This window comes from Triticum urartu, chromosome 6A (genome assembly GCF_056163025.1).
Source record: "Triticum urartu cultivar PI428250 chromosome 6A, HENAU_Tu73, whole genome shotgun sequence".
Taxonomy (NCBI): Eukaryota; Viridiplantae; Streptophyta; class Magnoliopsida; order Poales; family Poaceae; genus Triticum; species Triticum urartu.
This window is the reverse complement of record NC_141878.1, coordinates 237,714,227-237,786,315: the sequence shown is the minus strand read 5'-3', so window position 1 is coordinate 237,786,315 and position 72,089 is coordinate 237,714,227. Positions and strand designations below refer to the sequence as shown.

At 43.8% G+C, this 72,089-nt stretch overlaps 2 protein-coding genes and 1 long non-coding RNA gene across 4 annotated transcripts; 2 read left to right on the top strand and 1 right to left on the bottom strand.

Moving 5' to 3' along the window:
- The first annotated feature begins 24,840 nt into the window (after positions 1-24,840).
- LOC125512665 (uncharacterized) lies at positions 24,841-29,269 on the top strand. Of its 2 annotated transcripts, XR_015608045.1 has the most exons (7): positions 24,841-25,312; positions 25,406-25,431; positions 25,924-25,992; positions 26,532-26,621; positions 27,016-27,054; positions 28,504-28,671; positions 28,789-29,269. It is a non-coding gene; the product is annotated as an uncharacterized LOC125512665 (long non-coding RNA). The 2 variants fall into 2 exon arrangements; XR_007285480.2 differs by lacking the exon at positions 25,406-25,431 and having other exon boundaries at positions 28,789-29,201.
- A 1,624-nt stretch (positions 29,270-30,893) lies between these two features.
- Positions 30,894-39,023, top strand: LOC125512667 (kinesin-like protein KIN-14D). The gene is made up of 19 exons (XM_048677761.2): positions 30,894-31,161; positions 31,252-31,508; positions 31,696-31,864; positions 32,080-32,207; positions 32,356-32,439; positions 32,558-32,635; positions 32,706-32,798; positions 33,111-34,598; positions 34,684-34,765; positions 34,853-34,948; positions 35,052-35,228; positions 35,352-35,458; positions 35,581-35,759; positions 36,458-36,622; positions 36,693-36,946; positions 37,035-37,207; positions 37,470-37,876; positions 38,021-38,115; positions 38,565-39,023. The coding sequence occupies exons 1-19, from the start codon at positions 31,125-31,127 to the stop codon at positions 38,645-38,647; spliced, it is 4,152 nt and encodes a 1,383-aa protein (XP_048533718.2). The 5' UTR covers positions 30,894-31,124; the 3' UTR covers positions 38,648-39,023.
- An 859-nt stretch (positions 39,024-39,882) lies between these two features.
- Positions 39,883-43,911, bottom strand: LOC125512668 (monosaccharide-sensing protein 2). The gene is made up of 6 exons (XM_048677763.2): positions 43,774-43,911; positions 43,576-43,694; positions 42,676-43,242; positions 41,026-41,984; positions 40,730-40,917; positions 39,883-40,637 (listed from the first exon to the last, which is right to left on the bottom strand). The coding sequence occupies exons 2-6, from the start codon at positions 43,652-43,654 to the stop codon at positions 40,196-40,198; spliced, it is 2,235 nt and encodes a 744-aa protein (XP_048533720.1). The 5' UTR covers positions 43,655-43,694; positions 43,774-43,911; the 3' UTR covers positions 39,883-40,195.
- Between the last annotated feature and the right edge of the window lie 28,178 nt (positions 43,912-72,089).

Genomic DNA, 72,089 nt, shown 5'->3' with positions numbered 1-72,089 from the left:
TAATGAAATCATTCTTTATTTATATTGGTGTTAAACCTACTGTATTCCAACTTATCTATGGTTCATACCCTCCGATACTACTCATAGATTCATCAAAATAAGCAAACAACACATAGAAAACAGAATCTGTCAAAAACAGAACAGTCTGTAGTAATCTGGATCAAACGTATACTTATGGTACCCCAAAAATTCTAAAATAAATTGCTGGACCTGAGGAATTTATCTATTAATCATATGAAAAAAGAATTAACTAAATATCACTCTCCAAATAAAAATGGCAGCAATTCTCGTGAGTGTTAAAGTTTCTGTTTTTTACAGCATGATCAACAAGACTTTCCCAAAGTCTTCCCAAAGGTTCTACTTGGCACAAACACTAATTAAAAGTATAAAACCACATCTAAACAGAGGCTAGATGAATTATTTATTACTAAGCAGTAGCAAAAAGCAAGGAACAAAAATAAAATTGGGTTGCCTCCCAACAAGCGCTATCGTTTAACGCCCCTAGCTAGGCATGATGATTTCAATGATGCTCACATAAAAGATAAGAATTATAACATAAAGAGAGCATCATGAAGAATATGACTAGCACATTTAAGTCTAACCCACTTCCTATGCATAGGGATTTTGTGAGCAAACAACTGATGGGAACAATAATCAACTAGCATAGGAAGGCAAAACAAGTATAACTTTGAAACTTTAAGCACATAGAGAGGAAACTTGGTATTATTGCAATTCCTACAAGCATATATTCCTCCCTCGTAATAATTTTCAGTAGCATTATGAATAAATTTAACAATATAACCAGCACCTAAAGCATTCTTTTCATGATCTACAAGCATGCAAAATTTACTACTCTCCACATAAGCAAAATTGTTCTCATGAATGGTAGTGGGAGCAAACTCAAAAAAATAACTATCATGTGATTGAAAATTAAGACCAAGAAGACAAGTTTCATGGTTATCATTATTCTTTAAAGCATACTTGTCATCACAATAATCATCATAGATAGGAGGCATGCTTTCATCATAATAAATTTGCTCATCAAAACTTGGGGGACAAAAAATATCATCTTCATCAAACATAGCTTCCCCAAGCTTGTGGCTTTGCATATTATTAGCATCATGGATATTCAAAGAATTCGTACTAACAACATTGCAATAATGCTCATCATTCAAATATTTAGTGCCAAACATTTTATAGATTTCTTCTTCTAGCACTTGAGCACAATTATCCTTTCCATCATACTCACCGAAGATATTAAAAAGATGAAGCGTATGAGACAAACTCAATTCCATTTTTTATAGTTTTCTTTTATAAACTAAACTAGTGATAAAACAAGAAACTAAAAGACTCGATTGCAAGATCTAAAGATATACCTTCAAGCACTCACCTCCCCGGCAACGGCGCCAGAAAAGAGATTGATGTCTACTACACAACCTTTTTCTTGTAGACGTTGTTGGGCCTCCAAGTGCAGAGGTTTGTAGGACAGTAGCAAATTTCCCTCAAGTGGATGACCTAAGGTTTATCAATCCGTAGGAGGCGTAGGATGAAGATGGTCTCTCTCAAGCAACCCTGCAACCAAATAACAAAGAGTCTCTTGTGTCCTCAACACACCCAATACAATCGTAAGTTGTATAGGTGCACTAGTTCGGTGAAGAGATGGTGATACAAGTGCAATATGGATAGTAGATAAAGGTTTTTGTAATCTGAAAATATAAAAACAGCAAGGTAACTAATGATAAAAGTGAGCGTAAACGGTATTGCAATGCTAGGAAATAAGGCCTAGGGTTCATACTTTCGCTAGTGTAAGTTCCCTCAACAGTAATAGCATAATTGGATCACATAACTATCCCTCAACATGCAACAAAGAGTCACTCCAAAGTCACTAATAGCAGAGAACGAACGAAGAGATTATGGTAGGGTACGAAACCACCTCAAAGTTATTCTTTCCAATCAATCCGTTGGGCTATTCCTATAAGTGTCACAAACAGCCCTAGAGTTCGTACTAGAATAACACCTTAAGACACAAATCAATCAAAACCCTAATGTCACCTAGATACTCCAATGTCACCTCAAGTATCCGTGGGTATGATTATACGATATGCATCACACAATCTCAGATTCATCTATTCAACCAACACAAAGGACCTCAAAGAGTGCCCCAAAGTTCAACCGGAGAATCACGACGAAAACGTGTGCCAACCCTTATGCATAGTTTCATGGGCGGAACCCGCAAGTTGATCACCAAAACATACATCAAGTGAATCACGTGGTATCCCATTGTCACCACAGATACGCACGGCAAGACATACATCAAATGTTCTCAAATCTTTAAAGACTCAATCCGATAAGATTACTTCAAAGGGGAAACTCAATTCATTACAAGAGAGAAGAGGGGGAGCAGAAACATAAGATCCAACTATAATAGCAAAGCTCGCGATACATCAAGATCGTATCATCTCAAGAACACGAGAGAGAGAGAGATCAAACACATAGCTACTAGTACATACCCTCAGCCCCGAGGGAGAACTATTCCCTCCTCGTCATGGAGAGCACCGGGATGATGAAGATGGCCACCGGAGAAGGATTGCCCCCTCCGGCAGGGTGTCGGAACGGGTCTAGATTGGCTTTCGGTGGCTACGGAGGCTTCTGGCGGCGGAACTCCCGATCTATTGTCCGTTCTGGAAGTTTTAGGATACGTGGGTATATATGGGTGAAAGGAGTACGTCGGTGGACCGAAGGGGGGCACGAGGCAGGGGGGCGCGCCCTAGGGGGTGGGCGCGCCCCCTACCCTCGTGAGCTCCTCCTTCATCTTCTAACGTAGGGTCCAAGTCTATCCGGTAGGTTTCCTTCCAAAAATAACTTCTCCAGTTGATTTCGTTCCGTTTCGACTCCGTTTGATATTCCTTTTCTTCGAAACACTGAAATAGGCATAAAACAGCAAATCTAGGCTGGGCCTCCGGTTAATAGGTTAGTCCCAAAAATAATATAAAAGTGAAAAATAAAGCCCAATATTGCCCAAAACAATAGATAATCTAGCATGGAGCAATCAAAAATTATAGATACGTTGAAGACGTATCAATACCTCATTACATGGATGTGCTAGAAGCAGAATGTATAGCCGCGAGATAAGGAATCAAAATGGCCATACAGCATACATCGTTGCCGTTGGTCATACAATAGGATTGTGCCAAGTTAGTTAATATGTTAAATAACTCAGATAAGAATTAGTCGTACTTAGGCCATCTTGTGAATGAGATAAAGGAGGTGATGAAGGAGAGAGAGAGAGAGAGCTTTTATGTATACATATTGGTCGTTTACAAAATAGGACTGCAGATCACTTGGCTTATATGTCGAGAGTGGAATTCTGAACCGACTTGTGGTTGCAGGAGCCTCCAAATACTATGATTAGCTTGATGGCAAGCGAGTGTACAACTATTCCTACATAAATAAAGCTCTTTTTCATGCAAAAAAAGGATGCCCAGTAATTGCTTAGTCATTAAGTATACCATCACTTTAGAATTATACGATTAATTTTCATTTTAAGATTACTAGTAGACCCGTTGCGCCAAATGGCAGAGGCACGCTAAAACTATGTCCGCGATGAAAAAAAAAATCCATGGTTGGATACACATGGCTTAACTTAATAGTATAGAGTCTAATTTAAAACAAAAAGTACATGCCTTGGTATGAAAAATTAAGATAGAATTGTCTTTCAAAATCTATATAATGAGTGTTTTAAAAAGGTTTATCTTTCTCGGTAAAAATAGGTTTTAACAACCACTTAGGCGTAGAGTCCCATTTCAAACTATGGTCGCTTTGAATATTGTTATGTACAATGACACACACACACGTTCTTATTTGGTGGTATAATAGATCCTTATGTATGAAAAGAAAGACGTATTTGTGGCATGTGTTAAAAAATCCGTAAAATATAGTACATGCCCTGTTGATTAAAAACATATGCATGCATATTCTTTACTCCGTTGTTAATGAGCTAAAAAATGTGCATATCTAATATTCCCCCGTCCCAAAATGACGCAGAGGCCCGTTGATTCTATGTGTGCTTTGAAAAGAAAACCATGTAATAAATTTTTTAGTCGTGGGTAAGTACATAGGTAACAAATGGAATACTCTTTTAATAAAAAAATGTTTTTTGTTGAATTTATACTTCTCTACATCTATTTATTTTTCTTTTGACTTGGAACGTACTTGTACTTAACGGCATGTATAATACAAAGTTGAGGAGCCTTCTTTTTGGGGGGTCAAAATAATGTGCCTTACTAACCAAACAGGCTGAAGATCAAGATAGCTAATGAGTTAAGGATCAGTTTTCAGCAGCAGGTCCGTCTGAAGCAGATCACAAAATTCTATCACTGCCCTTGAACTCTTTACTCCTAAGCTCGAGAACACACAAATGCTTCTATGAAAGCTTCAGACCACCAGTAGCATCGTAAACCAAGTCAGTCGGTATTACTCAAAAGAAATAGTAGAATAATCAAACAAAAAACAGTTAGGCTGGGATAACTTGAGATCCAGAAGCATATCTGATGTAAGGACCAGATATACAATCTCAATGGTGAGAACCCGTGCAAGATTAAGAAATGATCCCAAGTCCCTGTCAATAAGTCTTGATTAACCGGGAGATAAAATGCCAATGTCATTTCACTTAATTTAGAAAATACGTATAGGATCATGTAGCAGTACATGTATGTGATTAGAAACCAAGTTCATTATGGAAAGGGACATTTTGTACAAATTTTATGAACAGAAGCTCTTATTTTTCATATTTTTGTATCCTTTTTTAAACTACTATGAACCTAATCTTTCGAAAAAATTAGTCTCTTATCATTATGTGTGTAAAAAAAAATTACATAAGAAGACATTGCAACCACTTGGGATGAGTCAAGTGGATCTGAAACAAAGGTTGTCCTGCTCCAGCCCCCCAGTGTACCTCCCTCCTACAGTCCTGCTCCAGCTCCTTGTTTAGCTCATCAGCTCCTCACGTTAGCCTTCACGCGCCTGGAGGAAGGAGGCACGCGCATAGGATCTGCAACAACGTCCAGAAAACAAAAATTACATATTTTTCAGAAGACGGACATACCAGAGCAGCTATCTCAACAATGAACTAACATCTAAAACACCAGAAACTGAAGAATGTGGCAGCAGCACAAATCTTCTTCACAATAAGAAAAGCAATCTTAAATTAGACAAGGATACTGATATGCAAATATGAGGTCAAAAAATGTTCATTTTCCCAGGTACTAATTCGCAACTGGTTTGCAAATACACTGACTAAAAAGATCTGCAGATTAAACATGAGATCCTACTGACAAGCACAAAATGACATTCTATTCTAGGTTCAAATCAGCAAGTAAGTAGTAACCACCTTAATTAGAAGGGCCCCCTCAGCCTGAGGCCATACAAGTAAGGTGGCCCTGACAAAGAGGATCTCATGCTCCATGGGTCAGTCTGATATCCTTCATTTGCGCAAAACTACTCTGGGCCATGGGTCTATTTTGAAATCTACCACAGCATATAATTGCATGTTCTTGTCCCTGTTCAGTTTCTACACAACATTACAACAATTTATAAGGCGATTTATGATTTCTCCACAACATAAATTTTGTCCAGTCATGGAAAGTCACAAAGAAAAATCATGATAGCCGAGTGTTCCAGCTCAAAAAGGAGATAAAAGAAGTCATGGTATTCTTGCTGCAAAAACTATGGCTAGATCAGTTTTAAAGTTCGAATTTTAGTTTGCAGAAACAACTTAAGTGGCAAGTTATTAGATATTCTGCATCAGAACAGAGCTGACTAAATAATAACTTACATAAGCACTGGACCTATGTAGACCAACTAAACTGAATATTCTACATCAGAACAAAATATTGACTAATTAATAACTGACATAAGCACTGGACCTGTAAACACTCGCCCTCTGGGACCAATCCAGACCAAACTAAACTAAATATTCTATACCAGAACAGAATCTGGGACAAATGCAGACCAAAGTCACCAAACTGAACTTAACTGAATATTCTACACCAGAACAGAATCTTGACGACATAGGTATGAAATGGCCAAAAACTGATTACAAGTAACGTTTGTATCCTATCATTACTACGAAGGAAAATGGAGGTACTGATCATGTGCATGCAGACACACAGGGAGTGTTTCATTTACATTCGCCTTTGATTCTCCATATATTTTATGTGCTCTCCAATAAAAGAAAAATATTTGGATGGTGAATTCACAAGCCAAGACCAACTGACGTTGGTTATGTGACATACCAGGTATGAGTGTGATGTATTCATGGATTTGAAATTCCTATATTTTCAAGCTCATCCATGATAAGATCCATAGCCTTCCATATATGTTTTGTAAGGATCACCAGACTCAACGTATGCCAGAGGAACTCCATGAGCGCTAAAACATAGCATGATCTGCAAGTTTCATGTTCCCTCGGATATAATATTTCATTCAGAGTGCATCAACTGAAAATGATAAATTCTATATAAAGTCCAGAAAGAATAAAACAGCAAAGTAGGAGTAATCGAAGTTATATCTGTATCAGTAGTAAGCCATTTTTGCTCGACTGCTATCATACTAATTGAGGATGCATTCTCCAGGGAGCAAAAAAAAGCAAACTAATTTTCTGAATACATTACAAACACACCGAGATAAGAAAATCTAAATGAGGAATCATGCCGTCAGGAGCCGAGCAATGGAAACCTAATGGTGAAAATACTACATAAACAACCATGCCTTCCCAAACTCATCTAATACTTCTGTCAATTATTGCTCTGCAATGTTCCAGATCGCAATGTCTGGTCACTAAATAAATAAACATCGGCCCCACCAATGAACTGGCCCACTGGTCATACACGTGTGAAAAGAGAAACAAGGTAAAACATACATTCAATATCTAACGGCTAGGGGAGAAGAGGTGGGAAACTCACCGTGATCGGACAGGCAGAAAGGGCCTAGTCGTGGGAGCTCCGTGGAGGCAAGTTGGCCAGCCTCCTTATAGGTTAGAATGCATCCATCATATGTATGCCTAGGCATGCATCCACAAATAAGAAATTTCAAATTGTATGAGCTTAATCACGTGATGCTGCTAAGATGCAAGTGAATATAGTAAACCATATGGAATGTTCTGATGCTCTTTTGCAATAATAATCATATTAAGCACTGCAGAATCAGTAGGCTAATCATACTCTTTTCCAACAATTGGATCGTTTAATAAAATTATGAAGGTACATAAAAGATGATCAGCGCATCTCTTCCTGCAAGCTCACAAATCCCCTACATATTTTAGCCGTTGCATCCCTCTGATATTGTTTCGTAAGTACTTAAACAGCAGCCTAGCACAAATATTTCTTGGCTACATTCAGACTATTAATCTAAGACTCCAATTTGTGTGCACCTTATCATTATATTTATGCTCATTTTTTGACCAATCCAATTAGAACCTTCTTAAGAGTTACAAAAGGATTTTTCGCCTATCAAAAAATTCAAACGCACATGGAAGGGAACTGGGCATAGGTTCAAATTACCTTCACCAAGGACTAACTGGCAAGCTACTGCAGCTGCCATACATACCAGTATAGCGCAACTATATACACCCATACAAAATGTATGCAGCCCTCCTATGCGCCTGGTCACCTGGGCACACAAAAAAAGGACAACAAAATTAGCATCAATTAACAGTAGCTAATACAAGCAGAGCAGAACACACACAAAAGGAAAGTAAGAGTTGATCATTGGGAATAGAAACATAGTAGGGAACTGGGAGTAGGTTCAAATGAAATAGGCCAAAGCCCTATGCAAGTGTAAATACTAAATACCATAGGCAAATGAAAGTGGAGTCGAGCATTTAAAATTGACAAGGACGATGCATGACCACTTGCAACTCATCCGTGGCACTTAATTTGCATATCTCAATTAGTTCATCAAGGACGTAGGGGGTGGAGATGGAGAAAGCAAGGAACATATCAACATTTAGAAATCACATTTTGCAACAATCTGAATAAACCCAAATTGGGGCTGCAAGCCTAGCTCCTCGGGCGATAATCGAGATTCACCATATAGCTAAGACAATTAGTTCATCACTGGATTATAAAGAAAAGAAATATGCCTAGCCTTACAAATAGAGCCAATAAATCTGGATACAGTAATCTGGATCACCCAAAATTAGCTGAGCTATACATACCCAAAAGTAGGCAAAGAAAGGTACATTTCTGTAGTTGGACTTATAGTTGCATAAGCACCCTTGCATGCGGTACGATGCCATCATGACCGAATCTATGAAACTGAAAAGACATTGTTGTGTACTAATTTTGGCTCCTCGAAAGCTAGTACAAAATAAAAGGATCCAATTGAATATTGTTCTTATCTTTCTAGAAAATAAAAGGTAAAAAACTGATTGAGAGCTGATTGCAGGTAGGTAAATCATCTATTCACCTTGATTAACCCACGAGTTTATATACTTATTGAAGGAAATATGCCCTAGAGGCAATGATAAAGTTATTATTTATTTCCTTATATCATGATAAATGTTTATTATTCATGCTAGAATTGTATTAATCGGAAACATAATACATGTGTGAATACATAGACAAACAGAGTGTCACTAGTATGCCTCTACCTGACTAGCTCGTTGATCAACGATGGTTATGTTTCCTAACCATAGACATGAGTTGTCATTTGATTAACGGGATCACATCATTAGGAGAATGATGTGATTGACTTGACCCATTCCGTTAGCATAGCACTTGATCGTTTAGTTTGTTGCTTTTGCTTTCTTCATAACTTATACATGTTCCTATGACTATGAGATTATGCAACTCCCGTTTACCGGAGGAACACTTTGTGTGCTACCAAACGTCACAACGTAACTGGGTGATTATAAAGGTGCTCTACAGGTGTCTCCGAAGGTACTTGTTGGGTTGGCGTATTTCGAGATTAGGATTTGTCACTCCGACTGTCGGAGAGGTATCTCTGGGCCCTCTCGGTAATGCACATCACTTAAGCCTTGCAAGCATTGCAACTAATGAGTTAGTTGCGGGATGATGTATTACGGAACGAGTAAAGAGACTTGCCGGTAACGAGATTGAACTAGGTATTGAGATACCGACGATCAAATCTCGGGCAAGTGACATACCGATGACAAAGGGAACAACGTATGTTGTTATGCGGTCTGACCGATAAAGATCTTCGTAGAATATGTGGGAGCCTATATGAGCATCCAGGTTCCGCTATTGGTTATTGACCGGAGACGTGTCTCGGTCATGTCTACATTGTTCTCGAACCCGTAGGGTCCGCACGCTTAAGGTTTCGATGACAGTTATATTATGAGTTTATGAGTTTTGATGTACCGAAGGAGTTCGGAGTCCCGGATGAGATCGGGGACATGACGAGGAGTCTCGAAATGGTCGAGACGTAAAGATTGATATATTGGACGACTATATTCAGACATCGGAAAGGTTCCGAGTGATTCGAGTATTTCTCGGAGTACCGGAGAGTTACGGGAATTCGCCGGGGAGTATATGGGCCTTATTGGGCCATACGGGAATAGAGGAGAGAGGCCAAAAGGAAGGAGGCGCCCCCCCCCCTCTGGTCCGAATTGGACAAGGGGTGCAGCCCACTTTTCCTTGTTCCTCTCCCCCTCTTTCCTTCTCTCCTACTCCAACAAGGGAAGGAGGAGTCCTACTCCCGGTGGGAGTAGGACTCCCCCCTTGGCGCGCCCTTTTCCTAGGCCGGCCGCCTTCCTCCCTTACTCCTTTATATACGGGGGCAGGGGGGCACCCCATAGACACAACAGTTGATCATTGATCTCTTAGCCGTGTGCGGTGCCCCCCTCCACCATAGTCCTCGATAATATTGTAGTGGTGCTTAGGCGAAGCCCTGCAACACTAGAACATCAAGATCGTCACCACATCATCGTGCTGATGGAACTCTTCCCCGACATTCCGCTGGATCGGAGTCCGGGGATCGTCATCGAGCTGAACGTGTGCTAGAACTCGGAGGTGCCGTAGTTTCAGTGCTTGATCGGTCGGGCCGTGAAGACGTACGACTACATCAACCGCATTGTGCTAATGCTTCCGCTTCCGGTTTATGAGGGTACGTGGACAACACTCTCCCCTCTCGTTGTTATGCATCACCATGATCTTGCGTGTGCGTAGAAATATTTTTGAAATTACTACGTTCCCCAACAGTGGCATCCGAGCCTGGTTTTATCCGTTGATGTTATGCACGAGTAGAACACAAGTGAGTTGTGGGCGATACAAGTCATACTGCTTACCAGCATGTCATACTTTGGTTCGGCGGTATTGTTGGATGAAGCGGCCCAGACCGACATTACGCGTACGCTTACGTGAGACTGGTTCTACCGACGTGATTTGCACACAGGTGGCTGGCGGGTGTCAGTTTCTCCAACTTTAGTTGAACCGAGTATGGCTACGCCCGGTCCTTGCGAAGGTTAAAACAACACCAACCTGACAAACTATCACTGTGGTTTTGATGCGTAGGTAAGAACGGTTCTTGCTAAGCCCGTAGCAGCCACGTAAAACTTGCAACAACAAAGTAGAGGACGTCTAACTTGTTTTTGCAGGGCATGTTGTGATGTGATATGGTCAAGACATGATGCTAAATTTTATTGTATGAGATGATCATGTTTTGTGACCGAGTTATCGGCAACTGGCAAGAGCCATATGGTTGTCGCTTTATTGTATGCAATGCAATTGCGCTGTAATGCTTTACTTTATCACTAAGCGGTAGTGATAGTCGTGGAAGCATAAGATTGGCGAGACGACAACGATGCTACGATGGTGATCAAGGTGTCGCACCGGTGACGATGGTGATCATGACGGTGCTTCAAAGATGGAGATCACAAGCACAAGATGATGATGGCCATATCATATCACTTATATTGATTGCATGTGATGTTTATCTTTTATGCATCTTATCTTGCTTTGATTTACGGTAGCATTATAAGATGATCTCTCACTAAATTTCAAGATAAAAGTGTTCTCCCTGAGTATGCACCGTTGCCAAAGTTCGTCGTGCCCAGACACCACGTGATGATCGGGTGTGATAAGCTCTACGTCCATCTACAACGGGTGCAAGCCAGTTTTGCACACGCAGAATACTCAGGTTAAACTTGACGACCCTAGCATATGCAGATATGGCCTCGGAACACTGAGACCGAAAGGTCGAGCGTGAATCATATAGTAGATATGATCAACATAGTGATGTTCACCATTGAAAACTACTCCATTTCACGTGATGATCGGTTATGGTTTAGTTGATTTGGATCACATGATCACTTAGAAGATTAGAGGGATGTCTTTCTAAGTGGGAGTTCTTAAGTAATATGATTAATTGAACTTAAATTTATCATGAACTTAGTCCTGGTAGTATTAGCATATCTGTGTTGTAGATCAATAGCTCGCGATGTTGCTCCCCATTTAATTTTTATATGTTCCTAGAGAAAACTAAGTTGAAAAATGTTAGTAGCAATGATGCGGATTGGATCCGTGATCTGAGGATTATCCTCATTGCTGCACAGAAGAATTATGTCCTTGATGCACCGCTAGGTGACAAACCTATTGCAGGAGCAGATGCAGATGTTATGAACGTTTGGCTAGCTCAATATGATGACTACTTGATAGTTTAGTGCACCATGCTTAACGGCTTAGAATCGGGACTTCAAAGACGTTTTAAACGTCATGGAACATATGAGATGTTCCAGGAGTTGAAGTTAATATTTCAAGCAAATACCCGAGTTGAGAGATATGAAGTCTCCAACAAAAGTTCTATAGCTAAAAGATGGAGGAGAATAGCTCAAGCAGTGAGCATGTGCTCAGATTGTCTGGGTACTACAATCGCTTGAATCAAGTGGGAGTTAATCTTCCAGATAAAATAGTGATTGATAGAATTCTCTAGTCACCATCACCAAGTTAGTAGAACTTCGTGATGAACTATAGTATGCAAGGGATGACGAAAACGATTCCCGAGCTTTTCAAGATGATGAAATCGATGAAGGTAGAAATCAAGAAAAGCATCAAATGTTGATGGTTGACAAGACCACTAGTTTCAAGAAAAGGGCAAAGGGAAGAATGGGAACTTCAAGAAGAACGGCAAGCAAGTTGCTACTCAATTGAAGAAGCCCAAGTTTGTTCCTAAGCCTGAGACTAAGTGCTTCTACTGCAAAGGGACTGGTCACTGCAAGCGGAACTGCCCCAAGTATTTAGTGGATAAGAAAGAATGGCAAAGTGAACAAAGGTATATTTGATATACAGATTATTGATGTGTATTTTACTAGTGTTCATAGCAACCCCTCGGTATGTGATACTGGTTCAGTTGCTAAGAATAGTAACTTGAAACGGGAGTTGCAGAATGAACAGAGACTAGTTAAGGGTGAAGTGACGGTGTGTATTGGAAATGGTTCCAAGATTGATATGATCATCATCGCACACTCCCTATACTTTCGGGATTAGTGTTAAACCTAAAATAAATGTTATTTAGTGTTTGCATTGAGCATAAATATGATTGGATCATGTTTATTGCAATACGGTTATTCATGTAAGTTAGAGAATAATTGTTGTTCTGTTTACATGAATAAAACCTTCTATGGTCATACACCCAATGAAAATGGTTTGTTGGATCTCGATCGTGGTGATACACATTTTTATAATATTGAAGCCAAAAGATGCAAAGTTAATAATGATAGTGCAACTTATTTGTGGCACTGCCATTTAGGTCATATTGGTGTAAAGCGCATGAAGAAAATCCATGCTGATGGGCTTTTGGAATCATTTGATGCTTGCGAACCATGCCTCATGGGCAAGATGACTAAGACTACGTTCTCTGGAACAATGGAACGAGCAACAGATTTGTTGGAAATCATACATACTGATGTATGTGGTCCGATGAATATTGAGGCTCGCGGCAGGTATCATTATTTTCTGATCTTCACAGATGATTTGAGCAGATATGAGTATATCTACTTGATGAAACACAAGTCTGAAACATTTGAAAAGTTCAAAGAATTTAAGAGTAAAGTGGAGAATCATCGTAACAAAAACAAAAGTTTCTACGATATGATCGCAGAAGTAAAATATTTGAGTTACGAGTTTGGCCTTCAGTTAAAACAATGTGAAATAGTTTCACTACTCACGTCACCTGGAACACCACAGTGTAATGGTGTGTCCGAACGTCGTAACCGTACTTTATTAGATATGGTGCGATCTATGATGTCTCTTACAGATTTACCACTATCGTTTTGGGGTTATGCATTAGAGACAACTACATTCACATTAAATAGGGCACCATCTAAATCCGTTGAGACGACACCATATGAACTATGATTTGGCAAGAAACCTAAGCTGTCGTTTCTTAAAGTTTGAGGTTGCAATGCTTATGTGAAAAAGTTTCAACCTGATAAGCTCAAACTCAAATCGGAGAAGTGCATCTTCATAGGATACCCAAAAGAAAATATTGGGTACACCTTCTATCACAGATCCGAAGGCAAGATATTCATTGCTGAGAATGGATCCTTTTTAGAGAAGAAGTTTCTCTCGAAAGAAGTGAGTGGGAGGAAAGTAGAACTTGATGAGGTAACTGTACCTGCTCCCTTATTGGAAAGTAGTTCATCACAGAAATCTGTTCCTGTGACTACTACACCAATTAGTGAGGAAGCTAATGATGATGATCATGTAACTTCAGATCAAGTTACTACCGAACCTCGTAGGTAAACCAGAGTGATATCCGCACCAGAGTGGTACGGTAATCCTGTTCTAGAGGTCATGTTACTTGACCATGACGAGCCTACGAACTATGAGGAAGCGATGATGAGCCCAGATTCCGTGAAATGGCTTAAGACCATGAAATCTGAGATGGGATCCATGTATAAGAACAAAGTATGGACTTTGATTGACTTGCTTGTTGATTGGTGAGCCATTGAGATTAAATGGATCTTCAAGAGGAAGACGGACGTTGATAGTAGTGTTACTATCTACAAAGCTAGAATTGTTGCAAAAAGGTTTTCGACAAGTTCAAGGTGTTGACTACGATGAGAGTTTCTCACTCGTATCTATGCTTAAGTCTGTCCGAATCATGTTAGCAATTGCCGCATTTTATGAAATCTGGCAAATGGACAAACAAAACTGCATTCCTTAATGGATTTATTAAAGAAGAGTTGTATATGATGTAACCAGAAGGTTTTGTCATTCCTAAAGGTACTAACAAAATATGCAAGCTCCAGCGATCCATCTATGGACTGGTGCAAGCATCTCGGAGTTGGAATATACGCTTTGATAAGTTAATCAAAGCATATAGTTTTATACGGACTTGCGGTGAAGCCTGTATTTATAAGAAAGTGAGTGGGAGCACTACATCATTTCTGTTAAGTATATGTGTATGACATATTGTTGATCGGAAATAATGTAGAATTATTTTGCAAAGCATAAAGGAGTGTTTGAAAGGAGTTTTTCAAAGAAATACCTTGGTGAAGCTGCTTACATATTGAGCATCAAGATCTATAGAGATAGATCAAGACGCTTGATAAATTTTCAATGAGTACATACCTTGGCAAGTTTTTTGAAGTAGTTCAAAATGGAACAGTCAAAGAAAGAGTTCTTGCCTGTGTTACAAGTTGTGAAATTAAGTAAGACTCAAAGCCCAGCCACGGCAGAAGATAGAGAGAGAATGAAAGTCATTCCCTATGCCTCAACCATAGGTTCTATAAAGTATGCCATGCTGTGTACCAGACCTATTGTATACCCTGCCTTGAGTTTGGCAAGGGAGTACAATAGTGATCTAGGAGTAGATCACTGGACATTGGTCAAAATTATTCTTAGTGGAATAAGGATATGTTTCTCGATTATGGAGGTGACAAAAGGTTCGTCGTAAAGGGTTACGTCGATGCAAGTTTTGACACTAATCCAGATGACTCTAAGTCTCAATCTGGATACATATTGAAAGTGGGAGCAATTAGCTAGAGTAGCTCCGTGCAGAGCATTGTTGACATAGAAATTTGCAAAATACGTACGTATCTGAATATGGAAGACCCGTTGACTAAACTTCTCTCACAAGCAAAACATGATCACATCTTAGTACTCTTTCGGTGTTAATCACATAGCGATGTGAACTAGATTATTGACTCTAGTAAACCCTTTGGGTGTTGGTCACATGTCGATGTAAACTATGGGTGTTAATCACATGGTGATGTGAACTATTGGTATTAAATCACATGGTGATGTGAACTAGATTATTGACTCTAGTGCAAGTGGGAGACTGAATGAAATATGCCCTAGAGGCAATCATAAAGTTATTATTTATTTCCTTATATCATGATAAATGTTTATTATTCATGCTAGAATTGTATTAATCGGAAACATAATACATGTGTGAATACATAGACAAACAGAGTGTCACTAGTATGCCTCTACCTGACTAGCTCGTTGATCAACGATGGTTATGTTTCCTAACCATAGACATGAGTTGTCATTTGATTAACGGAATCACATCATTAGGAGAATGATGTGATTGACTTGACCCATTCCGTTAGCATAGCACTTGATCGTTTAGTTTGTTGCTTTTGCTTTCTTCATAACTTATACATGTTCCTATGACTATGAGATTATGCAACTCCCGTTTACCGGAGGAACACTTTGTGTGCTACCAAACGTCACAACGTAACTGGGTGATTATAAAGGTGCTCTACAGGTGTCTCCGAAGGTACTTGTTGGGTTGGCGTATTTCGAGATTAGGATTTGTCACTCCGACTGTCGGAGAGGTATCTCTGGGCCCTCTCGGTAATGCACATCACTTAAGCCTTGCAAGCATTGCAACTAATGAGTTAGTTGCGGGATGATGTATTACGGAACAAGTAAAGAGACTTGCCGGTAACGAGATTGAACTAGGTATTGAGATACCGACGATCAAATCTCGGGCAAGTGACATACCGATGACAAAGGGAACAACGTATGTTGTTATGCGGTCTGACCGATAAAGATCTTCGTAGAATATGTGGGAGCCTATATGAGCATCCAGGTTCCGCTATTGGTTATTGACCGGAGACGTGTCTCGGTCATGTCTACATTGTTCTCGAACCCGTAGGGTCCGCACGCTTAAGGTTTCGATGACAGTTATATTATGAGTTTATGAGTTTTGATGTACCTAAGGAGTTCGGAGTCCCGGATGAGATCGGGGACATGACGAGGAGTCTCGAAATGGTCGAGACGTAAAGATTGATATATTGGACGACTATATTCAGACATCGGAAAGGTTCCGAGTGATTCGAGTATTTCTCGGAGTACCGGAGAGTTACGGGAATTCGCCGGGGAGTATATGGGCCTTATTGGGCCATACGGAAATAGAGGAGAGAGGCCAAAAGGAAGGAGGCGCCCCCCCCCTCTGGTCTGAATTGGACAAGGGGTGCAGCCCACTTTTCCTTGTTCCTCTCCCCCTCTTTCCTTCTCTCCTACTCCAACAAGGGAAGGAGGAGTCCTACTCCCGGTGGGAGTAGGACTCCCCCCTTGGCGCGCCCTTTTCCTAGGCCGGCCGCCTTCCTCCCTTACTCCTTTATATACGGGGGCAGGGGGCACCCCATAGACACAACAGTCGATCATTGATCTCTTAGCTGTGTGTGGTGCCCCCCTCCACCATACTCCTCGATAATATTGTAGTGGTGCTTAGGCGAAGCCCTGCGACAGTAGAACATCAAGATCGTCACCACACCGTCGTGCTGACGGAACTCTTCCCCGATATTCTGCTGGATCGGAGTCCGGAGATCGTCATCGAGTTGAACGTGTGCTAGAACTTGGAGATGCCGTAGTTTCAGTGCTTGATCGGTCGGGCCGTGAAGACGTACGACTACATCAACCGCGTTGTGCTAACGCTTCCGCTTTCGGTCTACGGGGGTACGTGGACAACACTCTCCCCTCTCGTTGCTATGCATCACCATGATCTTACGTGTGCGTAGGTATATTTTTAAAATTACTACGTTCCCCAACACTTATTCCTCGATTTTATCCTGTCTAGTAGGTTTGCAGTAGATGTTAGTATAGGTTACTCAACCTGAGAGCCACAGATGTGACAAGGCGAATAGTGTTAATGGATTAGATCAAACGACTGGGCCACTCAAATGTGATTTTCATCAGTTAGTCATCACGGAACTCGCATACTTCTTCCCTCGATTTTCTTCTGTCGAGTAGGTTGTGTATTAGAGATGGAATCAGAAGGGGGGATGTTATATCCTCAGTATGCAAATTCAAGATAAACAGACAGAAGGAGATGTGGAATTCTCTAGAGATAGAAAAAGCAACAAACTGAATGTCCCAGCAAAACAACAAACTGTACTACAGGAGTCTGAAGAATTTCTTGGCTGCACCATTACTAATGAAGTTAACATCCACCCGCCAAATGATATTTGATCTAGGGGTAGGATAAAGGGAATTAAGGGGTATAATGAAAAAGGATGCAGAATAGGTAACAACAATAAGGCGAAGGTGTCGCAGCTATGCGAGATTCTATCTGTTTGTTCGTGTTTAAAAAACAGTTTTTTTATCTATCTCACTTCATGAACTGATAATTGGATATTCACTCTAACTGCAATACTTTTTTATTTGTGCGAATGACATAGTTAATATTCATTCATCGTCATGTACAGTTTTGTTGCAACTGAAATATATGTATTTCTAACTATCGGAATGTTTAGACTTTCCTGTCTACATATATATCACAAAATAACAAGTTAGATGCTTGCAGAAAACACATAAATTACCAGATATCTTGTAACACAGTATAGAATACCTTGCGGTTCCGGACAATACTGACCCTCTTCTTAATAGCCCCAAGCTCCTGAAAGAAACCTGCAAAATAATCCAAACCAACAAAGATGATATTAGGACCAGACCCCTTGCATCACCTGCACTTCTCCAAGCTCTAATGACGGAGACATACCTTGCATATGGTCCTTGTAGAAGCCGTGGGGGATATGGCCACACATAGGACAGGGGTCGTGTTCTCCGGCTCCTCCAGTTGCTTCGCCTCTCGGATCCTCTGCTCTTTCCCCTCCGGCAGCTACACCAATTACAACACAACATCAGGGACAAGGAAAAAATGCATGCGTATAATGAAAGCGACATTTTCATCAGTTCTACTAATTTGTCACCAACTTCCTGGAAATATGAGATAACTGAAGGAAATACAAATATAGGCTATCCTAGGCGGCAAAGTGTTTGGCATGTCGTCATTTGATGCCAGTTGGCACAAGCCATTTATTTTAACTGGGTTATTTGTGTAACAAGGCATTTTTTGTATAGCTATAGGTTTTATATAGCATTTAGTAAGACCGAGTAGAACATACCTTAAACGCAGCAACGTCGATCAACAGCAGGAACAAACCACACAGATACATGCTATTTCCTTGATCACAGTAGCCAACCTTCACATCACCTGCAAGATAAACATTAAAATATGGGTCCATAAATCAACATGGGTTTACGGCCTATATGCATCCACACACACTCGTCAGAAAAGCAGAGATAACTAATTAGTAATTACTCCTCTTAACTTCTGTAGAACATAACAAACAAGAGCTAAAAATTGATCCAGTAGAACCTAACACCAGCTCATAATATGTCAAGTACAGAAGCAATTCCTTTGAACAAAACACATAAGAAAAAAAGAGCAAAAGAAAAGAAAGTGTAAGTCTATCGATGATCCAACATAAACATATGTTTTTGTCACTAAATCTGCTGCAACACACTAATATGCAAGAATAGCAGATGCACAAAGCCATCTCATACCAAGTGAAGATAATATGCCAAGTAGGGAGCAACCAGCGGTGCTACACATGCAGCAAGCTTTGCCCGTCTGCATAGCAGAGTATACTTCGTCATTTATGTCTTAGCATAGTATAGTACTGCACATGCAACAAAAAACAAGCACCACGATCCTCCTGGATAAACAACATAAACAACCAAGAAGCACTCAGTTTTCAATTCATCAAAGGACTAAAAATATAAAGCTTTGCATGCAGAAAAATTGACTCCCATGCATTGCAAAACTGACCAAATTCTGAATCCATTTACATGTGAGGAGCACCAAAAAAATTCCTAGTAAAGTATACTACTGAAAAAAGAAATTCTATAATTCTAATGAAACCAAGATGACAACCCTTCAAATTGAACAAAAACCAGTAAGCCTGCAAATCAATCAACATCACAAGAGGCATTCTGTTAGCAAATCCATTAATTTGATATCTATTGTATTAGTACCATTAATTATACAGTAGATATCAAATTAAGCGGAAGTTGGTCAAAATCAGCACAAGTGCACAATAAAAATCAGCAGCCCATCACGTGCAATATAGAACATACTTCCACCACCAGCATACCGCTAAACAACAAGGCGCATCGGCCATCCACTTAAATTATTATTCTGCAGCAAAAGAAAAGAAAATACACATAGAGCACCGATTAGAAGGGCTCCCTGCACACCAGTCAATGGTCTGTATAAGTAATTGCACTAATATAGTAGATATCAAATTAATGGTGTGCATTAGGTACAGAGGCATCCGCTTGTGATGTAGATAAGGGATGTCCAGGAACGCAAAAGGCAGCCAAAAGCATGACCCATCAAGGGTCTACAACAAACAACAAGTAAACATCAGCGGCTTTGCCTATTTAGCTAAACAATTTCTCGTTGTTCTTTTCTTTCTTCTCGGTTTCATAAAAGAACAAGAATCAATTACAAAAACAGTCAGCAACATATAAAGTACACTTACAGAAAAAGAACTCACCCATACAGATAATTCCAAAACCCTCAACCTCCCATAAAACAGAGCAACATCATCACACGTAGAATTACCATACTGCATATTGTTGGGGAACGTAGTAATTTCAAAAAAATTCCTACGCACACGCAGGATCATGGTGATGCATAGCAACGAGAGGGGAGAGTGTTGTCTACGTACCCTCGTAGATCGTTCGCAGAAGCGTTATATCAACGCGGTTGATGTAGTCATACGTCTTCACGTCCGACCGATCCAAGTACCGAAAGCACGGCACCTCCTAGTTCTGCACACGTTCGGCTCGGTGACGTCCTCGCCTTCTCGATCCAGCAAGAGGGGCGAAGTAGTAGATGAGTTCCGGCAGCACGACGGCGTGGTGACGGTGTTGGTGAAGAACAAGCACTACGAAAACTATGACGGAGGATAAACTAGAGGGGACGGGGTTGCCGGCACACGGCTTGGTGTTTCTTGATGTGTCTTGGGTGCTAGCCCTACCCCTCTATTTATATGTTGAGCCTTGGGGTCGAAACTTGGAGTAAAAGCCTCCACAAAGTCAGTTTCACCCGAAAGGCAAGAGTCCTTCTCGGACTCCAGGCCCGGCGTCTGGACCCAGACGCCAGGGACCCTGGCGTCTGGCCCCTGGACTCCGCAAAACTTCCTTTTGCGCTTTCCCAAAACCTTGTGGGCTTTCCCCTTTGGCCCAAATAAAGTGTTCTCGTACCCAAACATTTCGGGAAACATCCGGAACCCCTTTCGGTGACCAAACACTATTATCCCATATATCAAACTTTATCTCCAGACCATTCCGGAGTTCCTTGTCATGTCCGTGATCTCATCCCGGACTCCGAACAACATTCGGTCATCAACATACATAACTCATATAGTACTATATCGTCAACGAACATTAAGCGTGCGGACCCTACGGGTTCGAGAACTATGTAGACATGACCGAGACACCTCTCTGTTCAATAACCAATAGCAGGACCTGGATGCCCATATTGGCTCCTACATATTCTACGAAGATCTTTATCGGTCAGACCGCATAACAACATACGTTGTTCCCTTTGTCATCAGTATGTTACTTGCCCGAGATTCGATCGTCGGTATCTCAATACCTAGTTCAATCTCGTTACTGGAAAGTCTCTTTAATCGTTCCGTAATACATCATCCCGCAACTAACTCATTAGTTGCAATGCTCGCAAGGCTTATAGTGATGTGCATTACCGAGTGGGCCCAGAGATACCTCTCCGACAATCGGAGTGACAAATCTTAATCTCGAAATACGCCAACCCAACAAGTACCTTTGGAGACACCTGTAGAGCACCTTTATAATCACCCAGTTACGTTGTGACGTTTGGTGGCACACAAAGTGTTCCTACGGTAAACGGGAGTTGCATAATCTCATAGTCATAGGAACATGTATAAGTCATGAAGAAAGCAATAGCAACAAACTAAACGATCAAGTACTAAGCTAACGGAATGGGTCAAGTCAATCACATCATTCTCCTATGATGTGATCCCGTTAATCAAATGACAACTCATGTCTATGGTTAGGAAACTTAACCATCTTTGATCAACGAGCTAGTCAAGTAGAGGCATACTAGTGAAACTCTATTTGTCTATGTATTCACACATGTATTATGTTTCCGGTTAATACAATTCTAGCATGAATAATAAACATTTATCATGATATAAGGAAATAAATAATAACTTTATTATTGCCTCTAGGGCATATTTTCTTCACATATAAGAGTATTACCCTGCACTTCCTCAATGGCTATGTCAAATCCCGTGTTCTTCGAAGGCCCCTAGCCGCCGCGGCTCGAAGAGACATATGACAAGATTCTTCTCAAGCGGCAGTTCACTAATCGAGCATCATGCTTTCCAGCTTCTGACAATGACATAAGCAATCAATTTATGAAATCTAAATGCTCTTTGAACCAGAGATCTAAATGCTCTTTGAACCAGAGAGAGTAATCTTTACCTCTACAATTGATTGTGTCATGACACACATTAGATATTCCTGGCAAGGCCACATCACACCACATATAGTACCAAATCAATCTAGATTTCAAAACACCACCTGAAAAAATTTGTAGGTCGTCATGGAAAGATGAGGAAAGGGGGAAGAAAAATAGGAAGAAACACACCTGTGCCGTAGTCTCCTCCTCAAACTGGGAGCTTTCTCCTCCTCGCGGCTTGTCCACGGCTCCCTTGGCGCTAGGGTTCGTGCGCGAGGAGGGGCGCAGGCCGACGCCTCGCTAGTGTAGGCCGACCTCCCTCTCCTCTCCTCTCCCCTTTCTCTCCCTCTCATCTTCCTATCTCTCTCTCTCCTAGGGTTCGTGCGGGATGAGGGGACCGGAGTGTGGGTTCGTGCGCGAGGAGCGGCGCAGGCCGACACCTCGCCGGTGTAGGCCGACGCCGGCCGGTCACCCTCTCCCGTCCGCTGCCGGACCTCCCTCTCCTCTCTTCTCCCCTTTCTCTCCCTCTCATATTCCTATCTCTCTCTCCTAGGGTTCGTGCGGGATGAGGGGACCGGAGTGTGGGTTCGTGCATGAGGAGGGGCGCAGGCCGACGCCGGCCGGTCACCCTCTCCCGTCCGTTGTCGGACCTCCCTCTCCTCTCCTCTCCCCTTTCTCTCCCTCTCATCTTCCTATCTCTCTCTCCTAAGGTTCGTGCGGGATGAGGGGACCGGAGTGTGCACGGCGTGCGGGACGAGGGGATTGGGTTGCGTTGGGTGCGGGCGCGACGCGTGGATGGGACAAATTCTCTCTCACCCAGGCGCCGCTTACCCAGCCAATACAGACACGAGACGAGCCCACCAGTCATTGGGCAGAAAAATGAACCGTGAGGTGAAAATAATTTAACCGCAAGTGAAGACCAACGGCTCAGGCGTGCTAGAAAGGCAGATCGGACAGCCGACAAAGCTCCAATCGGGGGAGCCTTGTGGAGGTGAGTTGGCTAGCTTCATTATAGTTTTAAATTTAAACAGCTATACACCACCACGGGCCACGAATAGTAAATAAGTCGTCATAGTTACTTTCAGGCTCTGTTGAAAAACAAATCCCAAGCATTCAGGCACCACTCCCCTGGGGTGAATATACAACACTATTTTCTAAAGCAACGGTCCATTAGGAAGCAATGATCCACCCCCTCGCGCAGTCGCATTGCTAAGGGCGGGCACCATTAAGGCTGTGTTCGGTTGACAAGATTGTGCAGCAGTTTTGGCAGGGATTGAGGTGGATTTAATCCTTTGCAAGTCAAAATCCCCCCAAATCCTCTCCGATCCTCTTGACAAAGGTGTAACCGAACAAGGCCTAAGGCGGCTAAGCGGCTTGCAATATGAGCAGTGAATCATCCATGGAAATTTTGTACCACCACCTTGGTTCTAAGCAATACCTGAACCCACGGTCCATGTGTTAAACTAACCGGCTTACCTACTAGACCCATCCATATGCGCCTGAACCGTACCTGAGGGCATACGAACTGCCGCAATACATTCATATTGGGAGGTCGCACCAGAAACATTAATTAAATGACACAAAAGCTAACATATCAACCTGTATTTCTAGCTCAGATAATAGAAGCATATACATCTAGGAGCCAAAACACCACGTTCAAAACCAGTTATCATGTTGGTCCTTTGGGAAATTTGGATGGAGCGGAACTAATGCACCTTCAGAAGCAAAGTGGCACGATTGGAAGACGTCCTGGCTGCCATTTGAACAAGAATACAATTATGGCGGCAAGCTGGAGCTCAATGCATCCAGCCACCTTTTGCTGAACCCCCCACAGGAATAGGCTAACTCGATGTATTGACTTATTTCTCCTCTAGTGCTTTGTACTTTTTATTTTTTTTCTTTAGATCCAAGGGTCTGCTCCATGTTTCCCTATTTTCCCACTGCTCCCTTCTATCAAACAATGCAAGCCAGCAATATGGTGAATCTTTCAAAAAAAAACCAGTTATCATACAATAAAGTGATCTTTGTTTTGTTACTTTTGTCTCTAAACAATTTTGATGGGCTCTGACTAGCTACAATGGGGAGTAACTTAGACTAGTAACATATGCATGTTACTAATCTATGTTACTACCTTTATAGTGGGAAGTAACATATGTGCGGTAACATGTAACACTTCATTTATTAGGCTGTAGACTCATCTTGCCTTGATATGTGTGATGTTACTCATTTAAAACTATAATGAAGCTAGCCAACTCACCTCCACAAGGCTTCCCCGATTAGAGCTTTGTCGGCCGTCCGATCTGCCTTTCTGACGCGTCTGAGCCGTTGGATCTTCACAGCAGTTAAAATCAATTTCCACCTCGCGGTCGTTTTTCGCTGGTCAATGACGAGTGGGCTCGCGTTGGAAACTCGTTGGCTGGGTTTGTTATCACCGCGTGCACAAGGTTTCGGCCAATCCGCTCCACGCGCCTCGCATCCAATCCCTGCCCTGCCCTCGACTCGTCCCACTCCCACACGAGCCGCCAGACAAACCCTAGCCTCTTTCCATGGCAAAATTGACAAATTTGACCTATGAACGAAATCAAATCACAGAATGAACTGTCCGTGAAACTATTTCACGCGGCTGACCTTTTTGTGTGACGCCCGACACGAAGGCGCCACACTACACTGTGCAACGCCTCACAGATAGACGCTACACGCCTGTCCAGCGTCGCACCTGTGTGATCCGAAAATTACTAAGTCAGTATGCAGCGCCTGAGAGTTAGGCGCCACACTATACAGTGTAGCGCCTAGCTTCTAGGCGTTGCACTAGTGGTTGCTTCATTTTGTAGTGCAACCACTAGTGCAGCGCCTATCTCTTAGGCTCTGCACAATGACTTAACAATTTTTAGGCAGTCTGGAGTGCAACGCTGGCCAGACATGTAGCGCCTATCTGCGTTGCACAATATAATGTGGCATCTTCGTATCAGGCGTCACACAAAAAGATCAGTCGCGTGAAATAGTTTTACGGGCAGTTTATTTTGTGATTTGATTTCGTTCAGAGATCAAATTTATCAAATTTGCCTCTTTCCCCTCTATTCCCACAGCCTGTCCTGCCTCCTCCGCCCATTCTCCTCGCGTCACCACGGGAGCCTCGCCGACGCCTGCTATTCCTCCTCCCTCGTCTCTGTTCGACGCCGAGGACCAGTTCACCCCACACCTTTTCTCCACCCACGACCTAGGGTTGGTGAGGCTGGGTGTTCTCGCTGGGGTGGAGGAGCAGGGGAGGGCCGGGAGGCCGAAGGTGGGGGAGCAGCGAGGCCGGCGAATGGAGCAGCGAGACCCGAACTCTAGGCATTGTACACATTGCGGGATGGAGAAGAGGCCGATGTGGGGCGCAAGGAGCAGAGGGGCAAGAAAGGTGGGGGTGTGACTTTCATCTCCTCTCTTCTAATCGCGACTCTTGCGACCTCGTCATCGGTGCTCGCTCGGCTGGCGTACGGGGCGGCGGCAGGGACGTTGGCCCTCGGCACGAACTCGAAGCCGAGTCTAGCTGACGAGCCCCGTGGTTGGTTTCTCCTACAATCTCCAGATCCCCTTTTGCTCATTCTCTTCCTCTCCTCATATCTTCCTCTGTTGTTTGTGTTCCTTGGATTTGCAGCGATTGTGTGAAGCAAATGTACGTGGGTGAGTTATTTCTTCTTGTGTGAGAGTTAGGAAGAATAACTTTCTACATTTCGGTACAGTTATCGATTGATCCTGATTTAGGAAGAATGCAGCTTTTAAGTCAAACTAAATATATTATGTAACCATGCTTCCTACATTTCGGTGGATTAGCACACCTACTTAGCTATCTTGCACGCCATTCATTCATTTTCTATAAGATCTTGATCTGTGCTTTGCATTCTTACTTGATTGGTTATTCCCAGATTGATCTCAATATTTTGAATGCTCAAGTCAATTATGATGCTTAAAATCATCTCTAACTTATTGCATTCACTGCTGAAATTTTCACACTCCCTGTCATTATTGTGTATAGTGAATCTTGCATCTTTTGAATTGTTGAAACAAATTTATGCTTAATTGCTTACGCCCCTTTCTTTCTTGGTTGTGTGGTCTTTGTTGTGAATGAAAAATGTTTTGTCTCGACTTGTTTGAAATAGTATTTTTTATTTGCAGAGGGTCCAGCATCTGAAGAAGAAATTTTATTTTCACTTTCAAGACTATGTGGATCTTATCATATGGAAGGTACCTAATATATATACATTCAAGACTAGCTTTATTGAATCACAATAGTATTGTGGAAACATAGTTTGTTGGTTCTGAACATTTGCGGCACATAAATTTTAGCTTTCAGGAATTATGATATTGGCCATTTCCACTGAACAATAGAAGGACACATGTAAGGACATATAGAAACTGAAGTTAGGATATAGTGTGAGAATAGTACACCGATTTAGTAAGGCAAGTACTGGCTTGTTTTGTCATCCCTGTGATGAAAGTTAGTTTAGGTAATCTTGGTATAAAACCATTTCCTTAAATTGTAACTTATGGTCAGACGGGGATTGTTATTTCACCTGAATATTTGATTATGCTTCTAAGTTATGGGAAATAGATAGAGTAAGAGGAAATGGGGCGTTGTTAGGTGGGATCTTGCCACGGTGGCGTTGGTGATGTCTGTAGTATTTTCGTCCCCGCCAGTCACACTATTCCTAGGTTTGGTCAATATACTTATCCTTTGATTTCTCCTATATTTTCCTTCCTGATTTTGTTTGATGATTTGCTAGGTTATGGAATTGGATCTCCATTTTCCAAGATTCTTAGCTGATAAGTATATTGTGCGGAAAAATCTCTACTGAATGACAAATCCAAGCAATGTAAGTGACCTAACATTTCACTGGTGGTATGGTACATCTCATACAATTTCTGAATTCCAATACCGTTCCTGTGTAGCTGGATACTCCATGGGACAAAGTTGAAGCTTTGTACATCACTTCTCTACCTGTTTATTAATGTTTCTTCATGTTTGGCAGTGATCTGGGTTTCCATGTACTTGATAGATGCATTCCTTATCTTTATGTGTTCCATCTATGTTTATATGTTTCTGCCCATAAATGTATTTATGAGCTTGCTCCGTTTTTTACTGCTTTCCTATGGCAATTTGAAAAGTACCCTTTATTCCCCTAAAAAGGGCTATACATGCATTTAAAAGAGTGCACATTTTCTATAAACATAAGCATTGTCTTTACCCCACTGCTCTCTGGCGTGCAGCGACGAAGATTTCATGCTCAACCTCCCTCACAGCCCCAGGTTCGGCTACTTTCCAGTTTTGTTAGTTTTCTTCTTGGTAGCACTGAACACCATGGAAACATGGGTGCCGTGGCCACACACATGCATTTTGTCGTCCTCCTTAAAATTCAATTAGATTATATGCAAACATGCAGTCGTGTTTACTTAAGATCCAATTAGATGAATGCTGTTTATTTTTCCATATAGTTTCTATTTAGAAAGGCCTCATATGCAAGTTGGGGACATGCCGTGAACATATGGTTTTGTGATCTATGGTCTTGAGTCATATGTTGGATGGGTGATAATGGAAATTTTCTTGAGGATAACCCCGTGCATAAGTTTTGTGAGAGTTAAACCTGTTTTATGAGAGGTAAAGCTGTTTTTTGAGAGTTAAACCCGTGCATGTGAATGTATTTTTTTAGAACTGGTCAAACTATTTTTTGTGAGAGTTAAAGCTGTTTTCTGGAGGACAAACCCGTGAATAAGTTTCTCATCTGTATAGATTAATTAATAGGATGGCAATTTAAGTTTATTGGAGCTCTTTTTAAGAAGTGGGGGTCTGCTTTGGTTTCTTGCTGTTTGCATATTCTCTTAAAAACACTTGACTGACTGCAGCTGACTGTTTATACATCAATAATATGGGCAGTTGAATACGGCGTTTTCAAGTGAAGGATTTCAAAAATCTAATATGGCATGCCTATTTTTCATGGAAAAACAAATGGTACCTTATTTACTATTTAGTTTTTAAGCTAGACTAATTTGACTACACGCATCCTGAGGTGCCTTCTATTTGAAGTTCTGCCTAGGGTGGCCTTTGTCTTGGTTTACAGCTCCATATGGCTACCTATGTACTCCCTCCGTTCCAAAATATAAGTCCTTTTAGACATTTCAAATGGAATACAACATACGGATGTATGTAGACATATTTTAGATTGTAGATTCGCTCATTTTGCTCCGTATGTAGTCACTTGGTGAAATCTCTAGAAAGACTTATATTTAGGAACGGAGGGCGTATAACATATGTAGGTTCTGTTTGAACCGTCTCAAATCACATAGAGATGTTAAATTTTCAATTTGTTGCCTCGCGGTCGTGTGCCATCACCATGTTTACTCCAGAAAAGTGGAATGTGCAGAGTTTCTGTGTTGATTAGTCAAATATTTGCTTTGCCTTAAAGACTGTCCCAATCTATGTTCCAGGTTGTGGCAACGCTGCAGATATGCCCATTGCCATTGAGCATTTCTATCTATATGCTTCTACAGAGTATTTGGTTTTTTAACTATACGCTTGACGAAATAATTTCCTTATAAGCCGGGACAAGGCGTTTGTAGTTGGTATTTGTACTATAAGCTCAATTTTTTTGGTTCATCTCATCTCTGGTTATTTTTTCGTTTTTTGTGTTTCTGCAGCATATTATCATTAGCATGTAAAACCTCTTATATTTCTTGTTTTCAACAATTATTCTTTGGCAGGGAAGACTATGATAACACTAAGATTATCAGGAAAGGATTCAGAGCTTTTTTTTAATCCAGATTATCACACATGATGCAAAATTAACAACCACGACTTTGAAATATGGAGATGATGCTTATTATGTGCTAGAAATCAAATATGTAAAGGAGAAGATAATGTTTGCGAAGGTGTGTATACTGAACAGGCATCCCAATTGATATGTTTTTCTGTTGTTTCTTGATGTGCCCTCATGCAGCTCTGTCCATATATACTGATTGTTATACTTATTGTTGTGTGAGTTGCAGGAGAGGGGAGAGAGATACGGGTTGATTCTGGGTAAACTTTGCTTAATTTGTTGGAGAAAATGCTCGATAGATCTCATGGATGGATGAGGTTGTGGCAGTAGTTCTCGGGTGCAATATCTATCTTGATAGAGTGATCGATCAGGGCACATTAGAAGCAGAAAGAAGAGGAAACGTTTGGGCCGTCTATGGCGTTGAAGATTCAGTGTTTCTGTCTTGTGTACATGCACGGCCAGTTCAGTAACTAGATGGCCTTTTCTACTGTACTGGTGCTGCTACTTTTCACATGCTAGCTTCTTTGGAAAGCGCCAACAGTGTGTACAACATGTAAAGAGTCCATGTTGAAAGAACAGAAGCAGAAGTATGGAGTTGATGTATTAATGGTCAATCAAGGAATTCAGTCTCGATGAGCTTAACTAATGATGTGTGGGTTGAGCCTTAGGTCATTTTCAAAGTAACGGAAGTACAAGAGATTACTTGAAAATATGCATTTTTTCAATGTGACATGGTCTTAAGTGCGATTTTATACCACCAAATTAAAATGTGGTATATCTCATTGTAGACAACAAGCCTACATTTTTATTTTATTTTATTGAAGGGGTTAAACTTGTTATCGTATGTGTTTGCCCACAACTAAATCAACTAAAACATTTTATTTTTTCAATGTGAACATGGATTCAATGGGTCTATGCGCCATTTGACGCTGGTCCTTGCAAAATGAAACTATTTTCATTGACAACATGGTTTTAGTGGGTCTCTAATGGCGCATCTGGTTGAGCCCCTCCTCCCGCGGCTTCTCGAGACGAGGTCTCTCCTCCTGACTATAAAAATCCATTGATGGAAGCTGGGGAGGGCCGAGATGAACATCTGGCTCCCTGGGTCTAAGCCATCGAGATGGTAGAGACGACGTTTCCATGTCATCTACTCCAGCAGCCGGACAAGGCATATAAAAACCATGGATCCTTGCTCCCCAGGCCGCAAACTGATCACAGTGATGTCTACGACCTTCTCCTAGATGTATTAATCTCAATCTCATGTTTGGCTTTCTTCCCTTTTCTCTTCTAATGATGTAATTTCTTTTACTAAGATAACACCATGTTTGTTGTAATGCCTTATTTGATGTAAGATCCCTTTTCTACTTTGAATGAATTTACTGCATATATTTCTTATTTAGTTTAGTTCATCATTCAAAGACGATGGAATATTTTTGTCCTTCACAGATTAAATGAGCATTGCGTAGTCCTTCACAGGTTAAATGAGCATTGCGTAAAAGTATGTCTAAGTTCTCTTTCTTAAGTACTTCAAGTAAATGAAATTGTTTATTTCAAATTTAATATCTTTTAATAATAATCATAATGAGAGAGGGGTATGCTTCTCTCTCTCTGGGCAAATGTCAGTTTAGACAACATGTACTAAGAAATAAAAACTCCGGAAATGTGTTTGAATCTCACAAAAAGAGTTTGTAGTTCTTATTCATACTTGAAACACGTGAGGCTTTGCAAATTAAACCATGTTTTTTTTCAAGGCGCATATGGATTTAGCAGACCACAACTAAACCGACTGTATATATATGGCCTGTCCTTAGTAAAGGAAATTATTTTTCTTGCGAACATGACTTTAGTTGAAGGTTCTTGCAGCATGAAACTACTTTTATCGACAACATGTATTCAGCAGGTCTCTGCGCCATTTGGTGCAACGGGTCAACTAGTACTACTAGTAACTAGCTATTTTACCACATGCCTCTCTTTCTTCATTTATTGATTGTCACATCATCTATTTTATTTAGATATGTGTGATGTTACTACTTATGTTAGGCTGGTCATAGTGGGGAGTAACTTATGCTAGTGTCATGCATATGATACTAGTCTAAGTTATTATCTTCATAATACAAAGTAACATAATAGTAGTGTCATAGATAGCTTCATTTATTAGTTTGTAGGCTCATCTTGTCTTGGAAAACACTATGTTACAATAACATATTATGTTACCATATTTCATTAACTTCATGCCATATAAGCAACATTTTCTTGAAGTGCACACTATGACCAGCCTTGGATAGTCTCATGGGCTAGACTGCGCCCTGTCTTTAATTCTGGCCCCGGCCAAGTCGAGCAGAGCCAAGACTCGTCGTCGTCCTCGTCTTCTTCCTCTCGTCGCGCGTCTCTCTCTCTCCCCGCCACCTAAAAATAGCACGAGGCCCGCGTGGCTACCGCCTCCATGAATCTCGCGCGCTCCATTCCCTCCCGTCCTCACCTTCCTCTCCTCGGCGTCCCCTCGATGCTAGGCGGCTTATACCCACCGCATGCCCGTCTCCGTCGCCCCGTTTCACCTCGCTTTCCATGTCCCTCCGCGCCCCCAATGCCGCGCCAGACCCAGGTAAACACCCACCCTTGTTGGTTCTTCTCTCTTCTTGCAGGGTCCATCGACTAACTGACTGACTGACTGATTGATTCTTGGGATGGTTAGCCACAGCGAGGCGGCGGGCGGATGCCGTCGGTTGGCTTCGCGTGATATTCCCCGACGTGCCTCTGCCGCCACCGTCCGACGCCTCCGACAACGAACTGCACGCCGCGCTCTCCGGCGGCAGGCTGCTCTGCGCACTCCTGAGGAAAATTTGCCCCGGCGCCTTGCTGGACGACGTCTCCACGGACAATGTCGGCAGGTTCCGCGCTGCCGTCGAGCGGATGGGCGTGCCTACCTTCAGCGCCTTCGACCTCGAGAGGGTTGGTTCGGTTGCAGTATCCCTGTTACTTCCTCCGTTCACTTTTGTAAAACCTTTTAGACATTTAAGACAACACCTAAAACAGTTCAATTTCAGCTGTCTTAAACAACTTACAAAAATGAACAGAGGGAGTAGTATTAATTCTCTCTTCTCTCTTCTTATCCTTGGTTGACATTGCATCCATCCAGGGTCAAATGACAGCTGTTGTGACCTGCATTCTTGCCCTCAAGGATCGGTTTGGATCACGCATCGGCGAAGAACGGAACGTTACTTTCCTCACCAGAAGCGATAGCGAGGGAAGCAGAAAGTATATGGTTGCCAAGCTGCAAAGAGTGCTCACCAGTCCAATTATGTCAGGTCCTGCTATTCTACTTGCACTGATATCAAGATTTTATTTTTATTCTTTTTGTACTCTCGAGAAATATCAAGAATGACAGTATTCTCCATTAGGGAGTTTGCACAATTGCACTGATATTGAGAATTTGCGATAGTATTCACCAGTCCAAGTTAATAAGCTTGGGAATAACTTGATTGCGAGTTGAAACATCATCTTTTGTCATCTTTCTATGCAGAACCATCCACCCCTTCATTAGGGGCCGATCTGTATTCTCCGTCAGGGGTACTTCAGATGAAACAAGGGGGATTTGCTGATCTTCCTGGTTGTAAGATTTCAGACTTGATGAAATCCTCCAGCTTGGATGTAAGTACAATGCTGCATACTGCACTTGAAACCATCAAGATAATCAATCAATTCTCGTGGAAATTTAAAATGAAAAAGAAAACGTACTAGTATGTTATTTTCCGGTGCCAACTTGTTCTTGTGTTTGACGAGCCAACCTATTTTGCAGAATGCACCCACTCAGTCACTTCTGGGTGTCGTGAACAGCATCGTTGATGAGAGCATCGACAGGAAGAACGGACAGATACCTTATGTAGGCTTCTAATAAAAAAGCAATAAAGTTAGTTTGTTCTTCCATATTTAGGAGATTTTGTTTCTACACGTGTTAACATCTTTCCTTGCGTAAAATGGATGGAAATATTTCATTCTAGCGCATCGCTTGCTTGCTGAGGAAGGTCATAGTTGAAATTGAACGGCGTATGTCTTCTCAAGCTGGGCATATAAGAAATGTAAGATAAATAGTTATTCATGTTTATTTTTGTATTGAATAGTCCATTGTGATCTCTTTCTTGTCTGCAGCAAAATAACCTGATTAAAGCTCGCGAAGAGAAGTATCAGTCAAGGATAAGAGTGCTGGAAGCACTAGCAGGTGGGCAAAGCGGGCAAACACATGTAAATTCTAGCACCTTCTTTGAGCCATCTATCTCCGAATTGTTTTTACCAGAAATTTTGTGCACTGCAAGTAAATTGCTTAATTCTTCTCAATGAGTTTCAAGCTCTTCTCATCTCCAGTAAATTGTAAAATAGTGTGACTGAGCAGAACCCCATTTGTTTATTTCATATAGCTTAAAATAACAGCAAGGTTGACTTACTTTCTTGTCCACTCTGTAAATAATGACAATTCATGTACTTGAGTGGCCATAGCTTTAGCTCAATGGAGAAAGTTGATCTGTTTCTTTATGAAAGCCCACTCTTGTCATGCAGATGGAGAAAGATAAGCTCAAAGACAAAGGACAACTACCAGAGGAAGATATGGCTATGTTGATGAAATGCCAGGAAGAAGTGGCTAGATTGATGAAGGAGAAGGAAGATATGGTTACGTTGCTGAAGGAGAAGGAAGATATGGTTAGGTTGTTGAAGGAGAAGGAAGATATGGTTAGGTTGTTGAAGGAAAAGGACGATATAGTCGACTTGAAAAAGGGCAAGGTGGAAGAAACACAGCAAATAGTGGATGAGGAAAGATACAGGTTACTTAAGGAGAAGGATGATACTATAGTGACATTGAAAAAGGAGAAGCAAGAAATGGTTAGGTCGTTGAAGGAGAAGGAAGATATGGTTAGTCTGTTGATGGCAAAGGAAGATATGGTTGATTTAAAAAAGGTCATGGTTGAAGAAAGACAAAGAATAATCGATGAAGGAAATGATAGGTTACTTAAGGAGAAGGATGATACTATATTTAGATTCACAAAGGAGAAGGAAGAGATGGTTAGGTTGTTGAAGGAGAAGGAAGATATAATTAGGCTGATGAAGGAGAATGACGATGTGGTTAGGTCAATACAGAAAGAAGATATGGTTAATTCAGAAAACGGTAGTATTAAGGACAAAAAACAAACAACAGATGATGGTAATGATAGATTGATTTCAGAGAAGAACACTATTGTGGTTAGGTTGACAGAGGAGAAGGAAGAGATGATTAGGTTGCTGAAGGAGAAGGAAGATACAATTCGATTGATGAAGGAGAAGGAAGATAATAAGGCTGACCTGAAAAAAGGCACAGTTAGAAACATTAAGCAATCAACTGATGAAGACACAGATACATCAACTAAGGAGAAGAGCGACATAATTAGGTTGATGAAGGAAAATGAAGATTATAACAATACAATTATGAAACTTAAGCTGGACTTAGAAGCATTAAAATCATTGCACGAGGAGAACTGCAAGTTGTTAGAATCTAAGAAGGAAGATATAATTAAGCTTCTTGCAGACAAGGAAGACAATGCCAGTATGATTTTGCAACTCAAACAGGACAGCTTAACAAAGGAGAATGAGGACATTCTTAGGTTGATGAAGGAAAAGGAGGATGGTAACAGTATAATTGCGAAAGTTAAGCTGGAAATGGAAGCATTAAGATCGTCATATGAAGAAGCCTGCAAGCTCTTAGAATCTAAGGAGGGGGATGTAGTTAGGCTTCTTGCAGATAAGGAAGACAATGCCAGCGTAATTCTGCAACTCAGGCAAGAGCTTGAAGCAACAAAAAGATTGCATGAGACACATAGTCAGCAGTTAGAGACCAGAGCTTCCCAGGTAAAGGAGGAGTTGGAACATAGGATAAAAGAAGTAGAGCTCATGTTAGAAGATTCTATCAAGAGAAAAAGGGAACTTGAAGAAGTATCTAAATCTCGAATCCAGTTCTGGGAGCAGAAAGGAATAGTGGTCAACCAATTTGTGGGTTTGCAAGTACAAAACGTTCAGGTATTAGTCAAATCAATTCCTTTTCTCGGTTTCCATTGGGAGTTCCTAAATTTTCAGTTATGTGAATAGTGTTTTGTTTTATCAGGATTTGAGGCTATGTTCTGTTTCAGTTAGGCATGAAATCCTAAATTGTCAAAAAAGATGGCTTGAAGAACTAGCTGGCCTTGGTAAGAATGAACCCTGCGAGTAGTTATCTCTTGTATTTACATAATTTCATCAATAGATCACAATTAACATTATTGCATTTTTTGTAGGAGAAAACCTTAAGGCGGTAACAAATGCTGCAGAAAAATATCATGCAGCTCTTGAAGAAAACAGAAAATTGTTCAATGAGATCCAGGAACTAAAAGGTGCCAGTTTTGTACTACAATCATTAGTTCATTTTGTTTGGCTATTATATTTACTTAGGTAGTACAGCTAAAAATATTAGGTTAACATAGTATTACGAAGCAGGAAACATCAGAGTTTACTGTCGGATTAGACCTTTTCAACCTGGGGAGGATGAGGGCTCCAATTCAGTTGAATATATTGGCGACAATGGTGAACTCATTTTAACGAACCCTACAAAACAAAAGGAAGGGGGCAAGAATTTCACATTCAACAAAGTATTTGGGCCTACCACTACACAAGGTACTTATAACAGTGAGATCTATGCAATTTACCTTCTCTCGAGTTTCTATTTATGATGTAACAATGCACTAATATAGTGTACGTCATAAATTGGTTTTCTTATATCCTAATTTTCCTTAATAGATATGGTCTTCAAGGATATTCAGCCACTAATTAGATCAGTTCTTGATGGCTACAATGTTTGCATTTTCGCATATGGTCAAACTGGATCAGGGAAAACATACACTATGGTATGAAGCTTTCAGAACATGAACTTTTAGCTTTTTATTTCTGTTTGCATGGAAGAACTAATAGTATATGTTTTAATAGTCGATGATGTGCTTACAATATCTTGTTTCAATTGATTTCTTAGATGGGGCCTGAAAAGGCAACTGAGAAAGAATGGGGCGTTAACTATAGAGCACTAAATGACCTTTTCAATATCTCCCATGCTCGGCGAGACATGATCACATATGAACTTACTGTTCAAATGATTGAGATCTACAATGAGCAAATCCGTGATCTCCTTGGTGGTGGTGGTGCACAGAAGAAATATCCTTTTGTTTGTCTAAACTGGCTTCACTGGATAGTAGTTTGCGTGTGTTTTCTGCATGTTCTATGTTAGCCATTGTTTTATGTGGTAATATTGTTATAACGAAATTAGTTGAAATAGGTCTATTTTGTAATTCTGCAACTTTTAGTTGGGCATAGTAGTCCGTGTGTGTTTTCTGCAAGTTCTAACAAAACTTAGTCATTTTTCTCGAATACGCAACATTAGTCATGGTTTTATGCATTCTGAATTCATCTATTATTAGCATGAAAGTGTCTGGAAATAAAGGGGCTGTTTTTGGTTCCTAGACACACCTTGCCACACTTTGCCACACCTCAAGTTAGGCAGGACCAAGTTAGGTGGGTGTTTTGTTCTAGCCACACCTAAGGCAAGATTCTTCTTGTGAGAAACAATCCCCACATGTCATACACACAAAAAGTATGGCAAGATTCCCTTAGGCAAGCCAAAGTATGGCTAAGAATTTGAGCACCTAAGGCAGGTGTGGCAAACTGCGGCAAAATTAGTCACCACCAAAGAGGCCCAAAAAGTTGTAACTTTGGTTGGGTACACCAATTGCCCGTACACAGTATTCATGAGATTTCTACTGTCATAGTCTTGCTTGTAATTCAATGAATTGCCTTTTGCAGACTGAAACATCCCCCCTCCCCCCCTCCCCCTTTTTTTTCCTTAACTTGCACATGATAGGGATTCAGAATACCATGCAGCCAAACGGAATTTCTGTTCCTGACGCAACTATATGTCCTGTCAACTCAACTTCTCATGTTATTGATCTAATGCAAACTGGGCACGGCAATAGAGCGATGAGTGCAACAGCTTTGAACGAGAGAAGCAGCAGATCTCACAGGTAGGTTAATTTTGCCAGTTCTCTTTTTCTGCAGGAATAAAGCTCCTTATTAGTGGGTAATCTTCTGCAGTGTTGTGACAATTCATGTCCGAGGCCAGGATCTAAAAACTGGGAACACTTCACGTGGCGCTCTACACCTTGTGGATCTTGCTGGAAGTGAGAGGGTGGACCGCTCTGCGGTTACAGGAGACAGGCTCAAAGAAGCACAGCACATCAACAAATCTCTGGCTGCTCTTGGGGATGTTATATTTTCCTTATCACAGAAGAATGCGCATGTACCATACAGAAATAGCAAGCTTACACAAGTCTTGCAAACTTCTCTGGGTATTCTTTTTCACCAAAGAACTAATTTTAGTCACATAATTATGTGTTGTATAGAGAGGTTCATGACATGGGAAAATTTCATATGCAGGTGGGCATGCAAAGACACTAATGTTTGTGCAGGTCAATCCAGACGTTTCGTCTTATATAGAGACCTTAAGTACTCTTAAATTTGCGGAACGAGTGTCTGGGGTGGAACTAGGTGTTGCAAGGACCAATAAGGAGGGAAAAGAAGTCAAAGATGTCAGAGAATTGATGGATCAGGTAACATACTCTCTCAACACAAAACATTATTGGGGTGCAGTGATATTGCAAGGACCTTAAGGACTAATAATAAGCGACAAATGCAGTGATATTGCAACATACTAGCGTAACTAGCTAATGATCTTGATATTGAGGTGCGCAAATAAATTAAGGATATCATACTAGGGTGTCAAAATTCAAAACAGTATGTCATGTGGCACAAGATTTTCTCTCATAATGAAATACAGTTACAGTTGTTGACATCTAATGTGTCGACTTGCAGTTTTCGATGCTAAAAGATACTATCTCAAAGAAGGACGACGAAATCGAACAGCTGCAGCTACTGAATACTAGCACCTCCAAATTGAAGTCCAACAGACAAGCTGATCACATATTGAAGCATTCATCATCTTCTCCTGGCATAACATCACTAGGAAAGGTCTCAAGTGTTGGTGGTGGAGCAGCTTCTGATCTTGACAACTTCTCTGACACTAGTGACAGGCAATCTGAAGCTGGGTCCATGCTCTCCATTGAACCTGAGGTTTCTGGTCTTGGTGATGTTGAATCTGATGGAAGGTTAAGTGATGCATCTGATGGGGGTAATTCCACCGGTGCGGAAACTGACAGTTCTGTAAGCAGTGTGGTAGACCAAGGGCAAGAGAAAGCGTCTAGCGCTGCGAAAGAGCGGTTGTGCGTATTTCCAGTTCTCATTAGTCTGACATTTAATAGTTTCATTTATTTGACAATTCAATTTATACAGAATTTCCATGAAGTGGAACTTTTGTCATGGTTGTGGCCGTTGTCTGTGACTTGCACCTTTTTCCCTTCGTGTAGGACAAAGACGGTATCTCGAGTTCAGAAGTTGACAGTCGGAAAAGCATCAGGCTTGCGGCCTAAACCAAGGGATCCTGCTGTTCCTAAACCCTCAGGTAAGATGCCTCTTTATTTTGCACTTGGATTTTTGAAATTTTCTGAATATGCCAAGGTTGACAAAATAATGCTTGGGAGAAACATAACTGAGTTTGACAGTTTTATCCATACAGTTAGTTCATATAGTTCACTCCTAATCTCGGTAACATACATGTACAGTGTGTCTTGAACATGTAATTACAACGGGATTTAGCTGGATATGCATTGGCATGGAATCAATGTTTTGACTACGGTCCAGAGTAAAAGGATATTTGCATTGATGAACTGATAACGAATCTAATCTAATACAAACTCAGTGTAACTCCTGGTACTGTATCTAACAAAAAAGTGACTCTTGTAGAAATCTCGCAAGGAATATAGTTACTAGAGTATTGATTATTAACATTCAAATACCTGGATTATATCCACTCTCAACATGTCTACATATTTTTTCTTATTCTTGTTGCAGTGCCAACAGGGGCACGAAGAAATACAAGCACCCAAGGAATTCCACCAGCAAGAGCTACTAGTAGTGCAAAACGAGGACCATAGATCAAGTTTCTTACTGTGCCATTTTGGCTAAACCATTTTCCACTTGCCTTAAATATCTATTGGAAGCTCTAGAGTGTACAGTCTAGCTTGTTGTAATTATGCCCATTGAGTTGGAAATTAGGCAGGGAGAAAATTTAGGTGTTGTGAATCTCTCCTCTCTTGTGCTTGATTCACTTATCCTTTTTACTATTTCAGTACGCTCTAAACAACTTCCAAGTAGTTGTTAAAGCACATGAATATGTAGCCTAGGTGCAATTCAGTGAAGGCTTCGAATCTGTTATTGCCTAAATTAGGTATAGCCTAGGTGTATTTTTCTCATAGGGTCTGAATTCTGAAATCAGCCGGTGATGTTTTCCTATGATCTGGCGCTCTCTTATGTTTCAGTTGTGCTCTTAGATTTGCGCATAATTTCATCAACTACAAGGATTTGGGGTTCAGTATAGTAGATAGACCAGAAACCTTTTCTCATTCTTTGTTGTTTTTCAAGATGTTGCCTTTCTTTTTCTCTTTCGAAGGATCCAATGATATTGACTGACTTGATGCACTTAATTTAGTTGCTGCAACGTTGCACTGTGAAGAACATGACCGGAGTTTCTCAGTAGTTTTACCATGTGGTAGGAAGCCTGTGTTTTTTTTATCTTCAATACAAAATAGTTCACCATATGGTAGGAGACTGTGTTGACTTGATTCTACTGATGCAATGAACTATGTACAGTACTAATAAATAAACTTACAGGAAGAGGTACTTCCATGGTAGTGAACAGTTCAGTCCTCAGTTACGACAGAGTAAAAACGCACGCAATTCAATCGTCATATTGCAAATGTTGTTTGGAGTGTCACGAAGTCGCCAATATAATAAGATATCATGTAATTTTCTAAATTAGAAGTGTCAGTTTTATACCAGAGAAATTATTTGCAACTTCAGTACTCCGTCCCTAAATATAAGTCATTTTAGAGATTTCAATATGGACTACATACGGAGCAAAATGTGTGAATCTCGCTCCAAAATCCGTATATATGCATCTGTATCTAGTTCGCATTGAAATCTCTAAAAAGACTTATGTTTAGAAATGGAGGGAGTATTATATTTAATTTTTCTACCACTAAGCTCCATGCAGCAAATGTGTCGAGAAAAATCTTTCATGACTTACAAACAAGTGCTTCTCTCTGAATCGAGGGAAGTTGATAAAGAAATTTACAATACATTGCACAATGTTTAAAAGAAAGCTTGCAAGTTGACACAAAAAAAACATGCTTTTTCTTTATTTCGGACATCAGCATGGTAGTTCAGAATCAGATTAGCAAGTTGAACAACCCTACAGCAACTAATGACGATTACAGTACAGTACTAATAAGCAATAATAGACGATGAAATGGGGGCATGAAATCCTCCTAGTTTTACAGCTTCCCGTTCCTCGTGATGAGCTCTTTGGGTAGCTATCTCATTTACAACTCAAAAGTTTTTCCGTTCCTCACGAGGACCCGTCCAATTTGCAATTTTCAGCGCAGACCGCAGTGTGCAAACTGAAAACAAAGCTCCATGATGAATCAGGCAATGGTGGCCTGCGCTTGCTTCGCCCCAACCGCAAAGAACTCGGTGATGACCTCAAGGGGCATGCCCTTTGTCTCTGGGACCTTTAGGTAGACGAACACAAAGGCAATGCAGCAAACGACTGCATATATACCAAAGACACCCGCTAGACCAATAGCATTCAGCATCACAGGCAGGCTGTAGGTAACAATAATGTCACAAATCCAGAATGTGAGGGCGCAAATAGCGATGCAGACACCACGGACTCTGGTGGGGAAAATCTCTGCACATAGAATGTTGGGGATCGGGCCAAAGCCCATGACAAAGCAGCAGAAGTAGACAATGACGCTAACTGTGGAGAGCACAGCGTGGGGCACCGTACTCAAGTTGATAACATTGGACACAACCAAAACAATTAGGGATGCTATCAAGATGGGAATTGTGCCCAGTAGCAGAAACCTGCAGAAAGGAAAAATAATAATAAGGCCTTGTTTGATCGGAAAAAGTGATAATACTGAGAATTGAGATTCCAAAGCAAACCAGTTAGTTACCTTCTTCCAGATATATCCATAAGTCTCATGGCTACACCAATGCTTGGGAGCATGAGTAAGGTGGTGAGAGAACTGATCAAGATGGATGCTGATGCTGAACTGAGGCCAAGATTGGAAAGAAGAACCGCCACACCAGCTTGCTCCAGAATTTGAGGAGTATAGTAGAGAACTCCATTTATTCCAGCAAACTGCACAAGGAAAATCGACTTAGTACTTGTTGGCCAGTTTCAGACTATATGTTTGTTCATATCTGGCATACATACAGTAATTAAAGAAATCAGCAGCATAATCTCTACCTGCTGAAGCATCTGAATTCCAACGCCGACGAACAATGCACGCCTCACACCAGGTTCAAACAGATCTTTCCAGATTGAACCTTTGGGAGCTGCCTCCAATGGATGAATCATGGCTGGACCGGCTGCCATACGCTCTTCCATAAGATCCTTGGAGTAAAGAGCCGAGTGGCTTACCAAAGCAGCAGCATGTATAAACCCACTGCCCCCTTGCGTGGCATCACCCCCACCAGGAAGTGAAACAACAGAGCCCCTTCTTGAGTCGGCCACCCCCTCTTGGTGCAAGTAGATTCTTTTGAAGCCTCCTTCCTTCTTGCCATCCTCGCCTTGTCGCTCCGACCATTTCCATGCGAGTTGCCACCCCCCACCAATACCAGTGCTGCTGACTGCCTCCCCACCCTCTTCCAAGAGACTTCTCCTTCTCATGCCCAAAGTGCTTCCATGGTGACCATGGTCCTTCCCATCCGTGTTTGTGGTCTGTCGTGACAGCAGCGGGCTATGGACATTATCTTCGTAGTCACCTCCAGCATCAGATGCATATTCTTCATCGTCCCTATGAACGTTCTCCTCATCCCAGTGCTCAGTTTTTGGGTGCTGATCTGCCACACTGAGCATGCTGCCAAAGTTAGGAAACAATGTGCTCCGCATGCTTCCTCCAACTTGAGGCATGTTCTCATGAACACTTCCGAAAAGCGTGACTAGAGGATCCATAAGGGGCACACTCTGGTTCACCATGCTGCCATGACGAGATGCAAGAGAAAGCACACTTCCAAGCATGCTGGGTCCCTTGGAAGGTCGAGCAATCCATGATTGGCCCTCTTCAGGCCCATATAGTGTTATTTGGTCATTATCGCCATCAACAACATGATCGTCAGCTGGGTCATTAGCTGGTCCTATTATGTACTCCTCAATGGAGGTGTCTCCTCCAACCTCCAAACCTTCAACAAGAAGGGCCATTTCTCCTGCACAAATTTGATTTGGAATGATAACTGTAACTTTACTCATAGTTATTCGTAAACCACCAACTGAAATTTACCAACACTTAGATTCCAACATACTATATTGAAACCCGAATTGTGAAATCATTTTTGAGGAATACCAAAACATTATATCTTTAGAAACATATCATAATTGACTTGAATACCTTACTGAAAGGAGCAGCTTATGCAAGTTCTTAACTTAAGTTGCATACTTGTGTCCATTTACCAACCAATATAGCCACAGTCCATCTGAGCTTTGTCAACAAGGTCATTTATTAAAGAGCAAAAAAAGCCTCCACTGAGGTTACTACTACTACTTCGACATTCTGTGCTGTGCAAAGTACCAACATGAATTTAATGTTAACAAGACTCAACATAATTTCTTACTCTTTGGTCATTTATGATCTGTTATACAGTCTGTACAAATTAAATAATGATTTTTTGTTAAAAAAATTGTGCAACCCAAATATAACAGTTAACACTAGTGCATATCACTTAGGCAACTAATTGCAATCCACTATCAGGGATGAATTTAAAGAAGGGTTCTGTAGCAATCCAGGTGAAATTGTGGCCGTATGCATCTCTCCGATGCAGAGGCCGGGGATGTCCCCCTTTTCCAAAAAAAAGCAATCCAGGTGAAATGAATATGGAGTTTTGAGTGAAAAAAACAGACCTGAGACATCCTCCCTTCCCCGTAATCTTTGCAGCACCTTCTTTGCCTCTGCCATTCGGCCCTTGCTGACAAGCCATCTCGGAGATTCTGGCAGGTAAAATACCGTCAAGATGAAGAAAAACAATGACGGAACTGAGAGAACCCCCAGCATAATTCTCCAATCAGGTGATGGCAAGAGTGACATCCCGAACACCATGCAGTATGACAAGAACATCCCTCCTGACCCACTGAACTGTGGAAGCGTGTTGAGCCGTCCCCTAATCTCCGAAGGAGCCGTCTCTGAGATGTACAAAGGCACCAGCGTGACAGCCAAGCCGATACCAAAGCCATCGACAAGGCGTGCCAGGAGCAGCACATAGACATTGGGTGACCATAGCATAATTAGGCCGCTGAGGAAGTAGAGAAGCGAAGAGAGAATGAGCATAGGGCGCCGGCCAACCCAGTCTGATACTGGCCCGGAGAATGTGGTGATGATGGTTGCACCGATGAGCGACATGGCCACGATGAGCCCCTCCACAGTCGGATTATTTTCGAGCTGGAATTCCTTCTTGATGTACAGGACAGCACCTGAAGACGAAAAGCTTGCTCTGTTAATCTGTGCCTCGAGTAAAAGTAAAGGATAGCAAGTTTACAGATGAGAGATAATCAAGGAAATGTTCACAATCCAAACTTGTCTTGACAATTGGTTGGTACGGTGTTGCTTTTAGGGTCCAAGGAAAAACAAGTCATCAGTTTGCTCAAGGGAAATAAATCACCCGTCTTTTGTTCCAAAAAAGACTAGTAGTAGTAGTACTGAACAGCATCTGGTCTAAACTACTTATAAAGGAAGCTCCCAAACCAAGAACCCCAAATTCACCGGAGTGATCTAACAAGGTAGTAAAACAAATCTGGGCTACTTACCAGCGATGGTGGCATTGTCCCACCCCTGCAGCAGATTGCCGATGGAAGCCGCAATCGCGACCAGTGCAGCACCCGACATCTTCTTCCCTCCTCTCCACCAAGGATCCCTGCAGCTGCGCCTGCGCGCAGAAACCCAGCCCAAGATAAACGAACCAGCCACCACCAGCTGGGATTATTTAGATGAAAAATCTCGCCTACCTCTCTAGTAGAGAACCAACCAAGGAGAGGAGATGGAGAAGCCCAAGAAGCGGCAGCCCCCTGGTGTGGTGTGGTGGTGCGGTGCGGTAGATCAGAACCGAGCGAAGCCGCCTCAAATAGGAGCCAAGAGCTGCCCCTCGTTCACTGCCCCGGCTGCCACCGGAAAAGAAGAAGACAAGGCGAGCAGCGTGGCCCCCCTCCGCCGCGAGAGTGACGACAAAAGGCTGATTACAGCTGTGTATTTAGTTTACAGCTGTATATAATCGGCCATACGTGATTTCCACGACTTAATTTGTACAGAGTATCAACTTTCGTTATTCTCAGTCCACCACGGTTCAAGCCCTCGTGTTAGCATTTTTCCGGTTGTATTTAAGGAATTTTCGGCGATGCACGTTCAATACGAGGATACGTTTTCGTCGACTATAAGGCGCCTATGATAACTTCATCAATTTCAAAATGATATGTCGGCTCAGTCTATAAGGATAGGGGTGTGCGTGTATGCGTTCATAGAGGTGAGTGTATGTGCGTATACATGAGCGGTTGCGTTTGTATTGTATTTAGAAAAATCTTTCTTTTTTGCACATCAGTATATGTTTTGAGTCGAGTTGTAACAAATCGCACTAATTCTCATTTGAACCTTTTTTGACCGCCGAACTGATGAGTGGGGCTCGCTCGTAGGGATGACGTGACAAAAAACCATCCCGACTCCCATGGGTCTCTACCAAGTGCCAACAACTCCATGATGGGAGACCAAGGGCCCCAGCCGAGGCAGGATGCTGGGTGCAACACATACGATGCGACTATATCTCCCACGTGTCAGAGCACGACTTAGAGGCATAACCGCATAGTAGGCATGTCGCAAGAGGGATAATCTTTACACATCTCATGTACTGAATAAAAAAGGAATAAAGAGTTGGCTTACAATCGCCACTTCACACAATACATGAGTATAGCATTACATCAGTCAGAATACAATCAAGATCCGACTACGGAACCAAATAAAGAAAGACAACCCCTAATGCTAGATCCCCGATCGCTCCGACTGGGCTCCACTACTGATCAACTGGAAACGAAACAACACAACGAACAAGATCTTCATCGAGCTCCCACTTGAGCTCAGCTGCGTCATCTGCACTGGTATCAACGGCACCTGCAACTAGTTTTGAAAGTAATCTGTGAGTCACGAGGACTCAGCAATCTCACACTCTCGCGATCAAGACTATTTAAGCTTATGTGTAGGAAAAGGTAATGAGGTGGAATTGCAGCAAGCACTAGCATATATGGTGGCTAACTTACGCAAATGAGAGCGAGAAGAGAAGCAAAGCACAGTCGTGAACTAGAAGTGATCAAGAAGTGATCCTGAAACTACTAACGTTCAAACATAACTCCAAAACCGTGTTCACTTCCCGGACCCCGCCGAGAAGAGACCATCACGGCTACACACGCTGTTGATGCATTTTAATTAAGTTAAGTGGCAGGTTGTCTACAACCGGATATTAACAAATTCCCATCTGCCCATAACCGCGGGCACGACTTCCGAAAGTTCAAAACCCTGCAGGGGTGTCCCAACTTAGCCCATCACAAGCTCTCACGGTCAACGAAGGATATTCCTTCTCCCAGGAAGACCCGACCAGACTAGGAATCCCGGTTACAAGACATTTCGACAATGGTAAAACAAGACCAGCAAAGCCGCCCGATGCGCCGACAATCCCGATAGGAGCTGCACATATCTCGTTCTCAGGGAAACACCGGATAGGTCAAGCTACGAGTAAAACCAACCCTCAAGTTTCCCCGAGGCCCCGCAGGCTGCCCATTTCGGACCAACACTTAGAGAAGCACTGACTCGGGGGGGGGGGGGGGGTTAAAATAAAGATGACCCTTGGGTTGGCCGACCCGAGGGAAGGGTAGGTGGTGGTGAGGCAAATGGTAAAACCAAGGTTGGGCCTTGCTGGAGGTGTTTTATTCAAAGCGAACTGTCAAGGGGTCCCCATAACACCCAACCATGTAAGGAACGCAAAATCAAGGAACATAACACCGGTATGACGGAAACTAGGGCGGCAAGAGTGGAACAAAACACCAGGCATAAGGCCGAGCCTTCCACCCTTTACCAAGTATATAGATGCATTAATTAAATAAGAGATATTGTGATATCCCAACAATAACCATGTTCAACATGGAACAAACTTCATCTTCATCTGCAACTAGCAACGCTATAAGAGGGGCTGAGCAAAAGAGGTAACATAGCCAAACAACAATTTGCTAGGAAGGTGGGTTAGAGACTTGACATGGCAATATGGGAGGCATGATATAGCAAGTGGTAGGTATCGCGGCATAGCAAAAGAGCAAACAACTAGCAAGCAAAGATAGAAGTGATTTTGAGGGTATGGTCATCTTGCCTGAGATCCCGCAAGGAAGAAGAACGAGTCCATGAAGAAGACAAACGGACGTAGTCGAATGGATCCTCACAACTCCGGAACGAAACCGAAGCTAACGCGAGAAGCAACCCGGAAAAAAGCAAACAACATAGTAAACAACCACCACATAAACATGGCATGATGTACAACCAAGTATGATGCATGTCCGGTTTAAAGAGGCATGGCATGGCAAAGTGCACAACCAATACTACAAATTAAGTGGAGCTCAATATGCAATGAGTTGCATATTGACGAAACACCACATGGCTTATTTAGTTCACTCCCGGTTAGGTACTCAACAAAATTAAATGTTGTTTAAACATGGCAAGAGGTGAAGCATAATAAAACTACTTAACTAGGAAAGTTTAAATGAGGCCGGAACAACAAACAACAAGTCCGGTAAATCCCCATATGCATTTAGAATTTTAAAGCAAACAACAATTTTAAACATTTTAATTGTTGTTATCATGATGCAGATGACATGTGCATGTTTATGCAAGTTTTATGCCATAATTATGAAAATGTTGATAAGAGCATGACATGAAGCATTTTGTCATCGTGGCGGAGCCGAAAGGGGTGCCACGGCAACTACGACGAAAAAGGTGCCATTGCGGCGAAACGGAAATGATGCCACGACAACATTCCGATGATCCAGTACTCGATTAAGATGCCGGTGCAAAAGAAAAGGCGACGGGAGCGTGTCATGCAAGGATGGTGGGGTGCTCCCGACTACCGGGTTCCCACGGGACGATGGCATGGCAACGGGGAACATGCAAGAAACACGTCGGGCACGGTGCAAACGCGAGCATTTCATACATCACATGCATTCAACCACGGGTTATCGTCTCGGCGATTATACCTTCAAAGCGTGCGTTTTAGGAGCGGATCGAGTTCGGCTATGGAGGTACACGTGTCGAAGGGGAAGTAGTTGTTCTCACGAGGGTAGTGGAAGTAGTGGTACACAACGATGGTAGTTGTACATGAGTCTTGTGACCCACGGTTCTTCGGGCAACGGTAGTCGTCCACGACCGTAGCTGTTCGGGGTCGTCGGCAGAGGTACTCGCGGTATAGCGACGATAGTGGTACAAGGTCGTCGGGGTACGTGTCGGTCCGGTTTTGATGGTCTCGTTTTTGCGACGGTACTCAGACTAGTCGGCGGTAGTGGAACTTGACGGATTCGAGCTCTTCGAGGTTGTCATGGTTACTTGGGGTCTTCGGACTTGCCGGTCTCGTCCTTGTGACGATAGTCGAACTTGAAGTTTTTGGTTCATGGGTCTTCGGCGACGGTAGTCGTTCTAGGCATCAGGCATCGAGGTACTTGGTGTTCTTGGCGATTCCGAAGACGAAGGTACAGGTACTTGACGCGTCACCGTGTTGTCGTACATTTGTCAGAAAGGACGGCACATCCAAAACGAAGCAACACCAACAAGGGCCTCGGGTCTTGGCGTGTCCAAAACGTAGCAGAACAGAGGTCTCGGTTGCGGTCGTGATCTTGAGGAGGTCAACAGGAGCTGGCAGCGCTCGGCCTTGGCGAGGCTGACAGTAGGCCGGGTGGCCCACGTGCGAACAACGAGGGCAAGGAGGCAGCCCTAGGCGCGGTCGATGCAGGCGTCCTCGCTACGCTCCTGATCCTGCTCGATGCAGAGAGCTTCGGGACGGCGCCTGCAGCTGCAGGAAGGCGATGGCACGCACAAGGAAGGCCAACGAGGACTTGGCGCGACAGAGATCTCCAGCGAAGCAGTAGGGTCGTTGGGCAGCGCGCGGGAGCATGACGAGGACGCGAGGGAGAGGAGCGGTGCAAGGCGGCAACCTCCTGGTGGCCGCCGACGGCGGCTGGTGGCGATGAGTCATCGGAGCGGGCGGTGGCCGGACGGGTCGCGGAGGAGAAGGTCTGGTGGTCGCGGCCCGGTTCTGCAGGATCCATGGCCGCTGCGGGCGTGCCGGTGCTGGTGACGTAGAAAAGGGCCGGCGAGAAGGAGAGGCAAGGACAAGGTCGCGGGGGAAGGAGATCCGGCGGGGCGCAAGGGTGTAGGGTGGCGGCCTGCGGGCGTTCGAGCAGAGCAGCAAGGGAACGAGAGGGAGATGGTGAGCACTGGGTCGATCGGGCACGGGAGCGAGAGGTGGGGGGCGGCGCCAGGCAAGGGAGTCGAGCGCGGGGTCGGGTGCTCTGTTCGTCTCTGGCGGCGCTGAGGGATGAAGATGGAGCGAGGGGAAAGACTCAGGAAGGCTAGGGTTCGGTCGGGAGTGGGCCTTGGGCCAAATTGGGCTGCGGGCTCCCTTCTCTCTTTCTCTCTTCTCTCTTTACTTCTCTGTAAAAACAGAAAAAGACAAAGAAGGAAAAGAGAGAAAGGAAGAAAAGAGTGGACAAGAAATTGGGCATGGGGATTATTTTCCCGGACTCGCACAAGAAAAGCTCGATCCAGAAAATAAAAGTGGCAATATTGAAAGATCTGGATTCAAATCCATTTGAATTTAATTCAAATGGTTTGAGTAAGTTCAAGGTTTTGAGGATTCCAAAAATGTTCGGAATTTTTGTGGAGATCGGGAAAGCGATGAAAGAAATTATGGGCAAAGTTTGGGGACCAAACTTGAAGCGGGAAAAGGCATGTGATTATTTGCAAGTGTGTTTATGGGTGATTCCAAAAATGAAATATTTAATATAGCTCCATAAAATCGGGAGGACATGTTATAAAGAGAATCACCATGTGAATTCCCTTGGTTTAAATGGACCGAAGATCCATATGGTTTATTTATTTGAGTTGCACAGATTGATGGCATGATGACATGATGCAATGCAAAAATAAAAGAGCAAGCACAAAAGAAACACACAGCGAAACTCGGAAAAACAAGGAAGGCATCTGAAGCTCCGGTCTTGGGGCGTCACAACACTCCACCACTATGAAAGGATCTCGTCCCGAGATCTAGGATGGCACCGGAGAGAAACGGAAGAGGGAGAGGTAAGACAAAGTTGCTTCTTTGACAAATGAGTGAAACCAACGAACCTTGCGAGGTTGAACGAATTGAAAAAAAGAATACAACGTAGATGAACAAAGTTGAAAACACTCCGTTAAAAAAAGAGGAATGAGGAAGAACAAATACGGACAGCACTCCGGTTGAGACGAGATGTACAAGGAACGATAAGGATCGATTACGACAACACTCCGGTTAAAACAAGATAGAGAAGGAATAAGAATGTTATAATTTGGGAAGCACTCCGACCGTAAATTAAAGGAATTGAACATGCACTTGACAAGATGAGAGGGAACTTGAAGAGATCAACAACACACTGCCTCCGAAACTATTGAAAGAATGGCACGGGGTGTAAGAAAGATTTCAGACATCACTCCGGTTAAGAAGAGATGCAAGACTTGATAAGATGAGAGAGCTTGAATGAAGGACACGACACTCCGGTTGAATGGATAAGCAAAAGAAAGAACATGATCTTCACAAACAAAATGGGATGATGGGTGAAGAGAGCAACATCACAAAGCTTCCGAAAGAAATGAAAGAATGGAATGGAATGGAATGAACGGAGGGAAACGAGATCTTGAGAGAGTATGCTTACAACAAATGCTAGAATGGAGTTGTTGGGTTATCAACAACGAAACGAATAAACTTGTAGTGGGCTTAAGGAAAACTTCTCAAAATTATGAGGTGAAAAATTCTGCCACTAACGGAAGACAAAAGATTGGATTGATATCACCAAGAAGACGAGAAGCTTATATCACCGGGAGGATAAATGAAGAACTTGGGTCATTTATAAGCACCATAAATAGCAACAATCCTTAGGGAAAGCTTTAGATGAAATATAACCCAAGATAATTCCAAGGAGGAAAATGATGGTTTTATATACCTCATTCCTGACAACTTGCGAATCATGAAACACGAAAAAAATATCAACAATGACATAACACCATCTCAAATGATAAGGTAGAAAGAATTGCACTTCGAAATGCAATATGAAGAATGCTTGAACTCCTCAAAACAAGACATGTGTTGAGCACCATCTTTATTTGAGAGTATAGCTTGGCGGATCATAACTTCAAGAGAAATCTTGAAGAACAACTGAAGAATGAAAGGAATCCTTGATGAGCCACCATGTTGAGCCTTCATGAAGAACTCCGGTAACAAAAGAATGATCAAACGAAAGGGAAAATTGAAAAGTACTCCGGGAGAAGCCTTGCAATGATTAGATGAAGCTTTGAAATGATATGACCGAGAAAACTTGGAACTCCGAAAAGAAAGATGAACAAATGAAATCAAGAATTTTGATGAACCTCCGGAATAAGGAATTAATCACTTGGATAAAACAAGAATAAGAATTAAGTTATGCATATCCTTCATCAATTAAATTTATGACAAGCAACGGATTTGGCATACTACTTATTCTTGTAAAAAGGATTAAGATAGATATAGCGCAAACTTGGGAAGGTCTGCAGCAAACCACCGTTAGGATTGAAACAACGAATAAATTGATACAGTAACAACGGAAGAGAAATCTTGAACGAACCACCGTAAGGATTGAAAATGAACGAAGATACTTGAGTGAATCAAGATGCAAGAGAATGAAGAGATCATGAACTGATTAGAGAATACTTGAATGATGCACCGGTAAGATTTGGAGAATGAGAGCTGAAAGTTGAAATGAATAATTTTGAGATGATGGCTTTGGATGAAATAAAACTGAAAAGACTCTTGAATTGCTCCGTACGGGTGAAAAGAATTCTCACAATCGAAAGTAATTACGAGAGGATGGCAACAAGCTAGAACCATGCATCTCTGAGAGAACGGACCAAGATTTGAGAGGAACTCTTCTTTGGTCTTCAAATCCGAGACTGATGACGAGAAACACCACCATGAATTGATGAGGCACTCCGGAATAATGCAGAATATAAAGGTTGAATCAACAATGAAAAGAATTTTAAAGGTCTTGGAGAAAGACATTTGACTGATGATAACTCATCCTTACATCAAACTTTGAAAGATTTGAGAATAGCTCCAGTAAAATTAGAAGAGTCAGGTAAGATCCTGGAAAAAGACTTCTGGGTTAGGGCCCACTCAAAGATACGTCGTTTAAGGTCGCTTGGAAGAGAGATTGCACCGGTTGAATTAAATGGCTCAAAAGAGATAACAACCTCGAGATATTTTGAATGGATCGAGAATGTAACCATGAGTCTTCTGAGATATCTTCAGCACTCCGGAACAATTGAATAATGAGAAGTGGATGATTAAGAAGTGCACCGGCATGAGAAAGCATTGGACAAATGAAAGGACTATGCTCAACACCAAAGCTTGAATTGAATCCACCGGAAAAGAAACAGAGAATGAAGAATGATAACTTGAAGCTCTGTTAGTACCTTCCTGAGAATCACCAGATACGAACATTGAGGGAAAAGAACGAAGAGACTTCGTGTGAAAAAAAAACTGGATAGTTGATTTGTATATCTCTGAGTCCTTGAAGAAAAAGGGTGGGAGGGTGGGAAAACAAAGGAAACTTTGGGACGAATGAAACAAACACCGATGAGAAAAAACTTACAGTTGATCTTACGAATGTTAAAAATGATCGGATCCACTTGAAGAGGAACACGCCGGTTGAAAAAAGATTGACATGACAATCTCGATTATTATGAAGGATTAGTATTCACATAGGAATATGAGAACACCACTCAGGAAAGGTATGGAATCAACATTTGACTTCAAAGCAACTCGAATACCACAATCAAAACAAAAAAACAAAAGATTGGCTTGCAGAATAAGCCGGAACAAACATATGATAGAGATTTCGTCCGAAGTTTTCGTGGTGGGGCCCACACGGGCTCGATCATACAGCACCATCATGTACAAGGCAGTGCACATGACATACGAAGTGTCCCCGAGTCAACATAGCCAAGGACTCTTTAAGACACAACGAGACCGCTGTAAAACCAACCGTGGATAGGCGGACCACTAGACGTCAAATCCCAATCACATATCATGCATCTGTCGGAAAGATATCCTAGGAGTTACTTGAATTCCCACTTATAAACTCCTGAAACTTTCTGGTTATGCAATCAGGTGTTGGGGATAGAGGGGAAGCGTAATATCTCACCCAAAACTAGCAAATCCTACATCCAGATGTATCCATCCTTCAACACATAACCAAGAAACCTTCGGAAATAATTTACCTCAACCTTCGAAAGGCATCCGTTATACGAGTTATGGCAATACTCCCGAACTCCCACCCCAGTACTGGGTGGCGTCGAGGTTATCTCACCAACAACTGCATAAAAGAGATTTTCGATGTCGGCGAACTCAGGTATTCCAGAACTGCAACGATAAAATTGTGACGACAACACCTCGTAGCTCAACTCCCCGGGACACTGCCACAACCCCTAAATGTCAGGAGGCACCAAGAACAATGTTCTCGTCACAAAACCATCGGAACGATTCCAAGATACCTGCGTGATCCTAATTTTTTAGTGAAATTTGAGGAGAGAAGAGTCAAAACTCTACGTCAGGAGGCCTCACTAGAGCGACGAAGGGACTGAGGAGTAAAAAGAATCCTACTCTCTGATATATATATATATATAATCCTATAAGACTCAAAACATTTTCTTCTAGACTCAACAACGCCAGCGATTCGATCAAGCAGGGGGCTCCTAAGTCGGGGAAGGCTCTGATTACCAACTTGTAACACCCACGATGCGGCTATATCTCCCACGTGTCGGAGCACGACTTAGAGGCATAACCGCATAGTAGGCATGTCGCAAGAGGGGTAATCTTTACACATCCCATGTACTGAATAAGAAAGGGATAAAGAGTTGGCTTACAATCGCCATTTCACACAATACATGAGTATAGCATTACATCAGCCATAATACAATCAAGGTCCGACTACGGAACCAAATAAAGAAAGACAACCCCTAATGCTAGATCCCCGATCGCCCCTACTGGGCTCCACTACTGATCAACTATAAACGAAACAACACAACGAACAAGATCTTCATTGAGCTCCCACTTGAGCTCAGCTGCGTCATCTGCACTGGTATCAACGACACCTACAACTGGTTTTGGAAGTAATCTGTGAGTCACGAGGACTCAGCAATCTCACACCCTCGTGATCAAGACTATTTAAGCTTATGGGTAGGAAAAGGTAGTGAGGTGGAGCTGCAGCAAGCACTAGCATATATGGTGGCTAACTTACGCAAATGAGAGCAAGAAGAGAAGCAAAGCACGGTCGTGAACTAGAAGTGATCAAGAAGTGATCCTGAAACTACTTACGTTCAAACATAACTCCAAAACCGTGTTCACTTCCCGGACCCCGCCGAGAAGAGACCATCACGGCTACACACGCTGTTGATGCATTTTAATTAAGTTAAGTGACATGTTTTCTACAACCGGATATTAACAAATTCCCATCTGCCCATAACCGCGGGCACGGCTTCCGAAAGTTCAAAACCCTGCAGGGGTGTCCCAACTTAGCCCATCACAAGCTCTCACGGTCAACGAAGGATATTCCTTATCCCAGGTAGACCCGATTAGACTCGGAATCCCGGTTACAAGACATTTCGACAATGGTAAAACAAGACCAGCAAAGCCGCCCGATGCGCCGACAATCCCGATAGGAGCTGCACATATCTCATTCTCAGGGCAACACCGGATAGGTCAAGCTACGAGTAAAACCAACCCTCAAGTTTCCTCGAGGTGGCCCCACAGGCTGCCCGTTTCGGACCAACACTTAGAGAAGCACTGGCCCAGGGGGGTTAAAATAAAGATGACCCTCGGGTTGGCCGACCCGAGGGAAGGGTAGGTGGTGGTGAGGCAAATGGTAAAACCAAGGTTGGGCCTTGCTGGAGGAGTTTTATTCAAAGCGAACTGTCAAGGGGTCCCCATAACACCCAACCGTGTAAGGAATGCAAAATCAAGGAACATAACACCGGTATGACAGAAACTAGGGCGACAAGAGTGGAACAAAACACCAGGCATAAGGCCGAGCCTTCCACCCTTTACCATGTATATAGATGCATTAATTAAATAAGAGATATTGTGATATCCCAACAATAACCATGTTCCAACATGGAACAAACTTCATCTTCACCTGCAACTAGCAATGCTATAAGAGGGGCTGAGCAAAAGCGGTAACATAGCCAAACAATGGTTTGCTAGGAAGGTGGGTTAGAGGCTTGACATGGCAATATGGGAGGCATGATATAGCAAGTGGTAGGTATCGCGACATAGCAAAAGAGCGAACAACTAGCAAGCAAAGATAGAAGTGATTTCGAGGGTATGGTCATCTTGCCTGAGATCCCGCAAGGAAGAAGAATGAGTCCATGAAGAAGACAAACGAATGTAGTCGAACGGATCCGCACAACTCCGGAACGAAACCGAAGCTAACGCGAGAAGCAACCCAGAAAGAAGCAAACAACATAGTAAACAAGCACCACATAAACATGGCATGATGCACAACCAAGTATGATGCATGTCCGGTTTAAAAAGGCATGTCATGGCAAAGTGCACAACCAATACTACAAATTAAGTGGAGCTCAATATGCAACGAGTTGCATATTGACGAAACACCACATGACTTGTTTAGTTCACTCCCGGTTAGGTACTCAACAAAATTAAATGTTGTTTAAACATGGCAAGAGGTGAAGCATAATAAAACTACTTAACTAGGCAAGTTTAAATGAGGCCGGAACAACAAACAACAAGTCCGGTAAATCCCCATATGCATTTAGAAATTTAAAGCAAACAACAATTTTAAACATTTTAATTGTTGTATCATGATGCGGATGACATGTGCATGTTTATGCAAGTTTTATGCCATAATTATGAAAATGTTGATAAGAGCATGACATGAAGCATTTTGTCATCATGGCGGAGCCGAAAGGGGTGCCACAGCAACTACGACGGAAAAGGTGCCACTGCGGCGAAACGGAAATGATGCCACAGCAACATTCCGATGATCCAGCAACTCAATTAAGATTCCGGTGCAAAAGAAAAGGTGACAGGAGCGTGTCATGCAAGGATTGTGGGGTGCTCCTGACTACCGGGTTCCCACGGGACGATGGCATGGCAACGGGGAACATGCAAGAAACACGTCGAGCACGATGCAAACGCGAGCATTTCATACATCACATGCATTCGACCACGGGTCATCGTCTCGGCAATTATACCTTCAAAGCGTGCGTTTTAGGAGTGGATCGAGTTCGGCGGTAGAGGTACACGTGTCAAAGGGGAAGTAGTTGTTCTTGCGAGGGTAGTGGAAGTAGTGGTACACGACGATGGTAGTTGTACACGAGTCTTGTGACCCACGGTTCTTCGGGCAACGGTAGTCGTACACGACCGTAGCTGTTCGGGGTCGTCGGTAGAGGTACTCGTGGTATAGTGACGATAGTGGTACAAGGTCATCGGGGTACTTGTCGGTCCGTTTTTGACGATCTCGTTTTTGTGATGGTAGTCGCACTAGTCGGCGGTAGTGGAACTTGATGGATCCGAGCTCTTCGAGGTTGTCATGGTTACTTGGGGTCTTCGGACTTGCCGGTCTCGTCCTTGTGACGGTAGTCGAACTTGAAGTTTTTGGTTCATGGATCTTCGGCGACGGTAGTCGTTCTAGGCATCGGGCGTCGAGGTACTTGGTGTTCTTGGCGATTCTGAAGACGAAGGTACAGGTACTTGATGCGTCACCGTGTTGTCGTACATTTGTCAGAAAGGATGGCACATCCAAAATGAAGCAACACCAACAAGGGCCTCAGGTCTTGGCGTGTCCAAAACATAGCAGAACAGAGGTCTCGGTTGCGGTCGTGATCTTGAGGAGGTCAACAGGAGCTGGCAGCGCTCGGCCTTGGCGAGGCTGACAGCAGGCCGCGTGGCCCATGTGCGAACAGCGAGGGTAAGGAGGCAGCCCTAGGCGCGGTCGATGCGGGCGTCCTCGCTACGCTCCTGATCCTGCTCGATGTAGAGCGCTTTGGGACGGTGCCTGCAGCTGCAGGAAGGCGATGGCGCGCACAAGGAAGGCCGACGAGGACTTGGCGCGGCAGAGCTCTCCAGCGAAGCAGCAGGGTCATCGGGCAGCGCGGGGGAGCATGACGAGGACGCGAGGGAGAGGAGCGGTGAAAGGCGGCAGCCTCCTGGTGGCCGCCGACGGCGGCTGGTGGCGATGGGTCACCGGAGCGGGCGGTGGCCGGACGGGTCGCAGAGGAGAAGGTCTGGTGGTCGCGGCCCGGTTCTGCGGGATCCATGGCCGCTGCGGGCGTGCCGGCGCTGGCAACACAGAAAAGGGCCGGCGAGAAGGAGAGGCGAGGACAAGGTCGCGGGGAAAGGAGATCTGGCGGGGCGCGAGGGTGCAGGGCGGCGGCCTGCGGGCATTCGAGCAGAGCAGCAAGGGAACGGGAGGGAGATGGTGAGCACTGGGTCGATCGGGCACGGGAGCGAGAGGTGGGGGGCGGCGCCAGGCAAGGGAGTCGAGCGCGGGGTCGGGTGCTCTGTTCGTCTCTGGCGGCGCTGAGGGATGAAGAGGGAGCGAGGGGAAAGACTCAGGAAGGCTAGGGTTTGGTCGGGAGTGGGCCTTGGGCCAAATTGGGCTGCGGGCTCCCTTCTCTCTTTCTCTCTTCTCTCTTTACTTCTCTGTAAAAACAGAAAAAGACAAAGAAGGAAAAGAGAGAAGGGAAGAAAAGAGTGGACAAGAAATTGGGCATGGGGATTATTTTCCCGGACTCGCACAAAAAAAGCTCGATCCAGAAAATAAAAGTGGCAATATTGAAAGATCTGGATTCAAATCCATTTGAATTTAATTCAAATGGTTTGAGTAAGTTCAAGGTTTTGAGGATTCCAAAAATGTTCGGAATTTTTGTGGAGATCGGGAAAGCGATGAAAGAAATTATGGGCAAAGTTTGGGGACTAAACTTGAAGCGGGAAAAGGCATGTGATTATTTGCAAGTGTGTTTATGGGTGATTGCAAGAATGAAATATTTAATATAGCTCCATAAAATCGGGAGGACGTGTTATAAAGAGAATCACCATGTTAATTCCCTTGATTTAAATGGACCGAAGATCCATACGGTTTATTTATTTGAGTTGCACAGATTGATGGCATGATGACATGATGCAATGCAAAAATAAAAGAGCAAGCACAAAAGAAAACACACGACGAAACTTGGAAAAACAAGGAAGGCATCTGAAGCTCCGGTCTTGGGGCGTCACACTGGGGATGGCCAGCATGGTGATGGTTGACGGGCAGAGGGGCGGTGGATCTCCATGATCCTCTCTCCCTCTCTTGATCCTTGTTGGGTTGCTTGGAGTAGTTGGTGGAGGAGAGCGTCCATGGCTTGGGGCTCCTACTAGTGGCCGTTAATGATGACGGTGGAAGGGTTGGGTCATTCTCGACGGTAGCCCGGGAGGAACGACCGGCGATGACCTTCTAAAGAAAGGCTAGAGGCAGGCGCACTCTTTAGCTGGCGGGAAGTGCTCAAGCCTCGAGATTAACCGCTTCAGCTCATAGTGTGGAAGGGGTGCCGTCCTGGAGAGGGATATGCATATGAGAATGCTAAATATGGGATGCTGCTCGAGCGACGGTGTATAGGGGGCTGACCTGAGATGGGAGCAGTACTACAGCAGCCGCCGAGATGGAGGATGGATCCAGATCGAGGGAAGAAGGATGGTGCAGAAGGGAGGGGGAGATGGTGCTGTGGAGATTGGATGTGGTGGCATGCAGCGACGCCAGTGAGAGGCCGATGAGGAGGGTGGTGGTGTGCCTCGGCTGAGTTGCCTTTGAATCCAAGAAGGGTGAAGAAGATCGAAGGTGGGGTGGAAGTGAAAGAGTCAACATGATTATTTTTTGCCACTTCATCCCTATGAGCGGGTTCCACCATCAGTTTGGCTGTAAAAAAGTTCAAAACAGAATTAGTGTGAGTTGTTGTGACTCGACCCAAAACAGGAACTGACCAGTAAAGAAATGAAAGTTGGTATAGTTTGTGACCTAGCCCCAATTATGGCACTATCTTGCAATTAACTTGATTTCCGCGTGAAAAAAACAAAAGATCAAGGTGTGTATATTTTTGTCAAGTTGGCACTGCAGTGGTCACAAAAACCAATACTGGTGGAGACATACTGCACTGAAATCCCATCCTTAGTGAATGCAGGGTCACTTGATCGTTCGAGGAACATGCACCAGGTGGCTGTAATAGCAGAGTTGTTAAAGAAGAGGCAAGCTGAAATCAGGAAAATCAAGAGAACAGAGAACCAGGTTGGGCATGCCATGGCAGCCATTGGATGTCAACAACAAAAACGACATGTTGGTTAGCAAATAGTCCTCAAGAGATTAGCACTATCATCATGAATGATTGTAAGAACATTATTACTTAAGTAATTGAAAGAGCATGGTGTCCCCATGTGTGGTTTTGGTAATTGATGACATTCTTTATGGATTAATGGTTTCCTTGAGTTATATTCGTAGGATTTGTCCATATGCATTTCTTGAAGTCCATTTTTTGGTTTCAAGGAGTTTATGTGTTGACCAAGGTGTTATTCAAGGAATTATCCAAACATTGGTCATAGAGAAGACATGATACAAGGTTGATCAAGACTAAGTCAAAGAGTGAATCAAGTTGATCAACACACAAAGAGTACAAGATGTACTGAGAGGGATCAAGTGATCCCATGGTATGATAAGTATTGTCCATTACACTTTGGGTGCTAACCCATGGTCTATGTGAGAGTTCTATGTGGGGTCAGGTATGTTTCCATGGGTTTGCATCAAGAGGAATATCTCATACAACCCATCGAGGATGGCATCAAGTGGTGATCAAGTTTGCATGTGCAATTTCAAGTGAAGCCTCACAAAGAGATCACATGCTTGAAGCTTGCCGTACATTGTGGTGACAATGAACTTGTGAAGATGTGCCGAAGAGTGGCTCACCCATAGTGGAGTATGGGGGAGTGATTGACTTGTCTTCATTGAGCCAACGCAATCAAGAAAGGTGGTCCAACTTGAGGAAGTCAAGATCGTCATCATCTAGCTCAAGTGGACTATGTGCAGACAAAGATTTGCCCTTGATAGGTTTTCTATTTTACCAGTCTCATGGTGATAGCTGGGACACCGGGTTATAGGATCGATTGTCATACTATCAAGGGGGGCTCTCAAGTGAGTAGCTTGATCGTATCATTCATAGAGAGCTCAATCCATTGCACCATTGCATTGTCTTTCTTGGTTCTTGTTTGGTGTTTCTCTTTGTGAGTTTTAAAGATTATGTCCATCTTCATGACAAGCTTGAGTTCATAAAAAATAGAGTGCATATGCATCTTCTATGATGTTTTCGATGTTGGAGTTTATGTCGGTTCTTCTCTGATGGAGCTTTCACACCTCTATACCATAGGCATACTCCCCCTACCACTTCTTTTACCCAACAAGCTTGAGTTCATTGATTTCGGAGTCCGTTTGTAGGAGTTATAGCAGTTTCAGTTTTGGAGCTTCCTTCTGTTTTGCTTGGAGAGTTTTTTAGTTCTAAGCGGTAGTACTGCTCCCTCGAGCGGTAGTACTTCTCCTGAGCGGTAGTACTGTTTGTGCGGTACTTCCGCTTCCTTGTACTGCAACCACTTCTTGAAAGGATCGAGAAGAGGGGTCTAGAGGGGGGGGGGGGTTAGACCCTCAACAAGTAAAAGTGGCAACTTTTAGGTTCTTTAAGTTAAAGTGGAGTTTTAGCACAAGTTTAAACATTCACAATACATTTCAAGCAAGCATGACAAGAGTATGAGCAGCAGAAAGAGTAAAGCATGCTAATTGCAAGAAAGTAAAGGGATGGGATTGGAGTGTGCAAACGCAATGAAGACATGGAGATTTTTGGTGTGGTTCCGATAGGTGGTGCTATCGTACATCCGCGTTGATGGAGACTTCAACCCACGAAGGGTAACGATTGCGCGAGTCCATGAAGGGCTCCACCCACGAAGGGTCCACGAAGAAGCAACCTTGTCTATCCCACCATAGCCATGGCCCACAAAGGACTTGCCTTACTCGGGTAGGTCTTCACTAAGTAGGCGATCTCCTTGCCCTTACAAACTTCTTGGTTCAACTCCACAATCTTGTCGGAGGCTCCCAAGAGACACCTAACCAATCTAGGAGACACCACTCTCCAAAAGGTAATAGATGTTGTGTTGATGATGAACTCCTTGCTCTTGTGCTTCAAATGATAGCCTCCCCAACACTCAACTCTCTCACACATATTTGGATATGGTGGAAAGAAGATTTGAGTGGAAAACAACTTGGGAAGGCTAGAAATCAATAATCTTGTGGCAGGATTGGAATATCTTGATCTCAACACATGAGTAGGTGGTTCTCTCTCAGAAAATGTATGCTGGAAGTATAGGCACGTTCTGATGGCTCTCTCACATATGGAGAAGGGGGTGGAGGGGTATATATAGCCTCCACACAAAACCCAACCGTTACACACAATTGACCCAACTCAGTCAGACCGAATAGAAACACGGTGAGACCGATTTAGTTCAAAATATGAACGTTAGGAATCTCGGTGGGACCAACTGGAGCAAGTCGGTGGGACCGATGTGCTAGGGCTTAGGGCAAACATCAACTTGGTGGCACTGATTGCATGAACTCGGTGAGACCAAAGTGAAGCAATAAGGCAACAGAGTCTTGAGCTTTTGCCAATATGTGTCCTTAGCATTTTGAGGGGTCCACATCTCTAGTCCTTTTCACGCCATTGTTGAACTTGTTTGAAATACACAAGATAAAAGCATTAGTCCAATAAGAGATATGTTGACATCAATTACCAAAATCACCCAGGGAGCACTTGTGCTTCCAGTCTCCCCCTTTTTGGTAATTGATGACAATATACATCAAAGCTTTAGGTAAATGATATGAAGAGTAACAGGTAAAGCTTTGGAGAAATACGTAACATGCATAAGCTCCCCCTACATATAAGCAATCATGTGAAGATAGAATACAGGAACATGTGAATGCATAATTATGAAAGAGCAAGCAAAGAGTTACATGTATCTTGGCTATATGCATCAGAGCAAATGATGTGGTTAAGAAGTATACCTCATGTTTATGAATCCTCCTTGCAAACAATATATACATCAGCAAGAGACCATCATGCACATGAGTGTGATGCACATACTCACTGTAACACCCACAATGCGGCTATATCTCCCACGTGTCGGGGCACGACTTAGAGGCATAACCGCATGGTAGTTTTGTCGCAAGAGGGGTAATCTTCACACAATCCCATGTATTGAATAAGAAAGGGATAAAGAGTTGGCTTACAATCGCCACTTCACACAATTAATAAGTTAAATGTACATCATCCAGAATACAATCATGGTCCAACTACAGAACCAAAATAAAAGGAAGACAACCCCAAATGCTAGATCCCCGATCGTCCCAACTGGGCTCCACTACTTATCAACCAGAAAAGACAAATAACAACGACCAAGATCTTCATCGAGCTCCCAGCTCGGCTGCGTCACCTGCACTAGTATCATCGGCACCTGCAACTGTTTGGAAGTATCTGTGAGCCACAAGGACTCAGCAATCTCACACCCGCGAGATCAAGACTATTTAAGCTTATGGGTAGGGTAAGGTAATTAGGTGGAGCTGCAGCAATCACTAAGCATATATGGTGGCTAACATACACAAATAAGAGCGAGAAGAGAAGCAGTGCAACGATCGTGAACTAGAAGTGATCAAGAAGTGATCCTGAATCTACTTACGTTCAAGCATAATACAAGAACCGTGTTCACTTCCCGGACTCCGCCGAGAAGAGACCATCACGGCTACACACGCGGTTGATGCATTTTAATTAAGTTAAGTGTCAAGTTCTCTACAACCGGACATTAACAAATTCCCATTTGCCACATAACCGCGGTCACGACTTTTGAAAGTTCAAACCCTGCAGGGGTGTCCCAACTTAGCCCATCACAAGCTCTCACGGTCAACGAAGGATATTCCTTCTCCCGGGAAGACCCGATCAGTCTCGGAATCCCGGTTACAAGACATTTCGACAATGGTAAAACAAGACCAGCAAAGCCGCCCGATGTGCCGACAATCCCGATAGGAGCTGCACATATCTCATTCTCAGGGCAACACCGGATAGGTCAAGCTACGAGTAAAACCAACCCTCAAGTTTCCTCGAGGTGGCCCCGCAGGCTGCCCGGTTCGGACCAACACTTAGAGAAGCACTGGTCCGGGGGGGGGGTTAAAAATAAAGATGACCCTCAGGTTAATTACTCCCAAGGGAAAGGTATGGGTTGTTAGGCAAATGTAAAACCAAGGTTGGGCCTTGCTGGAGGAGTTTTATTCAAAGCGAACTGTCAAGGGGTTCCCATAACACCCAACCGCGTAAGGGACGCAGAATCAAGGAACATAACACCGGTATGACGGAAACTAGGGAGGCAAGAGTGGAACAAAACACCAGGCATAAGGCCGAGCCTTCCACCCTTTACCAAGTATATAGATGCATTAATTAAATAAGAGATATTGTGATATCCCAACAATAACCATGTTCCAACATGGAACAAACTTCATCTTCACCTGCAACTAGCAACGCTATAAGAGGGGCTGAGCAAAAGCGGTAACATAGCCAAACAATGGTTTGCTAGGAAGGTGGGTTAGAGGCTTGACATGGCAATATGGGAGGCATGATATAGCAAGTGGTAGGTATCGCGACATAGCAAAAGAGCGAACAACTAGCAAGCAAAGGTAGAAGTGATTTCGAGGGTATGGTCATCTTGCCTGAGATCCCGCAAGGAAGAAGAATGAGTCCATGAAGAAGACAAATGGATGTAGTCGAACGGATCCGCACAACTCCAGAACGAAACCGAAGCTAACGCGAGAAGCAACCCAGAAAGAAGCAAACAACATAGTAAACAAGCACCACATCGGTCCGAATCTGAGATCTGGCCCAACAGAAGAAAAAAACACGGAGGGGCGCTGGGGTGGCCTCACCATGGGCCAAGCCCAGCCGATGGAAGAGGCAGGCTGGCGGGCGCTGGCTGGGCCTGATGAAGTGGGGCTTGGGTCTTGACTGGATCAAACGAGAAGGAGGGGGCGCGGTCAACGCTTGAGGACGAGCATTCGCTCGATGCAGGATGCGGCTCGATGCAAAGGAGGACCCAGTAGAGGAAACTTGGCGGGGCACCCCGGCGAGGGAGATGGCCGGCGCGAGCACTCAGGCATGGGGAGGCGACGCGAAATGACGAGGAGGGGCACGAGGCAGGGGTCCAGGTTCTGCTAGTGCTCCGTCGACGTGGGAGGCCTCCGGCAAGCTCGAGGATGGGAGGAAGGACGTCTCCATGGACGGGCGCTGGAGGCAGCGGGGACGCGGGGCTCCGGGCGAACACCTGCTCGAGAGAGGATGGACAAGGCCTGCGAGGAGGCAGCGGGGAGGCAGCGACGACCCGGTGGTGGGCCATCCATGGCGTCGGGGAAGAGCCTGGGGCGGTGCCATGGCTCGATCTGTTGCAAGCAGAGGAAGAAAAGTGGGGAACGAGGGGAAGTAGAGGAAGGGAGGAAGGAGAGCAGGGCGCGAGACAGAGGCCTGGTGTTGTCGGGTTGGTCGCCAACGTGAGGAGGCAGGGAGCGGGGGAGCCTCGGGTGCTGCTGCTTTTGTCACCGACGGCGGCGAGCTCTGGCTCGAGGAGAGGCGTTCGGGAGCAGGGAGGTGAGGTGGTTCGAGGTGGAGGCACACAGTAGGAGCTCGGGTTGGCCGAGAGATGATCCCAAGGTGGGAGGGGACTGGCGGCAGGGAGGAGGATTTGGTGGGAGCTGGTGGAGATGGATGGGACGGGGAGGTCGGCCGCTGGTTGGGTGGATCGGGCAGGTGGGATCCCGATGTGGATTCGGTGGAGTGGCGGCTGTTGAGATATGTATTTAGCACATGTATTCTTGTACTCCAGGTCTCCTCCTTGTGTATAGTTGAGGATAGGACTTGCCCTATGTACTATATATACTTGTGCATATGCACCTATCAATACATTGAGAGTTGCATCCTATTCCTCTACATGGTATCAGCCTAACCCTCGGTCCCAGCCCTAGCCGCACCGCCGTCGCCTCTCCAGGACGCCGCCGCTCCCGCTGAACCGCGCCGCCGCCTCCCCGGCCACCGCGCCTCCTTCCTCCCTCCACCACAACCTTCTCCCCGCCGCGCCCCCACCCTCCCCGCCGCACCCCGCCGCTCACCCCGAGCCGCTTCCCTCCCAAAACCCTAAACCCCTCCCGATCCCATCCCATGCCGCCATCCCCCCCGCTGCCATGTCGGCCCTCGACACCTCCTCCTCCTCTAGCGCACACCCTAGCAACCCGTTCGACTCTTCCTACGGGTCCGAGCCCGATGAGCCCCAAGCCGCCGACATCCGCAACATCCACCTCTCCGATCACGTCCCCATCATCCTCTCCCGCACCTCCGCAAACTACTATGCCTGGGAAACCTACTTCAATCTCCTCTTCCGCGAGTAAAACCTTCGTGATCATGTGGACAGTCTCGCCAATTTTTTCGCCGGCGCCCACGACGCCAACTGGCTCGCCATCGACGCCACCCTCATCCGGTGGTTCTTCCTCACCGTCTCTCCGGACATCTTCCACACCGTCGTTCGCGATGGGGACGATGCTTACACGGTGTGGACCAAGATCAATGGCCTCTTCACCGACAACAAGCTTCAACGGATTGTTTTCTTGCAGCAGGAATTTTTTGGGTGTCATCAAAACGACTCCACCATCGACGCCTTCTGTCTCCGGCTCAAGACCCTCTCCGACGAGCTCAACGACATCGGGTTCAAGGTGGGCGACGAGCTTCTCCTCTCGACGCTCACCGCCGGCCTCAATGAGGACTTCGGCAACGCCGCCTCCAACCTCACCCTTATGGCCAACCCTACTTACGAGCGGGCGGTGGCCTATCTTCGTCTTGAGGAGCGGCGGATGAATGTGGGGACCCCGACTCATAAGTCATGATCACCGAATGCACGTGTACAGTGATCCCGGAGATCAATGCTCACTGAACACACAGAAGCTGAATAACAAGAGTCTTACATCCATACATACCGTCTTACACAAATTATGACCATTATGGTCAAGTATTACATAGATAAAGCCTTAAGGGCTGAACATCAATGAAACACAAGCAGCGGAAATCTTCGTCGATAAGTAGAACCCATGCCATCTGCCTTAACCCTACAGGCATTCTGACTGGGAAGCGTCCTAGTTCGCATGTTCGTCTCCAAAGAATTCTTCTTCGAACTCCTGTTCTTCCATGCCTGGCCAATTAAATAACCAGTGGCAAGCCAATGAGTACTTTGAATGTACTCGCAAGCAACCCAGGTTTTGGTTCAAGGAACAACAATGCATGATATAGGTAAATTTTTGCGGAAAGCTAGTTTTGAGTGCAATGACATGTTCAACAACTTGAAAGACATGCATCAGGAGAATTCAATTAACCACGAGGACAGGTTACAGATATCAACATAAAAAGAGTGGGCACCAACCCAACTCAATCATGTCAAGTCCTTTGACTTGACCCAAGTAGTTCTCCCTACTTATCCAAACACACACACACACACTGGTTTGTAAACATGTGGACGTAGCCCAAGAGCGATTACCCAACTGTCCATGACCGTGGACACGGCTATTCGAATAGTTTTACACTCTGTAGAGGTTGCACACTTTACCCACAAGATCAGGGGAACTTCCGTGTCATCCACGACCCGCGGTACCTCAAGTACCCGGGGTAAGCACCCGATCACTATCTTTCCCTAGACGACACTAACATGGAGTCCACTCGATTGGTAGTAACCCCCGTGCCCAACATTTCACAACTTAAAATTGTGGAGCCTCGCTCCCATATTCATCACATACCACTGGCACGGGGTACCAATGGTGTGTCCGGTGCCCCATAAAAATGTTCTTGGCCGCCCTACCTGGCACGACCCCGTCCCGAGAGAGAGCACCAACTCTCCCCCGTCACTAGTAATGCGGGCTCCAAGCTAGTATCGGCCTAGGTAATCAATAATGCCCTTTCCCATACAAGGGTAGAGTGGTTGCGCATGTAAGGTTAGAATAACAGTCGCAACTTAAACCAATCCGTTTTGAAAACAACACACACACTTGCCTCGGTACACCACTTCGTCATCAAGTGGCTACCCAACTCATCATCTCCCCCGGGCATAAGTGGCACCCAATGGGGTTTTCGAAAAGTCCTTTGAACATACTTTGTCTCCATCTCTATGCATATTCCCGTCCCTTTTGCGTAGCACTACTTTAGCATCCTATCTATTCCCACCGGCATAACCCTCATAAGGAGGTAGGGTCATGCACAATGCAAGTACCATCAAGGAGGAAATGAAGGCAACCCACCAAAGTGGCTACCCTCTCATCATGGTTCCGATGCAACAATAGTAAAGTGCTATATGAAATGCATAAAAAGGGTTTCATAGACATGGTCAAAGGGCTGCTTGCCTTGGTCTTCAAAGTCTTCAAGTTCTTCAAATCCTTCTCCTTCTTCTTCTTCTTCTTCTTCTTCTTCTTCTTCAGCAACTTCGTCTAATACGGGATCTAATCGTCGCAAGAAAATAACGAGAAAATAAGGCAATAGTAAAACAAAAAAAACCAAAGTGCTTAGAAAAATGTCAACTTATTTTTGATAAATACTAGGGGGAACTCTAAGAAGGGGAAAATTATTAGTTATGGATTTGGAGTTGTATAATAGGAGAAATGGATTTTCAGAGGGGAATATAAATGCTCAAATTTGAATTTAAATTTGAACAGTGCAGAAAAGTTTGATGGATATTTATGAAAGTTACACCATTAAATAGGTGGGATTTTTAGAAAAATATGGGAGTTGGAATTATTGCATTTGGATTAATATTTAATCCCATGGAATTTTTGCAAGTTTCCAGAAAAAGAAAAAGGAGAAGCAGCACTGTGCAACTGGGCCAGAAGGGCCACAGTGCAGCAGGGCCAGAGGGGATTCAGCCCATGCGAGGCTGCCACGTCGAAGGCGTAAAGGCAAAATACGCCTTCAGCCGACGCAGCGAACCTGTGCGCGCGCGTGCGTGTTTAAACCTGACGGGTGGGGCCCACCCGTCAGAGTGTGAGGCTGACCGACGGGCCCCACGGCCGTTGTCTTCAACCTCGGCCCAGAGAGGGTGGCGAGCTCACCGGCGACGTTTCCGGGCACGGCAAGGTGAGCTGATGGCACCGCTGGACTCCTTGTCGTGTCGCCATTCGGGTAGTGCCGGAGTTGGCCAGAGGGGAGCAGTGGTTCGCCGGCGACGAGGTTCGCGGCGGAGGAGCGTCGGGCGTTGATGGCTTCGGCCGTTTCCGACTGCAAGAGAGAGGGGAAACAGAGGGGAAATGATCAGGGAGGTGTGGAGGGTCCAGATCGAGAGAGAGGAGGGGCGGAGGGAGCCCGTACCCCGAGATTGACGACGACCCGAGGCGGCGGAGCTCGAGCTCGATCTCGAGATCGGGTGCTCCTGGAGGAGAGTGGAGGGCACAGGGGGCCTTTTTGGAGTAGGTGGGGGCGAGTGGTGGTGATTGGGAGGCTCGGGGAGGCCTTTAAGTAGGCGAGCCACGGCTCACCATAGACCCGTGCGCCGGCGAGGTTGTTGCCGTTGCTGTGGGTCACGGGGGCGCGTGTGGACATGTCTGGGGTGCTCATGGGTTCGGTCCAGAGCGAGGGAAAGAAAAGAGGGAGGGAGCAGGGGGCCAGAGGCGCGCGCGTGTGAGCCGCACCATTGGCGCACTCGGGCGGCCTCTGTTTGCTAGGGCGGAGGCACGGGGAGGAGGAGAGAGGAGGGGGCCGACCGCGTAGCGTGTTGCGGACGCCGAGGCGCATTGGTAGGCGCGTGGGGGAGGCCCGAGGTGGCCGGAGGTGGCTGGAAGGGGGCGGCTACAGTGCGGGAGCGCACTGTAGCGCGCTCCAGAGCGCCCAAATGGCCGGCATGGCCATTCTTTATGCATGGTGAGCGCGTCCTTTAGTGTCTAGAAGGTCTAGGGGTGAGTAAAGTAATGGGGTGGTGCATTGGATGCCATGGATGGCCACTGGGGTGAGGGAGAGGAAGAAGAAGTGTGCAAATGGGCTGTCCAGAGAGAGGAAGTGGGGTTTTACCCATCCAATAAGTGAGCTATGGATTTTCCATTGTTACTGGAGGTGAAAGGGGACTAGGAGGAGCTGTGGTAAAAAGTTGAGCTCAAGGAGATTAGTGGAAGGGGTCAAAATGGTGTTTTTGGAAAAATGGTAGAAGGTGTTTGATAAAGGTTTTGGCAAGTAAATGATTTCCAATTGCCATGAGAATTAACAGTATGGAATGGCACATAGAAGTAGGATGTTCCACCAAGTTTGAGCTCATTTGGGCAAAGTAGCCAATGTAACTTTGGTAAACCCTAGAAATCAACAGAAATGGCTTTACCAAGATTTAGTCATGCAAATCTATTCTCCTTGATGCACCACTTGGTGTAGTGTCATCATTTGAGGTTATGAACATGTCCACAAAAGTTGAGATCAAAAGGAGAAAGTTGCCAATGTAGAGTTGTTCAAATTTGGTTCTGAACAGGAAGGGTTTTGGGGCACTTTGAGCAAGATAACATTCTCTCCAACTTGTGCCATTTGGTCTAGATGAATAATTAGACCATTTGAGCATGTTCACAAGGTTTGAGAACATTTGGACATGTTTGGCAATGTAAAGTTGCTCAAACCTCAAAATGGACATAAATGGTTTTGGGGAGATTTCATGGGGTTATACTATTCTCCATGACATGATACTTGGCAAGATCATCAAAAATTCCATATGTGACATGCTAGAATTTTCTTGGAATTGTTGGGGAATATTTCCTGTAGAAATATTTCAAATCCTTGAAATGGGCAGAAATGGTTTTTGAGGGATTTGACCAATATCTTGAACATGACCATGTGTTGAAACTCTTATATATGGACAATATATGTCCATTGAGTTTCCATGATTTTTGTCAAATATTTTTGAAATAAAAAAATAATTTTTCCCTATTAAAGACCATTTCTGGCCTTAAGAAAAAGCTTTTAAATAAAATAGGAAAATAACTTTTAAAATTATATTTTTGTGGTTTCTGGGTATCCTATATCTAATAGGTTTCAAATATACCTTTTGAAAGATTTTTCATACCTCAAATCAAGTACTTGCAGTGCAAATCTCAATTCAAGGGTTTTTGGAGAACTACTTTTAGAAAATACTTTTTGGCCAAATTATTTTTGTAAGAAAATACTATATTGCACTATACACATGGCATGATCATTGGGCAGAAGTTTGGAGCAAGAAGATGAAGTATAGAAGGTGAAGCTATGTTGACTTTTAAGAGCACTAGAAAAACACAGAGAGAAAACCAATTCAAATAAAAAAAATCAAATAATGCAAAAGTTTTTGTCAAACCACACTTTATCATGATTTATCATCTTAAGTGTTGTGCCATGAAAATCAGGGTGTGACAGACCTACCCCCCTTACAAGAATCTCGTCCCCGGGATTTCCAAACTAGGCGCGGAAAAGGGATACAGAAACTTGGATCTGGGGTAGTCTTCAAGTCCTCATGTTGCTTCTGCTTCCGTGTAGTGCTCCATTGAGCTTGAAGTACTTGATGGTGTGGCTTCGTGTATGATGCTCCTCTTGATCCAGATTGCTAATGGGTAGCTCACGGTAGGTTAGATTGGGCTAGGGGTCGATGGCTCGGTGGTTAATGCCCTTGTAGAGATCGGGCAAGTTAGGAAGTTGGAAACACTTCCGGGGTGTGATGCGTGGAAAACGCACAATGGGTAACTCAGGTGGTAACTCTAGCTGGTAGCCGTCTACTCTTCATCTTGAGGTGATCTCGGAGGGGGCTGATGAATCTTGGTGTGGGTTCCCTTGGCATGGAAATGCTTGGTTCCTTTGAGAGAAGTGGTTTGCAGATATGCCTGGTCTCCGACGAGTAAGTTCACTTCTTGACGATGGTGGTTAGTATAATTCTTCCTCCTTGACATGGCAGTCTTCAAATGTTCCTTGACTAGCTGAATGGCTCTTCTTCCATCTTTGGGTAGACAAGTATGTCATCAAGGAAGGATGACAACTAACTTGTCCAAGCACTTCATGAAGTCTATGGGGTACGTAAAGTGGGCTGAGGCATTGGTGATGGACGCGGTTGAGCATTGGCCAAGGTCTTATCGACCTGGAGCCAAAGCCCAAGGTTAGGATCCAACCATGTTGTGGCTTGGTAGGGCGTAAGTGTTTCAAGGACTCTAGTGTGCGAGTGAATGTTTATCATCCCATCCTTGAGCACAGTTTCTGAGATGCCAATTGTCATATATCCTCAATTTGGTCTTCCTTATGGCATCATTAGTTCTGGTGCTATTTTAGGATGATAATGTGCTCGTTCACTATGTCCACTAGTTCCATAATGAACCCAGTGCTGTGCAAGGTTTACAGAGGCTTAACTGGTTCTCTTGCAATTCTATGGGTTAAGCACATGGTTAAGGACTCGAGCTAGGGTATCTCGTGAAGTCTCAAAGGGTCTAAGAATGGGTTTCTAGTCTGGGGGTTAAACACGACTCTACGGGGTTTTACTTGGTCGAGGAGGCTGTAGAAAAGTTCTTCAGTGCTAGTTGGTCGCTGAAGTAGACTCCTTGGTGCATCTTGTCTTGCTGGTCTTCAGTTGAGGAGAGAGATGAGAGGATAAGTAGCATAAAGGGGGATGCCTAAAGGGGGTTCTATAGTGCAGGTGCAAACAAACAAGTGCCAAAAAGGGCTAAGCACAAACAACAAAATAAGGCAGGTGATATGGTTGCGTACTTGTTGCCTAGGGCAAAAAGGGCGACTGATATCAAAACACAAACAAATAAAAACAAGCAACACATAATCATGGTTCTATTCGAACCTTCATACGGACTCGACTCCGCATAGGGGGTACATGACTCATCCTACCCTAGGGGTTCTCGGACTAAGTAGTCGTGCTTTACTTCATGCCTCATGAAGTCTTCTGGATTTTTCCTCAGGTGTCGCTACGTCTTTTGTAGTTGTTTGATGAAATGATCCGGGTTGGCCTGAAGAATCTTCAAAACTTCTTGCCTGATGAGATGATGGGGTGAAGGTGGCTCCTCGTAGCTGGCATTGACTTGGTCTTCTCTTGTCCTCCTAATCTTGATGATCGCTTTTGCCTTTTTAAGGTGTCGGCGGTTCCAGGTGGCCATCCTTTATGCAATGACATTAACAAGGCATAATAGAGGTCCAATCCGTCGGACACATTGTTGACAATATCATCACCGAGAGCGGGGGATGAAGAGAACCGTTTTCCTACTCACTATAGTGAGGCGGACCAAATGGCTAGGTCCTCATCCCTCAAGGATGTATCTTCTGTTGGTATCGTCTTGTTGTGATGTCGCCAATCTTGTGTTCAGGAGATGTGGGTGAATGCCTGACAAGGCATCTTCCTTCTAGATTATCCACGAGGATTACAAGGAATCCAGTGGTCAGGGGCATAAGGGTTCTAGCGACCAAAGGTTTTGAAGGGGAAGAGATCAATAAGGAAAGTATACCTTAGTTTTCAAAAAAAAACTGAGAAGGGAAGAGAAGTATAGATAGTTTTGAAAACTAGTAATAGTTTTGGAAATAGTTTTACCCTAACTAACGACCATGCTAACTAAGGCTTCCTACAGTCAGGATGGCTCTGATACCAGCTTTGTGGGGACCCCGACTCATAAGTCGTGATCACCGAATGCATGTGTACAGTGATCCTAGAGATCAATGCTCACTGAACACACAGAAGCTGAATAACAAGAGTCTTACATCCATACATACCGTCTTACACAAATTATGACCATTATGGTCAAGTCTTACATAGATAAAGCCTCAAGGGCCGAACATCAATGAAACACAAGCAGCGGAAATCTTCGTCGATAAGTAGAACCCATGCCATCTG

What these genes read in the sequence shown, in the direction of transcription:
- LOC125512668 (XM_048677763.2), bottom strand. Translation starts at nt 43,654, where the DNA reads ATGTCGGGTGCTGCACTGGTCGCGATTGCGGCTTCCATCGGCAATCTG. An exon ending in GGACAATGCCACCATCGCTG is followed by an intron (nt 43,243 to 43,575) that starts GTAAGTAGCCCA and finishes TTTCGTCTTCAG; the next exon opens with GTGCTGTCCTGTACATCAAG. An exon ending in GAATTCAGATGCTTCAGCAG is followed by an intron (nt 40,918 to 41,025) that starts GTAGAGATTATG and finishes TTCCTTGTGCAG; the next exon opens with TTTGCTGGAATAAATGGAGT.
- LOC125512667 (XM_048677761.2), top strand. Translation starts at nt 31,125, where the DNA reads ATGTCCCTCCGCGCCCCCAATGCCGCGCCAGACCCAG. An exon ending in AAGCTGGGCATATAAGAAAT is followed by an intron (nt 32,636 to 32,705) that starts GTAAGATAAATA and finishes TCTTGTCTGCAG; the next exon opens with CAAAATAACCTGATTAAAGC. An exon ending in TGCTGTTCCTAAACCCTCAG is followed by an intron (nt 38,116 to 38,564) that starts GTAAGATGCCTC and finishes TTCTTGTTGCAG; the next exon opens with TGCCAACAGGGGCACGAAGA.